At 37.7% G+C, this 70,911-nt stretch overlaps 4 protein-coding genes across 4 annotated transcripts; 1 reads left to right on the top strand and 3 right to left on the bottom strand.

Annotated features, from left to right (window-relative positions):
- Positions 1 to 21,130: 21,130 nt before the first annotated feature.
- oxtrb (oxytocin receptor b) lies at positions 21,131 to 35,281 on the top strand. The gene is made up of 2 exons (XM_087801810.1): positions 21,131 to 23,032; positions 34,673 to 35,281. The coding sequence occupies exons 1-2, from the start codon at positions 22,153 to 22,155 to the stop codon at positions 34,918 to 34,920; spliced, it is 1,128 nt and encodes a 375-aa protein (XP_087657936.1). The 5' UTR covers positions 21,131 to 22,152; the 3' UTR covers positions 34,921 to 35,281.
- Positions 35,282 to 41,512: 6,231 nt separating this feature from the next.
- On the bottom strand, positions 41,513 to 42,114 carry LOC148071348 (musculoskeletal embryonic nuclear protein 1-like). Its single transcript, XM_087801026.1, has 3 exons — positions 42,047 to 42,114; positions 41,864 to 41,984; positions 41,513 to 41,765 (listed from the first exon to the last, which is right to left on the bottom strand). The coding sequence occupies exons 1-3, from the start codon at positions 42,053 to 42,055 to the stop codon at positions 41,662 to 41,664; spliced, it is 234 nt and encodes a 77-aa protein (XP_087657152.1). The 5' UTR covers positions 42,056 to 42,114; the 3' UTR covers positions 41,513 to 41,661.
- A 2,347-nt stretch (positions 42,115 to 44,461) lies between these two features.
- rft1 (RFT1 homolog) lies at positions 44,462 to 51,323 on the bottom strand. Its single transcript, XM_087801449.1, has 10 exons — positions 51,089 to 51,323; positions 50,945 to 51,030; positions 50,733 to 50,855; positions 49,443 to 49,734; positions 48,353 to 48,487; positions 48,024 to 48,284; positions 47,817 to 47,961; positions 46,779 to 46,884; positions 46,470 to 46,719; positions 44,462 to 45,393 (listed from the first exon to the last, which is right to left on the bottom strand). The coding sequence occupies exons 1-10, from the start codon at positions 51,149 to 51,151 to the stop codon at positions 45,229 to 45,231; spliced, it is 1,626 nt and encodes a 541-aa protein (XP_087657575.1). The 5' UTR covers positions 51,152 to 51,323; the 3' UTR covers positions 44,462 to 45,228.
- A 930-nt stretch (positions 51,324 to 52,253) lies between these two features.
- Positions 52,254 to 70,455, bottom strand: prkcda (protein kinase C, delta a). Its single transcript, XM_087801808.1, has 18 exons — positions 70,345 to 70,455; positions 66,405 to 66,533; positions 64,317 to 64,516; positions 64,179 to 64,245; positions 63,247 to 63,403; positions 62,755 to 62,786; positions 61,683 to 61,768; positions 60,318 to 60,447; positions 60,143 to 60,243; positions 59,629 to 59,725; positions 59,427 to 59,557; positions 58,608 to 58,781; positions 58,446 to 58,537; positions 55,984 to 56,046; positions 54,695 to 54,833; positions 54,447 to 54,635; positions 53,008 to 53,136; positions 52,254 to 52,944 (listed from the first exon to the last, which is right to left on the bottom strand). The coding sequence occupies exons 2-18, from the start codon at positions 66,511 to 66,513 to the stop codon at positions 52,789 to 52,791; spliced, it is 2,052 nt and encodes a 683-aa protein (XP_087657934.1). The 5' UTR covers positions 66,514 to 66,533; positions 70,345 to 70,455; the 3' UTR covers positions 52,254 to 52,788.
- Positions 70,456 to 70,911: the final 456 nt, after the last annotated feature.

Below are 70,911 nucleotides of genomic sequence, written 5' to 3'. Positions count from 1 at the left end.
ATACAAGATCGACATTATGAAGGTATTTGGATAGTTTTAAGTGTCTTTTTAGACGAAGGTTAAGACGAAGACAACTGAGCTCCAGTCGCTACATTAAAATGAACAAACATTTTGGTCTATAACTCTAAAAAAAAAAAAGATTACTCTGAAAATAATCTCAACTCTTAGTCAACATGAGGGGGAGTAGAACATGAGTGAAATTAGAATTTTGGGTGAACTATCGCTTTAAAATAATTTAAGGCAATTCCTTTCTATGAACAGACATGTGCTTTTCAACACCTTTGATGATTTAATCTGTTGGTTAAATATTTATTTTGAATGATGTCTGTGTCGATTAGTTTTTAAAATGAATTATTTAGTTTTTTATTTTGATATTTTTTATTTATGCAGTGTCCCTTCTACTTTTAGTGTTTTCCTGTCTATGTAGCATATTAGCCATTTAGCTTCTGCTACAAAAATCTCAAAATATCAACTTATTTTACTTTTTGTTGGGGGGAAAAAATGTCTCATGTCGAGGCTTCAATACAAGATGGACGTTACATACGAGCAGTACGGATGTATTTGGATGTTTTAAGTGTCTTTTCGGACGAAGATGAAGACGAAGAAAACTTAGCATCGGTCGCTACATTAGCATTGATTCATTTTTTGCATAAAGTCCAAACGATGCTGCTTTAAAGTTGTTGTTTTTTTACCATCCTGACATCTAATAAAGACTCTGTGACTTTGACGGACAAAGGGAGTCGACGTGAAACAGACTCTCTGAAGAGAGAGGATGTGTGTTCTCAGGGTAATGTGGACCATATGGCTCAGGCTCAGAGATTCCGCTGAAGATTATCAACTTGCTCCCAAAGGTGAACTAGGAATTCAATTTTCCTGTTGGAATTTAATCACTGCGTAGTGTTAAAGAGCGATATATCCCCTCGGGTGTTCATTCTCAAACATATCAACGCACCTGAACAATAACAGAGCGTGACGTGACTCAAAGACGTCCCTGGAAGAAGAATTAAGTCTTGATGCGTCGACGGATTTGTCCCCATTTGAATATAAAAATTTGTGTTACGAATTGTTTGTGTTACGGCAACACAACTGTCAACACGCAGAGCCACCGATAACACTGGTTCCGGTTTAACATGGCGACCGAGCTGGAATAACACGCTCCTTATTTAAGCCACGGACTCGTGAAACCTCTGGATGAGGCAAAATTAGACGTTGAAACAAGACTCGCCGAAAGAAGGAGTGATAAGGAAAAAGGAAAACAAGGCGAGATCTGGGAGCTTAGATGAACGTTGGTCTCTGGTATTAATAGTTCAAGTAGCGAGTCTTGCCTCATTGAAAACATTAAACAAAGGACCGTGTAACCGAAAAACAGCCAAATTTTATTTTTTTATAATAATTAATAGTTCATTCTTAATATGACTCGAAGTGTTTTTTTCTCGTCTTTATTTCTTGGCCCTTAAGATAATTTTATTTATTTATTTTATTGCATTTCTTTTCGGCATTTGCAGTGAATATTGAGCTTTTTATATATTTATATTTCTATGAGGTGAACAACAAAAAATGTACAATGATATGTAGATTTATTCTATTTGTATATTTTTATTTATATATTGTATCTTTTGTTTATATTTTATTTTTTATCATATTTTGGCTCTTTGCTCCTTTTCTTCATAGCTTGACGGCCCCTTACAATGGTTGCACTATATTTATTGTGGCCCCTGTGGAAATTCAACTACAAACCCCTGGTGTAAAGCATGAAACTCAGAAATGTTTACATCAAAGTCACGGACCAAACAGTGTGTAGATCATAAAAAAAACAACACTTTTCAAAAGCTAAACTTAGCAAAGAGTCTCTTTTTGGTCGAGGTCCAAAAACAAAAATTGTAAAGTTCGAAGTTCAATATTATTAAAAAATAACTTGTGACTCGTTTTACTAGTTAAGAATACAACAAGTATTCAATAGTTTTTTGAGAAAAATAGATCCCAGCGAATCAACAATGAGTGACTCACAGTGTAACAGTTGTAAGTAAAACTTCCTTTTGGAAGGCAGAAATCTGGAGCAGAATCAGACTCAGAACTGACAGCCTGATTGTGAGAATGTTTTCAATGTGGTCTTTCATGATGAAAAGAAACACAAAGTCTGTTAACTTTCACTGGACCACGATGATGCATTCAAGGACGTTCGGATGTCTATGTTGAGGTTTGTCACTGTGTGTCATCAATCCTGGAAGTCTCCACCTCCAAGGGACTCATTGTATAAACAAAGCAAGGCATGATTACAGCTGGCTGGAGGAGGAGTGAAGCCATTATTGCGTCATAATGCACTCTGCTCTCGTAACCTCTCGTTCGCCCAGATTTCAGAGCAACTTAATAACGTAATAAGTTCAAAACATGGTCATGATGAGAGACTTACTGCATCTTGGAGAGGAAGACTTCAACATTTGAAACTCACGAGTGAGGAGAATTTGACATAAGTTGACTCATAATTGTCGAGTATAAATGTTGAGTAATATACTCGTTGAACAACATGAAATCGACCGACCATAAACAAGGTTTTCTGCTTCTTTGTGTAAAGTTAGTTTTTGCTAAATTTTGCCTCTCTGTCACAGTTATTAGTCGTGGAGCCAAAACAACGTCCGGCGCTTTAAACATCCATTCTCTTCCCACCACTGCCTTTTCCTCGACGTCGACCAGCCCCGTTTGAATGCAACAATATTTTGAGTTCTGATCCAGACATTTTTTTTTTTCTGTCCTTTTAGTTGAAGGAAAACAAGACGGTGATGCAAGAGCTTGGAAACCGTTGACAGAACAACAGCACTGATGCTCAGACGTGGTCACGGTCCGACCCCTTCACTCCGGGTCAGAACTTCATCCACCAAACGAGTAGATAATCACTCACGAACATGACTGTTTGGATGAAAGCTCGTGTACTACAGTTGAAAAGATGTGAGAAAAATGAAACTCTTCTTTTGATCCCTCTCTTTTTAAGTAAATGTTGACTGATCAACAGTCATTTCCTCAGAGACTCTGTTGAGATGACGCACAAAAATTGGTTCCCATTGTGGTTCTGGACATCTGGATCTTCAGTGACGCACTCGTCTAGTTTTGACGATAAATCTTTTCTTTTTTTTTTATTCGTATTGAAGTGGTCGCTGGACTCTGACGACAATACGACGTCCAACATTCTCTCAGGTCACGTCTGAGGTCTAATGTTAGTGGAAAGTCAAAAATATTGATTGGAGAGTCAGATATGTCTAACTTTAAAGCATAAAAAGTCAACAGCAACAAAAAAAAAACTTTATAGAGTTATGAGTTCTTCTTTTTGATGAGCTCTGATTGGTTGACACTTCAAGATTCCGTCGCCCCAAATATTCAATATGTATCACAGTAGTTTGCAAAGGAACCGACAGTCCAAAAACGGAGTTTAATTGAGAACTATAAACTGATCGTATGTGTGTCAAGGGTTGTTTGTATTTGTGCGCCTGTGACAGGCTGGCCGGATCTTGTTGTCCTCAGTCTCTTGCCCTAGGCAGCTGGGATGGGCTTCAAACCCTAGTAAGGGAATAAGCGGAAGAAAAAGAAAGAATATATATACATGTTTTTAAATGTCGTTGTGTTTAGCCTTATAGCATTTTATTAAAGTAGCTGTGTATTGAAAAAAAAAATCAAGTCACAAAACAAACAACAACTATACAAAGTCCTAAAACAAAATGACAATCTATTACAACAAATTCTTCTAACAAAAATTTAGAAAGTCCTGCACAAAATGTCAAACTCTTCTAACAGCTTCACAAAGTACGGAATTAAAAAAAAAAAAGTTGAATAAAGTCCTAAAACAAAATGACAAACTTTTAAAAACAACTTTAAAAAGTCCTAACAGAATTACAATCTATTAAACAGGTTCCCAATTATAAACCACTAAAAAAATGAACAAAATGACAAACTCTTGAAACAACTTTACAAAGTCCTAACAACTTTACAAAGTTGTTACAAAAAACTTTGAAACAAAAAATAACCATAAAATAATCTAAAAACTATGAAAAAACATCTACAAAGTCCAAAAAAAAAACTACGTTTATTTTTTTATTATAAAAGTTTACACTGTCATAAAACAAAATTATAAGATATTGAAACCGATTTTTACAAAATGCAAAAAAAAAATTCATTTTACAACTTTCCAAAAAAATGAGTAATTTAATAATTGTTTGTCATTTAAAATAACGTATTTGAAACTAATCTACAAAATTGTAAAACAAATTTACAAATAGCAGCAACTTTGTAAATTTATTGCCAGAGTTCATCAGTTTGTCTTCGTAATGCCACTGTATTGTATTTTTAACCAAGAATAATGATCAAATTATTTCAAAATTCAACCAAATATCCATTAACGTAGAGTAAAGAAAGCAAAAAAATATATATATGAAAAACAAAAAGATTAAACTGAGACAAACTGTTACTTGTGTTGAGTATTTTGAAAATAAAACCATTTCTGTCCGAACGTTGACGTCTCTCAACCCTGAAGCAGCTATAAATACCTCGGACCTCGTCTCTCGGCTGCACACGTTTGATGGAAATGCTTCTGGATTTCATCACTTGAACCAAGTTCCTCATCTTGTTTTCATTTCCCATGATCCCAGTGTGATCTGTAAACACACGCTCTTCTTTCACTGGTTCAATAACAGGGTTCAAACCGCGACGTCGACGTCAGAAACATCCAAGAAATGCGTCTTGCTCAACGTGCCGGAGTTCAACCCTCGACAACCAGGTTGAGATTAACTCGAGATGAAGGGTCTCCTGCTGAAGATGGTGATTGGTCGAAACCCGTTGTGGTGGAATCTTGTTCTCTTGTGCGGAAAATCACCTTCAAAATCAAATGTGATTCATTGAGCCTCGCTTGTGTTTCCCCGACACGAACATAAACTCCAGATAATCCTTAAGAAATATTTACAACTTTATGTTCCCACACATGCAGGCATGATCGAAACCCAAATATTTCTCTTTCTTTGAACCACAATCAAGTTAAGTCCTTGGCTCAAGAGCACGTCTCCATTGATTGAGCCAGGCCAAAACATGCATGTGTGGGATTTAACCAACAACCATGTCTGTGATGATTGTAGATGAAGTTCTCTAGAGCAATTTTGATCCATGTTTTTTTTTTGTTTTGTTTTTTATTATTATTACAGTTTCTGAGGCATGTGGGTTCAAAGTAAGAGCGTTTTTTAGCCTTTTAAATACAATTTATTTTTCCTTATCATTGTTTTTTTTATGGTTTATAATTTCGATAATGTGTGTTGAGAATTAAATGATTCAATATTTTATTCACAATTAACATGCAAATATTCACTGCGTTAATTTTAGCGACGTCCTCCACAGCTACAGGAACAATGAAATGCCCGACAATGGCTGAGGATGAGAGGATACAGTCGACTCTACCGGGTTTTAAAGCAGTGTGGACATGTTTTTTATTAGTTAGTTTGTTGGAGTCAGTGGTGAAATTGTACTTTCATTTATTTTACTTTTCATTTTTCAATCTATATTTTGTAAAAAAAAAAAAAAAAAAAAAAAGTAAGAACAAACGTTATTAAAAGTCTCTGAAATCAGCAGCATATATTTTTATATATATATATATATATTAATTCTCTTTTTTATTTTCACAATATGTTAAAAACAAAAAGACACACACACAAAAACTGATCCAAAACAATTAAATAAAAATATAAAAACATATTTATTGATTAAATAAAAGTAAAAGAGTGTGGAAGATTTGAAAAACTTTTTTTTTTCTTTTTTTTTTTTTCTTTTCAATATTTTGTCTTTAGTTCATTTTCAAAGATTTATTTGAAGGGTCATTAAATAATATGTATATAAAATGAAGTGATAAATAATTTATCTAAATTTACAGTAATTTTAAATATAATTTGCTCTGTATTTTACACAATCAAAATAGTTCTTCTTTTTGCCTTTGTTTGTTTCGGTCCAGCTTGGTTGCAGGTGTAACTAACTGGGAGGAGACCTTGGGGCAGACCTAGGTAGAGAGACCATGTATTACTCTTGACCTGGTAACACATCTTTGTTTTCCAAGAAGAGCTGGACCTCTTTGCTCTGAACGCTGCCCCACCAACCCGACTTTGGATGAGCGATGGAAGATGAATGGATGAGTTTTTATAAATATATATATAAATCAAACCATTTTCATTATGATTTGCTGAAATCATTAACTAGTATTGGTTTTTTTTTAATCAAATTTGCTGTGAAACGAGTGATTTTTAAAACAATATTAAAGTTTTAAAGTCCAACTAACTAATAAGGAGTCAACTGCAAAGAAAAGTTTTAACAAAAATCCATTTGTATTCATTGTCAAACATGATTCTCATCACACACTAATTACTTTCACAACACGGATAAAGTCATGACAAAGTTTGAACCCGGGAATCAAGAAGTCGATTGTTGAACGTCCTCTGGTTGCAAAAGAAATCCAAACAACTTAAATGAGGTCAATAAAACACCTGCGTTCTCCAGCCTCTGCACAGTAAACAAGAGGAAGCGGATAAACAGATCCAGGATCACAGAGTTGAAGTTGCCAACTTGACTTAACAGAATCAAGCAGAGGAGAAACAGACTTCCCTGAAACAGCATCAGGGTCACTGCAATCGGATTTTTTTCCTCATTTCATAAGATTCAGAATCTAATTTATGTACGACTCAGGTATGATCTGCGAGTTAACACGACGCAGGTTTCTTGTTCATGTCAGCCCGAGGCATGTCAGGGTAAAATCCTTCCAGACACCACTAGAGTCATGAGACATTCCTGCGCAGCTCGCAGGGGGTCGCAATCATCTCCATCTCCATCTGTTGTGATTTAATGGTTCTGAAGAGGATTCTGGTCTTTTGATATGAATCTGTTGTGTAAAATGGTCGTGAGTCTCATTATTTAGGAATTAAGGCTCGTTGATCTCCATAAGCTTCTTTGTTGTTCATCGTGTGGAAGGTTCCTCTGAGGTCAGGATTTGACATCGTCGTCCCACTGAGACCTGAAATGTATTTCAATCAAAATGTTGAGTTCTGATCTAAGATTTTTGTTATTCTTAATTCATCCTTTCAGCCACTTTCTACTGCAAATCCGAGGTCGGGTCGTGGGGGCAGCAACCCGAGCAGAGAAGCCCAGACTTTCCTCTCTTTAATAAGCTTTTCCAGCTCTTCTGGTAAAACATTGAAGTATTCCCAGGTCCTACATAGACGGGCCCTTCCTCCCAATTGGACTTTTTTACAGAACATTTCCCAAGACTGACAAAACAAAAGAAGAGTAAAAGAAAATAAAGGGAAAACTTTTTAAAATATGGAGCAAATCATATTTTATGGTTAGTGATGGTCTGATGAATCTTTATGAATCAGTGTCATGTTGTTTAGAGGTCAGTAGGTGGCGCCATCAGTTTAAAAATGATGTGATGCTTCATTAGAACAGTTGTTCAAAACAAAGGAAAATAGTGCAGAGACGCCATCTAGTGGACTCTGAACATAATGACACTGCTTTATGATGTTTCATCACTTATTATGGTAATTTCGATTTTTTTCATTTGAATTTTATTTTATTTAAAGATTCTTAAAGTTCTTAAAAACATAAATGTAACCGGCGAGTAAAAACGTTTGCATATTTTTTATATAATTAAATCTGTTCTGTAATCATATTTTATCATTTAATAGTTTAAGATGGTTTTAATTTTTTTTTTTAAATAGGCTATATATTGATTTTAAGTTCAATTTTAGTGGGTTTTTTTTAAGGTTTTTTCCAAAATAAAATCATTTATTATTGATTGTAATAAATCCAATAAAATGATTATGCTTTAGAATAGATCATTGGTAATCGGCAATTGTTTAAATAAATAAAACATAAATATTTAATAAATGACTAGTATTTACAAAAATGTTTTAAATAAAATGAACTATTTAAAAAAATTAAATGATCTTTAATGAACTTTTCGATTGATTGAATAAAGTTCTATAATGCTCCAACTTCAAGTTTGTAATGAGTAAAAAAAGGAAAAGTTTGCCTCAGGATTGATTGATCTTGCAATAATAAAGTCTCTATTACCTCAAGAATGTTCCGCGTGACTTCTTCCAGTGACATCCCTGATAAAGAATGACAAACTCTGGTGGATGAACCCAACACACCCTTGGCCGCCGCCGTCCAGGGAAATGAGAGCACCTAGAGATTATAACCATGGACCAGATACCTTTACTAGAAATACACACTCCTTCTTCCTCCATCAGCCTCTTATCAACCTGGTGCCGTTAATAAAGTCCGTACAGGACGACATTGAAGCATTGGTTCCAGAGAGGAGGGATTATTTTCTCCCTTTATTGAGTCGTCAATCAAACCTTAATCCAGAGTTATCTTAATAATGTGTAGGAAGGACTTGTGATGGCAGGTAATGCTGGCCAAAGATTGAGTCGATGAAGTGAAGTTAACTCGCAGGAGAATGACTTGAATCATTTTGTATTAAGTATTTCAACAATGTTCCAGTAGTTTCCATAGTGTTTTGTCCAAAAGACTCATTATTGCTTTTGTTGTTTCAGAAGAAAATGTTGCGTTAACACTTTTATTTTGCTTTTATTTTGTTCTCTCACTTCCTGTTTTTTCCTTCCCATTTAGCCGAATCTGCTAATAACACATGGCTGGACCTCAATTACAATCAAGACACCTATGCTGTGTCTCAAATCACGCACTTCTCTAAGTACACTTCTTTACAGTACACTGTACGACAGTGCACAAATTTCGACAGGGTAGTACTGTCTCACATCAAACTCTGCCGCTACACACAGGAAATGACTCGACAGCTTCTTCTTCTACTACTTTTTAACACTGAATTCAAACGGTTGTTGGAACCATATCACACTTGACAGCAATTTTCACCAATTGAAACAAGTTATTAAGTTGTGTTTCATTGTGTTATCATTGTTGTTGTGTTGTTTTGTGGTAAAATTAGCGTTTTCTAGAGACATTGAGACAAGTGTCCATCGATCCATACTTAATTTTCTGGCCGTTTGAGTGCTCATTGCGCACTAAATTTTCTATCCTGCTCACCAGAACGCACTATACTGTATACTGCACAAAATATTAAGTGAAAGTGCAGAAGCGCGCAATTTGGGACACAAGCATACTTCAAGAAAGTAAGTAAGTACTGGTTAACACCTGGTTACCCACTTGTTTGTCCAATACAAATATTTTCCTGCCCTGGTTTGTAGCTGTTGTTCTTGTTCGCTACTGTTATTGTGTTTTCTCTTTCCACATTTGTCTGTGCTTTAGTTTATTCTTTGTTAGCGAAGGTTTTGACCTCCATGTCTTATTTTCTGTTTCCAGGTTTCTTGTTTTTTCCCCTAGTTCGGTTTGGTTTTTGGACATTTAGAGATATTGGACTCTTTGTGTGGTATTTGGGGTATAGTATTTCTTTGACTTGTTATTTGTCAAATTTGTTGTGTATTCCTATTGTAAAAGTTTTCTGCTGCTCACTCTCACCTGCACTTGGTCTACGCCTCGAGTATAATTTCGTAGATGAATGCGTTAGCTAAAGCTAGTTAGCATCTGCAGCCCAGCTAAGGCTCATGTCCTTTGTTTTGATTGTTACCTTAATAAACTAAATAGTTCCAACTGAGTAAGTAAGTAAGTAAGTAATATTTATTTATATAGCGCTTTTCGAGACCAGGGTCACAAAGCGCTTAAACAATCAAAACAATATTTAAAAAAGTACAAACTTTAAAGATCAAGATAATACTGAGAACAACACAGGAGTTCGAGAAATTCAAGGAAAAGCCTGAACAAATAGAAACGTCTTAAGATGTTTCTTAAAGGAGTCAGTAGACTCCGTCAAGCGCAAAGAGAGAGGAAGATCGTTCCAAAGCTTAGGAGCAACAGCCTGAAAAGATTTCTCTCCTCTGGTCCTGAGCCGTGTGCGTGGAACCAAAAGTAGATTCTGATCCACAGACCTCAGAGCCCGAGCTGGGGTGTAAGGCTGGATCAGATCATTGATGTAAGTAGGAGCCTGACCATGAATAGATCTGAAAGTAAGAACCAGAATTTTAAAGTTGATCCTGAAAGAAACTGGAAGCCAGTGAAGAGTTTTAAGGACTGGAGAGATGTGAGTTCTTCTACTTGAACGGGTCAGAATTCTCGCTGCAGAGTTCTGAATCAACTGCAGACGAGACAGCTCCTTCTTGTCAAGACATGAAAACAAACTGTTACAATAGTCCAGACGAGAAGAAACAAACGCATGGATTACAAGCTCCAGATCATGTTCCGACAACATTTTCCTAAGTTTAGAGATTTTTCTCAGTTGAAGGAAACAGTTTCTGGTCAGTTTTCTGCAATGTCGAACAAGAGACATGTCTTTATCAAATACAACACCCAGGTTTCTCAGGCTCAGTTTGACAGACTGACCTAAGTCACCCAAGTACTGACTCAACCCTGGAATCTTATCATCAGGAGCAATCACCAGTGTTTCAGTTTTGTCCACATTTAGCTGTAGAGTGTTTTCACTCAGCCATTGTTTGATTTCTAGCAAACAATTGACTAAGCTGTTCAGCCTCTGGGGCTCAGTTGGATCAAAAGAGCAGTACAGCTAGATGTCATCAGCAAAAATGTGATAAGAAACATCTGGAAATCTCTGAATGATTTTACCGAGGGGAATCAAGTACAGCAAAAACAATAAAGGACCCAGAACAGAACCTTGAGGGACTCCACACAACAGATCTGACGATTCAGACCTCATTTGATTGGCAGATACACTCAAACTGCGCCCAGATAGGTAAGATGAGAACCATTCTAACACAGACACAGACAGTCCCACTTCATCCCTCAGTCTTCTCAGCAGGATCTGGTGATCAACTGTGTCAAAGGCTGAGGACAGATCCAAGAGAACCAGAACAGTGAATTTACCAGAGTCAGCCGACATCATGATGTCACTGGACACTTTCAATAAAGCTGTCTCCGTAGAGTGATGCTTATGGAAGCCAGACTGAAACTTCTCATGGATGTCGCTCTGATCCAGGAACAAAGACAGCTGCTCAGACACCACCTTCTCCAAGATCTTGGACAAGAAAGGGAGCTTAGAAATAGGCCTGAAATTACTGAGGTCTAAGGCTGTTTTTTTGAGCAGAGGCTCCACAATGGCATGTTTAAATGCATTGGGAAAAACCCCTGTGGAAAGGGAGAGGTTCACCATATTGGTAACCCAGGGGCCAATTACATTAAATACTTTGATAAAAAGCCTACAAGGAAGGACGTCATTTGAGCAAGAGGAGGGTTTCATCTTGTTCACTAGTGCCGAAATATCACCCAAAGATACAGCAGTGAAGGAGGACCAAGAGGAGGAGAGGGGCTCAGAGACAGTAGGGGTTCCAAACAAAGGGGGAGAGATTTTCTCTTTGATCAATTTAATTTTGTCAATGAAAAATCTCAACAATGCATTGCTGTCAGCTTCACAGAAGACAGGCGTGATTTGAGGAGCAGGAGACACGAGAGAATTAATCGTGTCAAACAAAACTTTGGGGTTTTTCCTATTTGCTGCTACCAGTTTTCTGATGTAATCAGATCTAGCCGTTTCTACCATCTCATTGTAAGAAGTCATTAGATCCCTGAGGTGAAGTCTATGCACCTCAAGTTTAGTGGACTTCCAGAGACGCTCAGTCTTTCGACAAAGTCTCTTCAGACTCAGGAGATCTTCATTTGTCCAAGGGCACCGTTTTTTCTGAATTTTCAAGTTCGATTTAACAGGTGTCACTTGATCCAGTATTTCAACACAGTGATCAGTGAAACAGTGAATCAAACCGTCCACGTCTGGGCAGTCATCAAAGGAAAGACGGTCAAACATAGCAGAAAAACTGTCAGCAGTATCGGCTGAGATGACACGCCTCTGAGACCTAACTTTCAAAGGCTTAGATTCAGGGATGAAGTCCAGGTTAAACAAGACAAGAGAATGATCACTCAGATGGACATCATGTACAGATACATTAGAAATGTCCAGGCCAAGAGTAAAAACTAAGTCTAAAATGTGGCCTTTTTGATGAGTGGGTTCAGAAACATGTTGCTCAAAATTAAAGGCTTCTGTTAAAGTTAAACATTATTTAGCAGAACAAGATGTGACGTCATCAACATGAAGATTCCAAGTCTCCAAGAATAAGGACAGATTCCATTTGAATAATGGAAGATAAGAAGTCACTTAAGTCTTTCAAGAACACCGCCGCAGGACCAGGCGGGCGGTAGATTGACACACAATAGAAAGGTCTTGTAAAACCAACCAAGATCATCTGAGATTCAAAAGAAGTGAATTCCTGAGTCTGAATCACTTTGCAAGAACAACTCTCCCTAAAAACAGTAGCAAGACCTCCTCCACGACCAGAGAGGCGAGGCTTCCCCAGGACAGCGCTTCCTACTGGACAGAGTTCGTTCAGATGAATAAACTCTTCCTCTCTCTGCCAAGTCTCAGAAAGACATAATAAATCCAAATTAACTCTTGTGAAAAGATCATTAAGAATAAAGGATTTATTAGTAATGGAGCTAACATTAAGAAGTCCAACATTCAGCACAGATGACGTCACTGAAGACGCCGCGTCACTGACAGGCGCGCAGACCGGGATCTTTTGAAGCGAACAGCGGTCACGTGGGTACCAGCTGTCACTGACGTTCAACTCCGTAGTAAAAGCCGAATTACAGAGAGGAAAAGAAAAAATCTTACCACCTTTCGTTGAGGTCTGGACAGACGGCAGCGCTGATGTGTCGTCATACTCTGCAGCGAGAGGAATGTCGATCAAACATCGATGACGTCCGATGACGTCAGAGTTGTTCCGAGCGATCGCGACTGCGCGTCTCATCCTGACCTGAACTCCGGACCGACTCGATCGCTTGTGGAAATCGCCCGGTACCCGAGAGATCAAACGATATTCCACAGAGTCCGAGTCGATGAGAAGCGGAGCCGGAAACATATTCACCGGACGTTGGTAACGGTCGCGGTTATAATCCTCCATCGACTCTCTGATGTTGAAAAGAGCATCACGATCATAGATCCGAGATGCTTGAGACATATCTTTTGTGATATGAGCATAATATCCGGACAAGTAGTCGTTAAAACGACTGTTTTTGGCAATTATTTCAGGAGCTTACGTTCAAGCAGCCGATCAAAGGCTCACCGGAAGCGGAAGAGTATTAGTATTAAGTATAATTAGTATTAAGTATTAGTACTACTTAACTATGTGAAGGTAATGAGGAACAAAAAATTTAAATAAAAAAAATAACAACATTCTACCTGATGATTTTCCCCCCTTATCTTACTCCATTTATTCTTTATATAGTTCGAAAAATATATAAATTGTAAAAGATTTAACAAGGAAAACTGAAATGATGTTTGTTTTTTGTTTTTTTAATAGAAATCTTTCAGGTTCAAAGTCGTTTTCATGATACATGAAAGTTAAATTTGTTTGTTTTTAGTTACGATTGAGTAATCTTTTGGCCCCATCTTCACATCGAGTCTGGTTCTGCTCAAGGGTTCTTCTCTTCAAAGGAAGTTTTTTCTCGCCCATGTCGCTAATTGTGGTTCTTTGCGACTGATTTTTGCGACTGATAAAGTGTTATTACAAATGTAACGTGTCTTCAGGAAAGTCCATTTTGATTTTACAGTTTAAATTTAATTTGAAGTGATTGATTTTAAATGGAATAATGATCAGATTTTATTGATTATTCAACTAAAACTTGTAGATCGGAATCATCGCCATCCACAACGTGGCAGAAAACAGCTCCACGTGGAGCTCCACTGGAGAAGGTTCCTGAAGGGAGGAAAACCTGCTCAGTTTACTTCCAAACATTTAATTTAATGTTTTAAAATGTATTTTAAGTATTTTATTTATGGTCGTCTTTTCACCTGCTTTCACTATCCAAGGACCAGGAACATTGAGACCTTCATGAAGTCCATCATTCACGCACTGTGATAGAAAACACGTAAATCAGTACATTTGCTCCACATTCTGAAAGATCTTTCTTGGAATATTCCTCGAGGGGAAACTTCTCCGTAGGTATGTTAGAGTATTCCCTGATCTGTAGTCTCGACTGTAAACATCTGTTTTCTTACTTCTTGCACAGTTTACTTTTAAAGTTATAAAAAACAAATCATTTTTCATCATAACATTCTTGTTAAACTGCAATTATAATTGTATTTACTTTTTAACACCACTATTTTAATGTGAAAAAAATTCCTGACCTGATGGTTCCTTGAATTGAACAGACATGACAAGTGGTGCCTTTAAATTTACATCAATTTAATACCTGGAAAAGTCTCTGAAGTCCACAAAAGGAAAGCATACTTCACTTGTTTAAATCATTCAAGTTTTTGATGAAAATCTTCTTCAACCTTTTGATCTCTCAAGTCATTTCTCACAGCAGACCGTTCGCCTGGTGAAGAAATCAGGAAAAATCACGGTCAGCGAAGACACATGCCCGTCACTGAGTTAATGCAGCTCAGATGCAAGTTTGGGATGCTGGAACCTTCTCCAGTTTTGCCAAAGGCCAAAAAGGCACTCATGGATTTCTGTGTCTTTTTGACTTCAAATTGGACCCATGTGTGGATGTGGCTGGTGTGAAAATAAGGTATGTTTGCACACATGACTCGACAAGATCAATGAAACCATTGAAACACACAAAAGAAGAAGAAAGTCTAAACCACAAGATAACAAAGGAAATGGAAAAAAAGGATTTAAAGGATCAGCTTCATACTTATTTCCCACAATATTTATATTAAAACCATTTCTATTGAAATCCAAAGATTTTAAGATTCACGTTGTTCTCTGAGGGTCGATTATAAATCCCGTGAGCATCTTCGTCAAGAGGAACTTGTTTCTTCATCGTCTAAACAACGACTTGTGTGTCACAGTTGACTTCACCTCCTGTGGATGATTCTATAACGTCAAGAACATCACAAAGTCACAGGTGGAGGTTCGACAGCATGACACATTCACTTTTGTACATTTAATGAAATACAATATTTGTATTGTCTGGGTTTAAAAAAAAGAAAAGTAATTTAAATTAATTTCACCAAGTATATTAAAACGTTTTTTAATGAAATTGCATGAGGTTAAAGCAGGAAGTCGATTGTACTCCAGGTTGAGGTTGAGACCTTGTCCCATGTGGAGGAGTATCTCAGGGTCTTGTTCACGACTGAAGGATGTGTAAGTGCACTATCCGGTACTGTGCCTCAAATCGCACACTACTCTAAGTACCCTGCTTTACAGTAAGACAGTGCTCAAATTTCAACAGCGTAGTACTGTCTCAAATCAAACACACCAGAAATGACTCGACAGCTTCTTCTTCTACTACTTTTTAATGCTGATTGCAAACAGCCGTTGGAACCGTATTGTTGACATTTGACAGCGCATTTTGCCATTTGAAACTAGTTATTAATTTGTGTTTCATTGTGTTATTATTGTTGTTGTGTTGTTTTGTGTTAAAATGACATATACATCAGTATCTGCTCCGAAGACAGGTCGTCAGTGACGTAGCTTCTGTTCAGCGTCATCTACGTCACTAAGATGGCGGCCGTTAAGGGCGGGAAAGTGTTCATCGATCCACGCTCAATTTTCTGGCCGTTTGAGTGCGCATTACATTTTCGCACACTGCTCAGTGTAAACGCACTTGTGTACTCAAAATATTAAGTGTAAGTACAGAAGTGCGGTATTTGGGAAACACCATCAGTTTTATACGGACAACAAAGATGGCCTCTACAGTGGCCTAGTAGTTTGTCCAAGGGTGTTTTTGTCTTTTTTGGAACAAGAATCAACAATTCAGGGACGATTAACTTATGCAACTTCAAAAGACACTTACTGTTGCAAGCTCTCTTAACCGTTTGTCTTGTACTATTTCAGCAAATACTTGTATTAAATTTGCCCATAACTATCCATGAAGTGACTAAGAAAAAGAGACAACAAATCCCTCGTTGCATCAGTTGTAGCTAATATTCCTTTAGTGGGGTAGACAACTGTTGATACTTCATGTCATTTTTACTCGTCAACATATAGTAGATTCCAGGACTCGTGCCAAGAGAAAACAGTTGAATCCTCAGTGCATACTCCCTAGAGAACCTACAACGTTCAAGAGACTTTATTTGGCTCGTTGCTGCTCTCCCAAACTTTAGTCACGCTAACAAGATTCAATTCTGCGTAAGATTCTGGAGCCTTTCATCAGCGCTCACACATGCTTCAGGTTAGAAGTGAGCGCTGGGTCATACCAGAGGGTGCACTGGAACCATGGGGCAGCTGTAGCAACACGTCGCTTTGTTATCCTCATATTGCTTTGACCCTTCGTCCAGGCATTCCCACCACGGCGGTGGCTCCGACTACGCCGGGTCGTACCACTGTCACAACATGCTGACTTGATGAGCCAATGATGATTCAAGGTGGAAGGAAACGTAATGTAGTTAAATGAGGTTGCAGGGCGCATGCAGTTATCCCTCATTTCCCTGACGGCTTCCACGCCGAGTAGCCTTCAGTGTCGCTCGTCTGCTTTATGTCCATATATTGTGTGTAACTTGATATTTCGAAGCATTTGTTTTCCACCCTTGTACGGCGCGGCGTCCATCATGGCTCGCTAATGCGCTTCATCTGTGCTGCTATCAACAGGATTTAGCTGAGATATTAATTTGTAAGTGTGACTAAAGGGACCAAATCCACCGTGTAATCCACAATTTTGAACAATATGACAGAGTCGCTCTCAGGTGGTTGTGATGCGATACGAGAATCAACCCCCAGCAGATCCACATTCGTCTTAAGTAGGGATGTCCAATAATTCCAGAAAGTGCTTGTTCGGTTTTTGGCCAAACATTTAAAAATATTTAAACACCACGGCCGAAACAAGATGATGTAAGCAACACATAGATATAGTCAAGATGTCTGGGAGTGTTTTAATACACTTACACTAAAACTATAGATAGTGTTAAAAACAAAAAACACTATTATGATAAATGTTAGTTCTAAATAAATATTTTTAATTGTGTTATTAATTTATTCTTGAACTATGAATATTACTTTTGTGCCACTTCAATTATTATGTATGTCAGTAACAGCTAAATATTTAATGGTTAAATTAGCATTTCAAATGTTTTTTTTATTGAAACAATGCTGTTCTTGTTTTTTTTTAATTCCAGATTGAAAAGTTGACGATTTCTTTTTAATCAATAATTTAGATAGATAGAAGAAAAGAGAGGAATTATTTTGTCAAGCAGAATAAAGCATTTGTCCATACAAACATCAGTAAATATGTAAAGATAATCAAATAAATACATACAAAACGTACAGAAATACATTTAATTAAATTCAATAATTTCTGTTTTGAAAGTTTGTTGTTTTTTATTTATTATTTTTAATTCAGTAATTATGTATTTAAAAAAAAAATTATAAAATTGAATTACAAATTGGGATATTTTCAAAATGAATTAATTCGAGATGTATACTATCAATCCAATAATTCCAAAAATATTTATAAATTCAATATTCATTCATTTGTAGCCTTTTAAATTCAACATAAAAATGTTGGTATAGTAAAAAAAAAAGAATTATATAAATAAAGTTTGATATTCTGATTTTAATAATTAAAAACTCAAATTCAACAATTTTATTCTTAGCCATTTAAATTCAATAAAATGGGTTATTTAATCATACAAATTATTGAATTATATTTAAAAAATCCAGAATCAGATACTGCCTAAAAAAACATTTCAATGAAAAAATTTTAAAGTTAGAAATGTTAAATTCAACTACTCAATATTCTCATTCATGTAATCTATTCTGTGCGACATTTCCTTAATTTTAAATGGGAGGTAATGAAGTTTAAGAAAATGATAATAATAAGTTGTTTCTGCGTTTGGTTTTTTTTGTTTAATTTCGGTTTAGGCCTAGAATTTCCACTGGTTTATCCCACGTCCTCAACAATTGCCCTAAGTTCATATTCTTTGTGGACCATCTTAAAAGACAGATGGTCACATGGATAGATGGACAGACTGACGGATGGATGGAGCAATGGGCGCATGGATGGACAGATGGTCGGACTGTGAACGGATGGACAGAGAGACAGATAATCTCACGGATATACAGGTGTTACCAATATACCAATACCAATGGGTGCATGGACGGATGGTTGGATGGGCAGAGATATGGATAGACAAGTGGATGGATGGACAGACAGGTGGACGGATGGATGGATGGACAGATGAACTCATGGACACGCAGTTGGACAGATGGAGGGTTTAACGTGAGGATGGACAGATGGATGGACGGACTGATGGACAGATAGATGCATGGACTCAACGATTGTCCTAAGTTCCCATTCTTTGTGGTCCAAAGACAACAAGGGTTTGCTGATATCAAGTGTTGACCCAGCTTGAAAAATACATCAACATATAAACACAAGCACCCGCTGTCATTATGACATCATTTACAAGCTTCTAACAAGCTGTTCTCGCCTGTAATGCTCACAAGGATCCGCCTGTTGACGTATATAATGAGACCGTGAATGTATGTATCACTCAAATACTGCGTGTTTAAGAAAGTAGGAACTTGAGATGTGTCTGCTTTACCCCGAGGCAGGAGAAGTTTTGACCTATAATAATAATTCACTCACTGAAGGAGATAAAGTTTGGTTGAATAAAAACTGAAGAAAATGCAAAACTTTCTTAAATGTATTCCATCGGAATATAGCGAGTGAAAATGGAGAACAGTTAATAAATTAATGAGTGAGATTATTGAGGACATAGAGGTCAATTGGGGACTTTTTTATTTTACTATCTGTGTACTTTTTACTAGTCTGGTTCCTAGAGTAGCTTCATTCATGTAACATTTATTTTTTTAAACAGAAAACCATCTTTATTTATTGAGCTGCGAGAAACACTCGAAGAATTCACAAGTTGGAGACGAGCTCAAGTCACATTCATACGTGCCTGACAATTTATTGGGATTTCATGCAGAGGTGGTTTGAGCCGCAGGCCTTTTTCCTTTCCCGCCGTGAATAAAAGTACAGATTAAATTGGTGTGAGAGGGGTGGTGTATGGAGGTCTGGGTCCAGAGTGAGGTTCCTATAGATTTAGACCAGGAATAGGGTGGTCATGGAGTTGCTGGAGGAATAAGACCTGGTCAGGAGGGTCAATGGATGATGAGGTTGTGAGAGAGGTGAATGGTTTAAATGTAGGCGTAGATCGATAGTTGGATGAATTGACCAATGGGTACATGGACGGACGGACATATGGAAACGTGGACCAGTGGGCGCATGGATGGATGGATGGATGGATGGATGGATGGATGGATGGATGGATGGATGGATGGATGGATGGATGGATGGATGGATGGATGGATGGATGGATGGATGGATGGATGGATGGATGGATGGATGGATGGATGGATGGATGGATGGATGGATGGATGGATGGATGGATGGGTGGGTGGGTGGGTGGGTGGGTGGGTGGGTGGGTGGGTGGGTGGATGGATGGATGGATGGATGGATGGATGGATGGATGGGTGGGTGGGTGGGTGGGTGGGTGGGTGGGTGGGTGGGTGGGTGGGTGGATGGATGGATGGATGGATGGATGGATGGATGGATGGATGGATGGATGGATGGATGGATGGATGGATGGATGGATGGATGGATGGATGGATGGATGGATGGATGGATGGATGGATGGATGGATGGATGGATGGATGGATGGATGGATGGATGGATGGATGGATGGATGGATGGATGGATGGATGGATGGATGGATGGATAAGTAGGTGGATGAACGGACGGTCTGACAGATAAACTCATGGACATACAGTGGGACGGATGGACACATAGACGGACGGACAGATGGAAAGATGGGAGGATGGATTGATCATAAAAAAAAAGTTTAAATCAAGTAGTTAAATCAAGATAAATATACTAAAAGGATTATTCAAGTGTAATTTTTTTAACTTTTATTTAAAAAATATATATGAAAATGTTGTTATCCAAATGTTTTTCTTCTTCTAAAGATATAATGATAAACAGATAGAATGAGTCTTCCAATAATTCTACGCAAATGATAAATAAATGTCACCAACTTATTATTAAAGTCAAAAGATCGTTTTTTTTTTACACATTTCACACCAGGAGATTCCTCCCCATTGGTGAGACATGTTTGAGTGACAAGTGTCTGGACCAATGTCTTCTTTCTGTCAAGTAAGCGTTGAAGTTATTGACCTTTTTTTATTGATTGAATGTATTTCTTTGATCAGTTAATTTTTTTTGATCAAGCACCTTTTTTTAATTTCATTTAAGCGATTTTTTTTTTTTAATTGAATAATAAAGAAACTTCCTCCACACAGGTTCAAGTTCATTCTAAAGGCACAAATCTTCAGCTGCAGATGCTGACTATACAATGTGTCATTAAGGCCTCTGCGCTGAAGAACATCTTTCCACAGTCAATTAACAAGATCAGAACACTGTGTTCCAGTCTCCTCCACTTACTTGTCTTCACCTCTCAAAGCTTTAAATCATCCATTCATTTACTGCCGTGTCAGCATTTGTCGGTATTTCCCAGTTTCCTTCATCATTCCAACGTTGTCTTCTGAAGGAAAATGTTCGTAAACAGGAAATAAACAATCAAGTAAAGATCACCAGGAATGCAGGGAGGAGGTTCTCAGACGACGGAGGGCGACTCCTGACAGTATCAACGTGGAATATGGAAACTATACCTCGTGTTTTCGCCTGGAGTCAAAATATCTACACAGAAAATTATTTTACTTCTTTACGTCCCTGTGACCATGAATGAGTGAACTGTGACACAAACTTCACGTTTAATGAACGTGTTTCACTCTCAGGTAAAAACTTCCAAAGAGAGTCTTGACAACATTGTTGTTTAACATGTTTTAAGGATAGGCATTTTTTAAACATACATCGTTCAATTCCCCATTAAATAAAATACATCCCAGTGTTCCCAGAGACTCTGTGGAAGCAGAACGAAGAGACTGAGAGAAAGAAAGTTTAAAAGGGAGAAAGAATGAAAGAATGTGATAAATAAAACGTGAAAGATAAACAAAGGTAAAGAAGGTATAGTTGGATGGAAAGAAATTAGAAAGTATATGAAAGAAAAAAAAGATACAGAGAAAAAAGAAAGAAAACCATGCTGGAGGTCACAGAGCACAAGAAAGCAAAAATAAATTAATCAGTCATTGGAGTGAAATATAGAAAAAAGGGGAGCAGCGAGAAAGGGAAAAATGAAATGACAAAAATAATAAAGAAATGATAATGGGGGGGGGGTAAATGAGGAATAATAAAGGAAAGGAAGAAGGAATAGGAGGTAGGTGAAGGACTTAAAGGGAAATAAGGTAAACACGGGAGAATAAAAAGAAAGCAAGGGACAAAAAGAATACAGAAAAGAAAAACAGAAAAAGAGAAAAGACAGAAGGTATACAAAGGGAAGGGGGGTGTATAAAAAAAAGTAAAGAAATAAATTATACTGGGGTGAAAAAGAAAAATGAATTCAAAGAAAAGAAAGAAAACAGGGAGGAAATTAATAATTTAAAGAACAAAAAAGAAAAACATAAAAAGAAGAAGTCAAAAGAAAGAAAGAAAGAAAGAAAGATGGAAATAAAACGCTAAAACGGTGAAGGGAAATAAATGAATAAAAAGGAAAGGATCAAATATGGGGAAAGGAAATTGATTAAAAGAAAATAAGAAAAAACAGGAGAGAAAACATAAAATGAAAGAAAGAGGGAAGAAAATGAAAAGAAAAAGGTAAAAGGATAAAAGGGAGAACATCACTAATGGAATATAAACAAGGAAAGAAAGAAAGAAATGATAGAGTGAAAAAAGTATTTAAAGGAAACAATAACTACAAGGGGTGAGAGAAGAAAGGAGTGAAGAAGTGAAAGAAGAAAAAGAAAAAGGGAGCAAAGAATAAAGAGCAGGAAAGAGGACCTCGGTGCTCGGTGGTTCTGGGCAGTTCTCGGGGGCACCATAAGAGGAGGGGGCGTCACTGATCTCCAGCAGATCTTCTACAACTCTGGTCCTGCTCAGTCCAGACGTGACCATCAGTCGCGGGTCCGTGTGAGAAATTCTGGTCCCGGATGTGATGTGACCTCCAGCTGCGCCACCGCGGCGCGTCTGTCTCGCACCATGGATGCGCTTCTGCCGGACCCCGGGGTCCAGAACCTGAGCTGGACCAACGCGAGTCTCTCCTCCAACAGCTCCGTGAACCCGCTCAAACGCAACGAGGAGGTGGCCAAAGTGGAGGTCTCGGTCCTGGTCCTGGTGCTGCTGCTGGCGCTGACCGGGAACCTGTGCGTGCTGCGCGCGGTCCACTCCAGCGCGCGCGGCCAGTCCCGCATGTACTACTTCATGAAGCACCTGAGCATCGCGGACCTGGTGGTGGCGCTGTTCCAGGTGCTGCCGCAGCTCATCTGGGACATCACGTTCCGCTTCTACGGCCCGGACCTGCTGTGCCGGCTCGTCAAGTACGCGCAGGTGGTCGGCATGTTCGCGTCCACGTACATGCTCGTGCTCATGTCGGTGGACCGATGTATCGCGATATGTCAGCCGCTCTGGTCGATCCACCGGCGCAAGGACCGCCTGTGCGTCATCGCCTCCTGGACGCTGAGCCTGGTCTTCAGCGTGCCTCAGGTGGGCATCTTCTCACTCAGGGAGGTGGGGGGCGGCGTGCACGACTGCTGGGGGGACTTCGTTCAACCGTGGGGGGCCAAAGTCTACATCACGTGGATGACGCTGAGCATCTACGTGGTCCCGGTGGCGGTTCTGAGCGTCTGCTACGGTCTGATCAGCTTCAAGATCTGGCAGAACCTGAGTGTGAAGACCAGGAAGGGGCCCATCGTGGCGGGGCCCCAGCTGTGCCGCGTGAGCAGCGTCAGACTCATTTCCAAGGCCAAGATCCGGACAGTGAAGATGACCTTTGTGGTGGTCCTGGCCTACGTGGTCTGCTGGACCCCCTTCTTCTTCGTCCAGATGTGGTCCGCGTGGGACCCAGCTGCGCCGCGAGAAGGTAAGAGAAACGTGTGACATTCACATGACGTCAGGCCCGGATGAGCTGTGGAGAATGAACTAAAAGTGTGTTGATTATTTAAAAATGTACCGTATTTAGATCCTGTAATATCGTCTAAATTTTATTGTGTATTTATTTCCATTATTTATTACTAGTCCCTAAATATGACTATTTCTGAGTGTTTATTACCAAGGAAGTGTTTATATTAGATCAAAAAAACATTTTATAAAATAATTTCTGTAGATATTAAATGTAATAGAGCGAATTATACACTTATATTTTCTGTATTAAATTAAATCAATCAAATATTGTAATTATATATATATATATATTTAATTCATAACTAAATCGGTAAAATAGTAATTTGAGCATATAACGTTTAATTTTATTACATTATTTTATACTTTTCTTTCTTTTATATTCACTAAAATGTGCCCCCTGAGGATGTGTAATCGTGCATTCCTGGTTTAAGATGTCACCTGTATAATCTGTTTTTTTGTGTGATGCCATTTAAAGAAACAGGGTCTTTGTAAAAGCCAGAACGTTAAAAATATGTTAATTCTTAAAAAATGTACACTATTTAAAACGAAAACTGTAATATTGTCTCAAATTTACTTCATATTTATTTCCATTATTCATTACTAGTCTCTTAATCTGACTATTTTTCAGTATTTATTCCCAACAAATTTAAGGAAGTGTCTATATAAGAAAAAATAAATAAATCTGTAAGTATCAATTTTACTAATGTTAATTCACAATTATATTATATGTATTAATTCGATTTTATTTTTATTTTCAATTATAGTTGAAAAAAAAATGTATTTTCATAACAAATTTTAAAAGTGTTTAAGTTATATAAATACAGAAAAATAGTTATTGAGCATATTACACTTTATTTTATTACTATAATTTTATACTTTTTTTTCTTTGATATTCACTTGATGGCCCCACACTTAAATGTGGCCCCTGAGGATGTAAAAATATAATCGTGCACCTCTGGTTTGGGATGCCACTTAAAGAGACAGCGTCTTTGTAAAAGCCAGAACGTTAATACGATACATGGAATACATTCAATTTGCGGGACAATCATAAATCGTGAATTTGTAGATCTAAAAAATAAAAGAAAATATGAATGAAAAAATTATCAGTTGAACTTCTGAGCGAACAAGCCTGTCATCAAGCTGCAGGAAATACTCTATTGGGACAAAAACAAAGCTGCTGCTCTCAGTTCTGGACGATTACCTTCGGTCCAGACGTCCAGACTGATGGATAGGAGGGTCTTTCCCAGTGTTTATCATTCTCAAGGAAGTCCTGCTGGAGCCACATCACACACTTTCCACTCCAGCACCTCATTATGTCCATCTAATTATCTAAAGACCAACATTTCTCCTTCTCGACAAAATCCACCAGTAATGCCTTAAAAAAATCCATTTAAAGATTTTATCAGCTGATCCTTTCCACGTATATGTTCTGCTCAAAAGGAATTTGACTAAAACCTTCCTAATGACTTAACTTTCCTTCCAACACGAGGACTTGTCCCTCCATATTGCTGGAGTCTGTGATTCCTACGAGCCACCAAGGCTGACCCTTCACGAGTCATCAGGAAACTGATCCACTGATGTGGAAAGTTCTTTTTTCCCACAATAAACTTCACAGAGAAATCCATCTGTAAAGTCCACTTGATTTGACAGTGAACACCAGTCAGACGTCAAGTTGTGTATCTTTTCTTCAAAGCTCCTCCAGTACGTCAACTTTTTTTAGATTTACAAACACACAAACACAGATTAGGACATGTTCAGCCAAATAGTTTAAAAATAAAATTGTAAGAGTTTTAAAGATGTGCAAGAATGTGTGTTTTTTTAATGTGAAAACAAATGTCTAAGAGGAGACATGGATCAAAGGAGTCATAAAAGGTTCAGAATGAGGGATTTCAATTGTTACTAACAGAAGATCAAATAGATCTAAATTTTGAAATGAACTAGTTTAGTTCATAGTTTGTAATTATCTGAAGTTTACCTTCACACCAAAAATGAACAATTTTTTTAATTCTATAATTATTCAAAAGTATTGCCACAATTAAAAAATAGTCCTGGTCTTGGTCCCTTTTTTTGTCTCTGTTTTGGTCTCGCTTTTGGTCTCGGTTTTGGCCTCGGTTTTGGTCTCGGTTTTGGTCTCGGTTTTGGTCTTGGTCTTGGTTTTGGTCTTGGTCCTGGACTTGGTCTTAATCTTGGTCTTGGTCTTGGTTTGGGTCTCAGTCCTAACACTGCGTTCTTGGTCTTTGTTTTGACTCATCTTGGTCTTGGTTCGGGTCTTGGTCCTGGTCTTGGTCTTAATCTTGCTCCTGGTTTGGGTATCCGTCTCTACACTCTCTATTCTTGATCCTGGTCTGAATTTTACTCAGTGTACCTCATCTTGGTCTTGGTCTTGGTTTGGGTCTTGGTCCTGGACTTGGTCTTAATCTTGGTCTTGGTCTTGGTTTGGGTCTCAGTCCTAACACTGCGTTCTGGTCTGAATTTTACTCAGTGTACCTTGGTCTTGGTCTTGGTTCGGGTCTTGGTCTTGGTCTTAATCTTGGTCTTGGTCCTGGTCCTGGTTCGGGTCTCGGTCTTAACACTCTCTGTTCTTGGTCGTGATCTTGGTCTTTGTTTTGACTCAGTGTACCTCATCTTGGTCTTGGTTTGGGTCTTGATCCTGGTCTTGGTTTTTACACAGTGTACTTTGCTCTGGGTCTTGGTCTTGGTTTGGGTCTCGGTTCAAACACTCCGCTATTGGTTTTTGTTTTGACTCAGTGTGGCTCATCTTGGTCTTGGTCTTGGTCTTGGTCTTGGTCTTGGTCTTGGTTTTGGTCTTGGTTTTGGTCTTGGTTTTGGTCTTGGTTTTGGTCTTGGTTTTGGTCTTGGTTTTGGTCTTGGTTTTGGTCTTGGTTTTGGTCTTGGTTTTGGTCTATGTTTTGGTCCTGGTCTTGGTCCTGGTCTTGGTACTGGTCTTGTTTTGGTCTTGGTTTTGGTCTTAGTTTTGATCTTGGTTATGGCCTTGGTATTGAAAGGTCTTGGTTTTGGCCCTGACTCAGTGTGCCTTGGTTTTGGTTTCAATCTCAGTTTTGTTCTTGTTCTTGTTCTTGTTTTTGGTCTTGGTCTTGAAAAGTCTTGGTCTTGACACTCTTCATATCTGGGGGGGGGGGTTTTCTTCCTCTCCATGGTCAGCAGATGCCGTCAACAGTTAAACATGTTTCATTTTGCTTAACTACATCTTTCTTTTCAACTAAAAGAGAGTGCATACGTTTTCTTCTTGTGTTGTCACATGACCTTCACTCACTTAACCTTTGGCCTGCTGTCATAACAAAGTGAACGTGCCCTTCCTGGTGTTTGTTCTGCCACTCGGAAACAAAGGGTTTGAAGCCTGATCCATGCCCATGTCAGCTACCCACAATGCACCTAGAGCCTGTGATCCGAGCCAAGCGAAACATGAGTGTGAGCTGAGGAGGGGTGTGAGATTATTGTGTGAAGGGCCATTATTGAAATGCCGGCGAGGAACAACAAAAAGTCTTATTGGGAGTGGAGGGTCCATTTCCTTTGATAGGAAAAGCCAAAGGTTTCTTTGGAATTTGTGGATTAACTCAGTTAATAAATGTAAAAATCAAACGTGTGATTGGATGAGAAAGGTGGTCGAAGTCCTGCTGCTATAGAGGAAACATTCTGTATTTCAGGAAAAGAAAACTTAATAAAACTGTCACTTGGTTGTTGTGTTGATATTTATATGCATTATTTCTCACCAGTCAAGAACAAAATGATCTGTAGCCAGATTTATAGCAGCTCACATCATGGCATGTTGCTGTAAACATTCAAGCTGAGACTGTGGAAAACACAACTTGATGTTTGCTTGATCTTTCTCTGGAATGTATGCTCATGTTATTCAGCATGTTATTGTGCTTATTGTGTTTTTTAGTGCTGGTCAAGACTCGGCCAGTTTTGTTCTTGGTCCTTGAATTGAAAAGTCTTGGTCCTGGTCTTGAAAAGTTTTTTGTTTTTTTTTACTCAGTGTACCTCGCCTTGGTCTTTATCTTTGTTTTGACTCAGTGTACCTCATCTTGGTCTTGGTCCTGGTCTTAATCTTGGTACTGGTTCGGGTATCCGTCTTTACACTTCTTGATCCTGGTCTTGTTTTTTACCCAGTGTACCTTGGTCTGGGTCTGGGTCTGGGTCTTGGTCTCTGTCTCGGTACTAACACTCCGTTCATGGTCTTTGTTTTGACTCAGTGTACCTCATCTTGGTCTTGGTCTTGGTTTGGGTCTTGGTCCTGGACTTGGTCTTAATCTTGGTCTTGGTCTTGGTTTGGGTCTCAGTCCTAACGCTGCGTTCTTGGTCTTTGTTTTGACTCATCTTGGTCTTGGTTCGGGTCTTGGTCTTGGTCTTGGTCTTAATCTTGGTCTTGGTCCTGGTTCGGGTCTCGGTCTTAACACTCTCTGTTCTTGGTTGTGATCTTGGTCTTTGTTTTGACTCAGTGTACCTCATCTTGGTCTTGGTTTGGGTCTTGATCCTGGTCTTGGTTTTTACACAGTGTACTTTGCTCTGGGTCTTGGTCTTGGTTTGGGTCTCGGTTCAAACACTCCGCTATTGTTTTTTGTTTTGACTCAGTGTGGCTCATCTTGGTCTTTGTCTTGGTCTTGGTCTTGGTCTTGGTCTTGGTCTTGGTCCTGGTCTTGGTTCTGGTCCTGGTCTTGGTCCTGGTCTTGGTTTGGACTCAGTGTACCTCGCCTTAGTCTTGGTCTGAGTCTCGGTCTCGACACTCTCCAGTCATGATAATGTGTTGGTCTTGATGTAAAGGTGTCTTTTCCAACTCAAAACTGAAAACTAAACTGAACAAAGATCTTTGAAACCATAGGAGCTGCTGTAACTAACATCATGGTTCTCCGCTGTGAACCAGCCACACTGAGGTGACGTGAATCCAGACTTGACGCTCTGTTTGCTTAACCTCTCCATCTCGTAACCATCTTTGATACACTTCACGATTTTAATCAAACAAGTGTTCGCTGCATCAACACCAGCCTTTTATTTTAGGCCACTTCTCCTCCAATTATGAGGTCGAATCTTGAAGAAACAAAGCAGAGATGAAGCCAAAGTCAATGTTTTTCCTGGTCCTGGCAACAAGAACAGAAAGTGTAATGTGGATTGAGAAACATCGGTCGACTTCACACACGTCTCTTTCCTTGTGTTAGTCACAGAACACCCAAGAATCCATGCAGACGAGGAAACGGTTATTAAGATTCAAGCTTCATTAGATGTGTCTGGTGGAGAGAGGAATAGACACTGGACGTCGAAGAATCAGGAATATTTTTTAAATTTACTGACAAAAAGTTGAGTCAGTGAAAGGACAAAATGTTCTTGAGTTGCTAATAAGATTTTCTTTTCAACAGACATGGTATCTAATGAAGCTGCTGCTGTTTCACAACTCAACTCAGTTTGAATCCTCGGCTGCCTTTTGTATGTTTATGTGTTTATGTTTTTGTTTACAAACGTTATGTAGGCAGCCATGTTTTTTTCTGGGCACTCTGATTTCCTCCCTTCACTCTTAAACATACAAATGTATTCATTATCTAATTAAGCATCAACTACTTCCAAAATATGTCCAAGATGATGATGATAATGATGATGATGATGATGATGGTGATGATAAAGAAGAACATGATGATGATGATGATGATAATATTGAGGATAATGTTAATAAAGGTATTGATATCAGTAATGAAGAAGATGATGATGAAGAAGACAATGTTGATGATGATGATGAAGAAGACAATGTTGATGATGATATTGATGATGAAGAAGATGATGATATTGATGATGACGATGATAAAGAAGAAAATGATGATGATGAAGACAATGTTGATAATGATGATGATGATGAAGACAATGTTGATGATGATGATGATGATGAAAAAGACAATGTTGATGATGATATTGATGATGAAGAAGATGATGATATTGATGATGACGATGATAAAGAAGAAAATGATGATGATGAAGACAATGTTGATGATGATGATGATGATGATGAAAAAGACAATGTTGATGATGATGATGATGATGATAAAAAATACAATGTTGATGATGATATTGATGATGAAGAAGATGATGATATTGATGATGACGATGATAAAGAAGAAAATGATGATGATGAAGACAATGTTGATGATGATGATGATGATGAAGACAATGTTGATGATGATGATGATGAAAACGACCATGTTGATGATGAAGAAGATGATGAAGAAGATGATGATATTGATGATGACGATGATAAAGAAGAAAATGATGATGATGAAGACAATGTTGATGATGATGATGATGATGAAGACAATGTTGATGATGATGATGATGATGAAAAAGACAATGTTGATGATGATGATGATGATGATGAAAAAGACAATGTTGATGATGATATTGATGATGAAGAAGATGATGATATTGATGATGACGATGATAAAGAAGAAAATGATGAAGACAATGTTGATGATGATGATGATGATGATGATGAAGACAATGTTGATGATGATATTGATGATGAAGAAGATGATGATATTGATGATGATGATGATGAAGACGATGTTGATGATGATGATGATGATGATGAAAAAGACAATGTTGATGATGATGATGATGATGATGATGAAAAAGACAATGTTGATGATGATATTGATGATGATACTGATGATGACGATGATAAAGAAGAAAATGATGATGATGAAGACAATGTTGATGATGATGATGATGATGAAGACAATGTTGATGATGATGATGATGATGATGAAAAAGACAATGTTGATGATGATGATGATGATGATGATGATGATGATGATGAAAAAGACAATGTTGATGATCATATTGATGATGAAGAAGATGATGATATTGATGATGATGATGATAAAGAAGAAAATGATGATGATGAAGACAATGTTGATGATGATGATGATGATGAAGACAATGTTGATGATGATGATGATGATGATGAAAACGACCATGTTGATGATGATATTGATGATTAAGAAGATGATGATATTGATGATGACGATGATAAAGAAGAAAATGATAATGATGAAGACAATGTTGATGATGATGATGAAGACAATGTTGATGATGATGATGATGAAGACAATGTTGATGATGATGATGATGAAGACAATGTTGATGATGATATTGATGATGAAGAAGATGATGATATTGATGATGACGATGATAAAGAAGAAAATGATGATGATGAAGACAATGTTGATGATGATGATGATGATGAAGACAATGTTGATTATGATGATGATGATGATGAAAAAGACAATGTTGATGATGATATTGATGATGACAATGATAAAGAAGAAAATGATGATGATGAAGACAATGTTGATGATGATGAAGACAATGTTGATGATGATGATGATGATGATGAAGACAATGTTGATGATGATGATGATGATGATGAAGACAATGTTGATGATGATGATGAAGACAATGTTGATAATGATGATGATGAAGAAGACAACGTTGATGATGATGAGGATGATGATGATGATGAAGACAATGTTGATAATGATGATGATGATGATGAAGAAGACAATGTTGATGATGATGATGATGAAGACAATGTTGATAATGATGATGATTATGATTACGATATTGATGATGAGATGATGATGAAGATGACCAAGAAGACAATGTTGATGTTGATAATGATGACGATATTGATTAAGATATTGATGATGATAAAGATGACGATGAAGAAGACAATGTTAATTATGATGATGATGACGATATTGATTAAGATATTGATGATGATAAAGATGATGATGAAGAAGACAATGTTAATGATTATGATGATGACGATGATTATATTGAGGATGATGACGATATTGATGATGATGATTAAGATGTTGATGATGATGATGATGATAAAGGAGACAATGTTGATGATGATATTGATGATGATGATTAAGATGTTGATGATGATGATGACGATAAAGGAGACAATGTTGATGATGATATTGATGATGATGATTAAGATATTTATGATGATGAAGATGATGATGAAGAAGACAATGTTAATGACGATATTGATGATGATGATTACGATATTGATGATGATGATGAGATAATAATGATGAAGATGATGAAGATGATGATATTGATGATGGTGATGATGATGACGATGAAGAAGACAATGTTGATATTGATGATGATGACGATATTGATTAAGATATTGATGATGATAAAGATGACGATGAAGAAGACAATGTTAATGATGATGATGATGATGATGATTATGATATTGATGATAATGATGACGATATTGATGATGATGATTAAGATATAGATGATGATAAAGATGACGATGAAGTAGAAAATGTTAATGGTGATGATGATGATTACGATATTGATGATGATGATGATGATATTGAGGATGATGATGATATTGATAATGGTGATGACGATATTGATGATGATGATTAAAATGATGATATTAATGATGATGATTATCAGATAATAATGATGAAGATGATGATATTGATGATGATGATGATGAAATTGATTATGATGATGATATTGATAATGGTGATGAAGATATTGATGATGAAGATGATGTTTTTGAGGATGATGAAGATGATGATAATAATGATGATGATGATGAGATAATGATGATGAAGATGATGATATTGATGTGGATGATGACGATATTGATGATGATGATGAGATAATAATGATGAAGATGATTAGATGACGATGAAGAAGACAATGTTAATTATGATGATGATGACGATATTGATTAAGATATTGATGATGATAAAGATGATGATGAAGAAGACAATGTTAATGATGATGATGATGACGATGATTATATTGAGGATGATGACGATATTGATGATGATGATTAAGATATTGATGATGATGATTAAGATATTGATGATGATGATGACGATGAAGGAGACAATGTTGATGACTATATTGATGATGATGATTAAGATATTGATGATGATAAAGATGACGATGAAGAAGACAATGTTAATGATGATGATGATGATTACGATATTGATGATGATGATTAAGATATTGATGATGATAAAGATGACGATGAAGTAGAAAATGTTAATGGTGATGATGATGATTACGATATTGATGATGATGATGATGATATTGAGGATGATGATGATATTGATAATGGTGATGACGATATTGATGATGATGATTAAGATGATGATATTAATGATGATGATTATGAGATAATAATGATGAAGATGATGATATTGATGATGATGATGATAAAATTGATTATGATGATGATATTGATAATGGTGATGAAGATATTGATGATGAAGATGATGTTATTGAGGATGATGAAGATGATGATAATAATGATGATGATGATGAGATAATGATGACGAAGATGATGATATTGATGTGGATGATGACGATATTGATGATGATGATGAGATAATAATGATGAAGATGATTATATTGATCAAGATGATGATATTGATAATGATAATAATGAGATAATGATGATGATATTGATCATGATGATATTGATGATGATGACGATATTAATGATGATGATGATGATGATGATTTTGATGATGATGATAATGAGATAAGGATGATGATATTGATGATGATGACAATATTGATGATGATGATGATGAGATAATAATGATGAAGATGATGATAATGATGATATTGATGATGATTTTGAGATAATGATGATGAAGATAATGATATTGATTATGATGATGATGAGATAATGATGATGATATTGATAATGGTGATGACGATATTGATGATGATGATTAAAATGATGATATTAATGATGATGATTATGAGATAATAATGATGAAGATGATGATATTGATGATGATGATGATGAAATTGATTATGATGATGATATTGATAATGGTGATGAAGATATTGATGATGAAGATGATGTTTGTGAGGATGATGAAGATGATGATAATAATGATGATGATGATGAGATAATGATGATGAAGATGATGATATTGATGTGGATGATGACGATATTGATGATGATGATGAGATAATAATGATGAAGATGATTAGATGACGATGAAGAAGACAATGTTAATTATGATGATGATGACGATATTGATTAAGATATTGATGATGATAAAGATGATGATGAAGAAGACAATGTTAATGATGATGATGATGACGATGATTATATTGAGGATGATGACGATATTGATGATGATGATTAAGATATTGATGATGATGATGACGATGAAGGAGACAATGTTGATGACTATATTTATGATGATGATTAAGATATTGATGATGATAAAGATGACGATGAAGAAGACAATGTTAATGATGATGATGATGATGATGATTACGATATTGATGATGATGATTAAGATATTGATGATGATAAAGATGACGATGAAGTAGAAAATGTTAATGGTGATGATGATGATTACGATATTGATGATGATGATGATGATATTGAGGATGATGATGATATTAATGATGATGATTATGAGATAATAATGATGAAGATGATGATATTGATGATGATGATGATAAAATTGATTATGATGATGATATTGATAATGGTGATGAAGATATTGATGATGAAGATGATGTTATTGAGGATGATGAAGATGATGATAATAATGATGATGATGATGAGATAATGATGACGAAGATGATGATATTGATGTGGATGATGACGATATTGATGATGATGATGAGATAATAATGATGAAGATGATTATATTGATCAAGATGATGATATTGATAATGATAATAATGAGATAATGATGATGATATTGATCATGATGATATTGATGATGATGACGATATTAATGATGATGATGATGATGATGATTTTGATGATGATGATAATGAGATAAGGATGATGATATTGATGATGATGACAATATTGATGATGATGATGATGAGATAATAATGATGAAGATGATGATAATGATGATATTGATGATGATGTTGAGATAATGATGATGAAGATGATGATATTGATTATGATGATGATGAGATAATGATGATGATATTAATGATGATGATGAGATAATGATGATGATATTGATGATGATGATGATGAGATAGATAATGATGATGAAGATGATGATATTGATGATGATGATGATATTGATTATGATGATGATGATATTGATGATGATGATGATGAGATAATGATGATGAAGATGATGATATTGATGATGATGATGAAGATGATGATATTGATTATGATGATGATGAGATAATGATGATGATATTGATGATGATGATGATGATGAGATAATGATGATGATATTTATGATGATGATGATGAGATAATGATGATGAAGATGATGATATTGATGATGATGATGATATTGATTATGATGATGATATTGATGATGATGATGATGAGATAATGATGATGAAGATGATGATTTTGATGATGATGATGAAGATGATGATATTGATTATGATGATGGTGAGATAATGATGATGATATTGATGATGATGAGATAATGATGATAAAGATGAGGAAATTGACGATGATGATATTGATGAGATGAGGAAGATGAAGAAGCTTACGATGATTGACAAGTGAAGTCAAAACTCTGATGTCTGTCTCCAGAGACGCCCTTCATCATCGCCATGTTGCTGGCCAGCCTCAACAGCTGCTGCAACCCCTGGATCTACATGTTCTTCGCCGGCCACCTCTTCAAGGACCTGCTGCAGAGCTTCCTCTGCTGCTGCCAGAAATACTGGACCACGTCCACTTGCCACTGCGAGCGCCAGTGCAGCCACAAGAGCAGCTGCTCCACATCCGTCATCAGGAACACCAGCAGCCACAAGAGCGTCTCGCACACGTCCAGCGCGTGAGCGACCAGGACTCTGCACACGAGTGCCTCGTGAGCCTGTTACAGACAATGTTTGGAACTGTCACAAGACTGAATGGCCGCGACTACAAAAAGTTTTTCCGAAAATAAAATCTGTCAAGTTCGACACTCTTATATAAAATATAACAAATACTGTTTGTCTTGTGTTTATGTGTGGGAAGAAATATTTGAAAAAAAAAACAAAAAAAACGTTGCTTTCTAAATGTCCAAAATCACCGAAATATCATCCTTAGTCAACAAGTTTGACAACGAGGACGTTGTGTTCCCAGTGGAAGATTTAACTTTAATTTCCACCGTATATTTAAGTGTATATTGGTGAGTCTCTTCCAGATCGGATGCCAGTCAGGATGAAAGAATGATAAAAGAACGCACGGAAATTATATTAAGAATCCATTAGTTAAGTCTGTGCACAGAGGTTGAATCTAATTGCACAATCGAAAAGGGCGGAAACAGCACCATCTTCAGGTGACATAACGAAAAACAGCGCTTACAATAAATAATTCCGATTCAAGTTCTTTCATTTCCGGTCTGCAGTGGAACTTCATATAAGTAAGTAAGTAATTTATATTTATAGAGCACTTTGTGCGTGTTTTAAGATAAATCAGAACAAGTCGAGAGTTTATGTAATAGTTTCTCTTAAACAAAATATTTTTATGAACTAGACGAACAACTCAATTACTAAATTTTGAAGGGAAATGAAAACAGTATTCAAATATATAATAGAGATTAATATGAGGTGTATTAATATAAATAATAAATAAGTAATATTTTAGAGCGCTTTCCTAGACCAGGATCACTTACTAACTGACAATACAACAGCTGGGGGATATTGGTGCAGTACCACAGAAGCTAAATCATTGTTTTGGCTCCACCTACTGTTACAACAGTACAATTGCAACAAAAAAACTAATTTTCATCCAGAAAAGAGCTTTTGTTGCGTCAATATCCAGTTTTCTCTTCCTATGAGCCTGAAAGAATTAGAGTTATGTAATTATATATTTTTTTACAGTAGCTAGAGAGATGAAAAAAGCATTAACTCTCACAAAGCGATGACCTCACACACCCCAGATAGACAGGATATGGCGAATGACGACACTAACCTGTGCTGTGTCTCAAATCGCATACTTCTCTTAGTGCACTGGCGGTTAGTATGCATCAGGACAGTGTATCAGATGATGCTGATGTGGAGGGAGCAGCAGGAGACCACCACTTTCCAGACCCAGCAACCCCAGGTGCCATCTGTGGAGCAGAAGACGAGCACAGCATGGCAATGTTGTGTTGTACTAAATAAATATTTTTATTTTTTTACAATTGATGAAAGTATATGAAAGAGACGCTCCTCCCTGGCAGCATTCTCTTTGTCTCACCTCTCAACCCTCACCCTCATTTCCCTCATCATACGCTCCTCTCTCTCCATGGTCTCCCTGTACCTCCTCTTTCTCTGAATTCTCGTTTCTCCTCATCTCTGCTCTCTCCGTTGCTGCTCTGGAAACATCATCCACCCGCCGCCTTTCCATGGTCGATGCTTTGTGGTGGGGTCTGCACCGAGGGGGGTTCAACCACAACCGAATTCTGGAAGGATGAGGTGATGTGGTGTTATTGAAGGCTTGGCCCCAATCGCCTCATCCATACACATGTAGCTGATGATGATGCTGCAGTGACCTCACCCCCCTCTGTGCTGACTCCAGTGGAGGAGCACTTTAGCTTCTGTGAAGGAAAGAATTAGAGGGAATGATATATTTAACATCTCTATCCTTATTGTCATATAAAGCCATTTAACTTATAATGATGTTTCTGGGATCCGAGTAATCTGCTTAAGGTTTACCCACTTCTTTTTAACAAAGGCTGGGGTCACCTCCCCCCCGAGCTATCGAGCATTAATGAACATCCTGATTGAAATACAAGAGGACACAACTATGCAGCAGTTCGCCACTCCCTTGTGTCTTCATCTCCCCCTCAAGAATAAAGTAATTGTTAAATGAAAATAAATACAATATTAAATATAGTCAGAACAGTAAAACAATACCGTTTTTATACTGTATGCTGATACGCTAGCTTCAGCATTTCAGCTGTGAACACATAAAATCCACAATCTTCTACAGTACAGACGACAACTTATCACACACAAGCACCAAATGTAACGTACATGTCACGACGTATGTTTAGTGACTGTTTGCTCGCAAACTAGCGAAACAATAGCGTTCGTGTTTTGGCCCAAAATACACATAAACAAACGTTACTGACGCCTTCTGTACAACATAACTAAGATGCCGACCGTTAAGGGTAGAAAGTGTCCATCAATCCATCCTCAGTTTTGTGGGCATTTTAGTACGACAATTTAGTGTGCAAGTGCAAGTTCGAAAGTATGCGATTTGAGACAGAGCTCAAGATTATTAGCAGAACGTGAATCGATGCAAAAAGAGTCTTTCAGTATGAAGAATTATAAAAATGATGATTATTTTTAAAGTAAAAAAGAATAAATAATAATAAATAAAATAAAATAAAATAGAAAAAAAACAGCCAAATCGGTGGGAGGGCGGTGCCCGAGCGCCCTCTATGGGCCAGACGCCAGTTCATCCAATACAAGTGCACTTTTTAATGCAACTAACCCGCGTGAGCCACCAGGGGGCGCGAAGAAACATTGTCTTTATTTTACTTGTCAGAATCATCTTCAGCTGAGCTTTCTTTCCTGGAATATCAACGCAAATAAACTATTGAAAACAGGAAAAGTACTCAACATTGATGTTGGAAAACTTGTGCTCAAAGTTGAAAACCCTCTAAAGTTGAAATCTCAAGATAGAGACTGAGGCTCAAACTGACCTTGTCTTGAAGATATTTGATGTCGTGGGCTGACAAATCCTCTTCTGAACCAGGCGGATGTCTCTTCAGTGGTCACTTAAATCCCCCCCTCTTATCACTCTGCTGAGATGACTATGATCAGACTTCCGGAACCTGAGTTTGTTTTTGGCCCCGCCCCCCGTCGATTGGTCTGTGATTGGTCAATTTTCCATTCACTCGCCAAACCAAACAATACATAGCTCATAGTTTTAAGTAGTAGTAGTCTTATTCACTTATTACAATTCACCATCATCTGTCGAGCGGAAAACATTTTGTATTTTGTTCTATTTTTTTTAAACGGTCCCGAAGAACAAAGATTTACCATTTGAGACTCCATCTTTGCTAAGGTCAAAGTCAAAATGAACGATTGTATTTTGTATTGACTTTTATTCATCATTACTAATACAGGGCTGTTATTGTTGATCTCCCTATAGAATATGTATTAAAGGATTTGCAAATATATTGTTGTATCTGTACCTTTATCTGTAAATAACCTAATTTGCAAAAGTGTTTTAAGATTTGTGTATACTTATTCTAAAATCCACATTTAAGGTTTTAAATAAATATATACAGTATATATATATATATATATATATATATAAGAAATAGAAATAGAAATAGAAAAGCTTTATTCATCCCCAGAGGGGAAACACACTTTCACAACAGCGCAGTTGGAAAAAGATAAAGTGCAAGGAAAAAGAAATAATAAAAGAGATAATACAAAATAAAATAAAAACGATCTTAAAAATATACAAATTATTTACAAAATTAGAAATTGACACTATTAACAAAATAAAATAGAATAAAAATAAAATAAAATAGAAATAAAAACGGAAAAAAATAAAATAAAAAACACACGAGAAGAAAAACACACTACGGATTAGCATCAGGATATTTAAAGTAGAGAGTTAAATATCCTGACACCAGTTGGGATGAAGGACCTTCTATAACGCTCCGTCCTACACTGGGGGTGCCTGAGCCTGCCACTGAAGGAGCTGGCCAGCTCCTCCACGGTCAGGTGCAGTGGGTGGAGAGCGTTGTCCCTGATGGAGGATAGTCTGGAGAGTGTCCTCCTCTCTCCCACCGAGTCCAGCGAGCGGCCCAGGACAGAGCCGGCCCTCGTGACCAACCTGTTCAGTCTCTTCCTGTCCCGGTCCGTGCTGCCTGCTCCCCAGCAGACCACAGCGTAGTGGATAGCGGAGGCTACCACGGAGTCATAAAAGGTCCTTAAAAGTGGTCTGCACACTCCGAAGGACCTCAGTCTCCCCAGGAGGTGGAGGCGACTTCGGCCCTTCTTGTACACGGCGTTGATGTGTGTAGACCAGTTCAGTTTATTGTTGAGGTGAACACCCAGGTATTTGAAGCTGTCCACCAGCTCAATGTCCGAGCCCTGGATGCTCACCGGTTGATGTGGTGGGGACTTTTTCCTGAAGTCAATCACCATCTCCCTTGTCTTACCGGTGTTTAAGCAAAGGTAGTTGCTCTCACACCAGTCAACAAAGTCCTTGATGACTGACCTCTACTCCAGCTCGCCCCCCCCCAGACACGCAGCCCACAATGGCCGAGTCGTCAGAAAACTTCTGGAGGTGACAGCTGCTGGAGTCATAGGTAAAGTCCGCCGTGTAGAGGGAAAAAAGGAAAGGTGACAGCACTGTCCCTTGAGGCACCCCGGTGCTGCAGATGGTCACCTCAGACCTGCAGTCCTGCAGCCTCACATACTGCGGCCTGTTGGTGAGGTAGTCCATCGTCCATGCTGCCAGCTGTGTCCCAACTCCTGCGTCCTCCATCTTCTTCCTTAGCAGCGCCGGCTGGATGGTGTTGAAAGCACTTGAGAAGTCAAAAAACATGACTCTCACAGTGCTACCGGCGGCTTCCAGATGAGTCAGTGCCCGGTGCTGCAGGTAGATGACGGCGTCGTCCACCCCCATCTTTGGCCTGTAGGCGAACTGCAGCGGATCCAACGCAGAGCTCACCGTCGTGCGTAGCTCGCGGAGTACCAGCCTCTCCAAGGTCTTCATCAGATGGGAGGTCAGGGCGACTGGTCTGAAGTGGCTCGGCTCCTTCGCGTGTACCGCCTTGGGAACCGGAACCACACAGGAGGTCTTCCACTGGACCGGGACCTTCTCCAGTTTGAGGCTCAGGTTGAAGATGTGTGTGACCAACTCACAAAGTTGATCAGCACAGTCCCTGAGCAGTCTGGGGCTGAGTCCATCTGGTCCAGCAGCTTTCCTGATCTTCAGTCGCCTTAATTATCTCCTCACCTGTTCAGATGTAACAGAGAGAGGTGGCTGTGGGGGGTTGGGCAGCTGAGGCAGTAGGGCTTGTTGGGGGGGAGAAAGGTGGCTTGGAGGTGAGAACAGTTGGGGGGAGGGGGCTGAAGCAGGGGAAAAACAGCTTTGTGAAGAGTGGGGGGCAGAGGTGGAGGGGGGAGGGGGGCCCTGATCAAACCGGTTGAAATACTGGTTCAGTTCAGTGGCCCATCTTTGGTCTCCCCCTGCTGTGGCTCTGGCTCCACTCTGGCCATGACCTGAGATGTTCTTCAGGCCTTTCCACACATCCCTTGTGTTGCCCTGCGCCAGTTGCTCCTCCAGTTTCCCCTTGTATTCGTCCTTGGCCATCCTGATCGCCTTCTTGAGTTCACGCTGGACCTCCTTAAGCTCCTCTCTGCTCCCTGAAGCAAACACCCTCTTCTTCTTGTTCAGCAGAACTTGAAGTTGAGGGGTCACCCATAGCTTGGTGTTGGCAAAGCACCGCACCTTGCGGGTCGGCGTGACGTTGCCCTCACAGAACTTTATGTAATCCGTGGAATGGTCATTGAAGGTGTCGATGTCATCACCATGAGAGAACACGCTCCAGTCTGTAGACTCAAAGCAGTCTCTCAGCCTCTCCTTGGCTTCATCATTCCACATCTTAACAGTTATTTTCTGTGCAGGCTGTCTCCTCACCATGGGAGTGTATTCAGGTCGCAGACGTATCAGGTTGTGATCAGAGGGGCCGAGCGGTGGAGGTGTAGGCACCTTTTACATTTGCATATAAAAGGTCTAGAGTCTTGTCCTCCCGGGTGTGGCACTTCACGTATTGTGTGAAGGTGGGAAGAATGGAGGAAAGTGAGGCATGGTTAAAATCCCCGTTAATGAGCAGGAGAGAGTTCGGGTGTTTGAGCTGCAGGTCCGACACTGAGGCGCTCAGCCTCTCGCTCGCTGCGGCTGCGTCCGCAGAGGGAGGAATGTAAACAGTGAACACAATCACATGTGAGAACTCCCTCGGGATGTAATACGGGCGGATGCCCACCGCAACAAACTCTATGTCCTTAGTGCACACTTGTTCTTTAATGGAGACATGCGCGGGATCGCTCCATCTCTCATTAATAAACACCCGGTCCGCACGAACCATCTTGAACCCCTCCAGGGAAACAACAGAGTCTGGGATCTTCTCCGTCAGCCAGGTCTCCGTGAAACATATATATATATATATATATATATATATATATATATATATATATATATATATACAGTATATTTAACTTTTCTAATTAATAGATTAAAAAAAAAGAAAAAAAAAAGTTGTGTAAAATAATTATTTTAGCACTCCTTTATTTCTGCTTGATGGCCCCTCACAACAGCCCCTAAGGATATTTAATTGCCCACAAATGCTATAGTTAAATTAATATTTTAAGCAAACGTTTAATAAAAAAAAGACTACTATATTTAAAACTGCCCCAAATAACAAACTTAATATATCATTACTGGACAGTGTTTATTGATCGAAATGAAAAGTGGTTTCCTCCCTCAATTCTGTTTCACATCTTGCAACAATCAGAGAGTTCTGGAAACATGATGTATTTGGTTCGACAATCATTATTCTTCAAAACACCAAGCAGGTCTGATCACTTTCTTCCTCCTGTTGCTTGGTTTGGTGGTCTGTTCAAAACCGTCTCCTTCCCAGATCCTCCTCTGCCGAACACGGATGGAGCAACTTTTCCCATTTTCTCTGTAGAGGTGCAAAGAAGAGTCTGAGCTCAGAGCGAGGGTTCCTCCTCCTCTCTCTGTATATGGAGTGGAAACTTCACGAAGAGCAGCGACACTCACCACACTCCTCCATGACTTCCTGAGTCTTGCTCTTGGCTGGTCCACACAAACCCAGTTTGTTCCTGCCTTCATCCAGGTCCTCCTCGGTCACGTCAAGACGCTCCTGCTCCTGCTGCTCCGTCTGGAGACGACAAACATCACTCACCCGCTTCACAACTTCTTGGACACAGAGTGTGACCTCACATGAGACATGCTGCTCCTCCAGGTCCTCAGCACGGTGTGAGACTCCAGTGATCAACATCTGACATCACACCAACACATGACATCACAAGTCTCCTCCCACGCCAGAGTGCACTTAAAGCTGCAGTTTTTTCTTCAGGAGAACATCTTGAAAACACCACAGACACAACTCTCTGATCCATCCATCTAACACAGCTTTCCTGAGGTCAGGGTGCCTTCTGTCCTAGGTCTACCCCGAGGTCTCCTCCCAGTGAGACGACTCCAGAGGAAGGCGTCCAGGAGTCATTTGAAAGAAGGTCCTCGACCAGCCTCAACTGGACACTCTCCATGCTGAGGAGCAGAGTTTCTACTCACAGTTTCTCCTGAATGACAGAGCTCCTCACTTGGGGTGTAAAAAAATTTATAGAAAACACTTAAATATCATGATTTTATTTTTTACGATACGATTAAAATAAAAATATCGAACTGTATCGATGTTAATTAATAAAAGTGTTCCTGCTTTTTACAATCATATTTTTTTTTTATCATATTCCTTTTATTCTTTAAATTCAATAACACTCAGTGACACCGTTGACAGCCAGCAGCAGAACGTAGCAGCTGTAGCATCTCAGCAGAGTTGGACCTACAACCCCAATCAAAACATGCTAAAAGACCTTGAAGTCACTCATAAGAATGATCGAAACACTTATATATCGTCATTTGATTCTGTTCAACTATTTAAAATAAAAATATCGAACTGTATCGATGTTAATTAATAAAAGTGTTCCTGCTTTTTACAATGATATTTTATTTTTTTAACATATTTATTTTATGCTTTAATTCAAGAACAAGTTTGTTTAAAATAAATAGCTTTCTTATTTACAATTAACATTTTCACAGTGTTTGTTCATTTTGGTGTTGCAATTAAACTTCCAGTTAGTCGTTTTGTCGATATGTGCTCCGCTGCTGAGGACGAGAGGATACAGTTAAATAGGGGTTTAAGAAAATATTTATTATTATTTTCACAATACAGTATCAATATAATATATACTTTACTGTACCGATTCTTCGTTCTTTTATGGTTTTATTTCAATAAAGTGTGTAAAATAAAATTATTTTATTTTTTATTAACAATTAACACATTTTTCCCCCATTTTTTCAGCAATTAAATGTCCGACCACTAGATGGCAGCCGTCATCACGAGCTAAAGGATCAATGAAATCCTGACTGACTGACTGAGGTCAAGAGGATACAGCAGACTACAGCAGCTTATGAAATGAGGTCTGAAATGGCAGATCTGTTGTGTGGAGTCCCTAAAGGTTCTGTTCTGGGTCCTTTATTGTTTTTGCTGTACTTGATTCCCCTGGGTAAAATCATTCAGAGATTTCCTGATGTTTCTTATCACATTTTTGCTGATGACATCCATCTCTACTGCTCTTTTGATCCAACTGAGCCCCAGAGGCTGAACAGCTTAGTCAATTGTTTGCTAGAAATCAAACAACGGCTGAGTGAAAACACTTTGCAGCTAAATGTGGACAAAACTGAAACTCTGGTGATTGCTCCTGATGATAAGGTTCCAGGGTTGAGTCAGTATTTCGGTGACTTAAGTCAGTCTGTCAAACTGAGCCTGAGAAGCCTGGGTGTTGTATTTGATAAAGACATGTCTCTAGTTCAACTCTGCAGAAAACTGACCAGAAACTGTTTCCTTCAACTGAGAAAATCTCTAAACTTAGGTAAAGGTTGTCACAACATGATCTGGAGCTTGTAATCCATGCGTTTGTTTCTTCTCGTCTGGACTATTGTCACAGTTTGTTTTCATGTCTTAACAAGAGGGTGCTGTCTCGCCTGCAGTTGATTCAGAACTCTGCAGCGAGAATTCTGACCCGCTCCACTAGAATAACTCACATTTCTCCGGTCCTTAAAACTCTTCACTGGCTGCCAGTTTCTTTCAGGATCAACTTTAAAATTCTGGTTCTTACTTTCAGAGCTATTCATGGTCAGGCTCCTCCTTACATCACTGATCTGATCCAGCCTTACACCCCAGCTCAGGCTCTGAGGTCTGTGGATCAGAATCTACTGATAGTTCCACGCACACGGTTCAAAAGTCATGTGGTCTGTAAATTCTGCCACACCAGAGTCAAGTACTCGACAATACTACAAGTATATACTTGTTACTACAGTATCACAATATATCGTATCGTTGCTAATACACCCCCTACTCCTCAAGAGAGTCCAGACACACATTTTAGCCGTGTATCTTTTTCTGTCGGTCACTTCTCAAAGACGGTAACCACAAATTATCTGTCACCTGTAAATAGAGAGCTTCGTCTTCTGGCTCAGCTCTTTTTCAGACAATACAGAGACATCTCACACTCACCCCATGGAATATCAAGTATACCACCATGTGAATAAATGAGATAAAATAAACACACGTGTAAATACAAGTGACATTTCATTTTAATGGAAAACATGATCTTATCCAAGTGGTTCAAGGGCGAGTCCACTGGACTGCGTAGAGTTCTAGGAAGATGTTCCCCCAAGACCTGGATGAATGAGAACCTTCACGGACAAATAACTATCTTCTTTTACACTTTGTCATCCATGAGATGCCGTAGGTCATGAGTGTCAAACTCAATCAGACAAGGCGCCAAAATCCTTTAAATGTTATGCAAGTCACAGGCCAGACAAAATGTTCCAGGAAGTATGAGTCTGATTGTGATGTTGTATTTTTATTATTGGAGGCTCAATATATGTATATGATATCTGTGTTTATCTTCCTTCATCAAACACTCACCAAGAAAATGAAAGAGTCAGTTCAAATGTTGCCGAAGAATGTTTGTGAAGAACCCTCTACCACTTGTAACAAGACACAGTTGAATCTCTTCTCACATGATCATGTAAACATGGCACAATGCAGCACCTGCAGTAAACACACACGACATCAACCAGAAGATGATTTAAAAATGTGCTTTTTCAATAAATATTATCGTCATAAAAAATGTTAAGTAGTTTGTCTCATGATTTATTCTTTGTCCTCCAGTGTCATGATGCAGGAATGCTGGAAAAAAAGATTCAGATTGTTCATCCGACCCTCCAGGTTTAAAAATGTGGTCGTCAGGATCCGACACAGGTCGACATCAATGTCCGAGTGTTGACTGTGGTGCACAAATGCTTGTCAGAGTCCACTCTCCTCATCAAAGACGGGGTCAGGTCTTCTTGCTGCTGTAGCGCGGCAGAAGTTGAGTCCTCACGAACTGGATCAACCTGGTCTCTGTGAGTAGAACAGTCGCGAGGACGCCGAGGAGACAAACGGCTCCAATGCTGATGTGGACCAGACTCCAAACCCAACCGTTGTCACAGCAGAAGAAGCTCTGGAAGCACAGAGAGAAGATTCCTCGCTCAGCCACTACATAATGACCACCTGGCACAGGTTACCCAGACTCGCACCGAAACGTACATCATACTGTGATATAGGTACAAGGATATATTTGTAGTATTGTCGAGTACTTGACTCTGGTGTTGCAGTATTTACAGACAACATGACTCTTGATGAAGTCGTAACTGGTTTCATTAGTTTTGAAACTAAAATATGTCCAAACATCAACTTTAAAAGCTGCTGGAGTCTATTGTATCCTCTCGTCCTCAGTCATCACTGGGATCTCACAGGATTTTATTGTTCCTTTAGCTGCGGAGGGTGTGATGACTGCTGCCAACTAGTGGCCGGAGGTTTAATTGCAAAACAATTAATAAACGGCTTGAATATATGCAGGTTATTTATTCATTCATTCATTTTCTTTACCACTTGATCCCTTATGGGAGTGGTGGAGGGGCCGGAGCCTCTCCCACATTCTACAGGCGAGAGGCGGGGGACACCCTGGACAGGACACCAGTCTGTCGCAGGGCACACAAAGAATTCACACACACACTGATACATATGGACAATTTCCCCAAGTTTCCAATCAACCTCTATATGTTCTTGGACTGTGGAAGGAAACCGGAGTGCCAGGAGTAAACGCACGCAACACGGCGAGAACATACAAACTCCACACAGAAAGGTCATAAGTCGGCTCCCTACCGAACTGGAAGCGAACCGGCAACCTTTTTCCTGTGAGGCGACTGTGTGTGTGTCCCTGCACTTTAATGAAAATATTTTGTTAAACTATAAACTATAAAAAAAAAATCAGGGTTACAAGCCAGAATAATATATATATATATATATATATATATATATATATATATATATAATATACATATTGTTCAATTTAAAAACAAAAGTGCTGTTGAATATAGATACGATGTTGTAAAAAAAAGATATTGTGATATTTAAGTGTAATGATATTTTATTACAGCCCTAATCAACATGGACTTTTGGTGCAAGTCTGGGGTAAATAGTGAGACGACACTCGTTCCATAAACTCCTGTTTCGCTACAATAGAAAAGCTGTTACCTCGCTGGTTGCCGTGACGAGCGCAGACCCAGCCAGAGACAGCAGCAGGAGCGGGGCCGGTACGAGGCCTCTCAGGGGAGTCCAGGAGCTGCTCTGGAAGTAGTGGTGGATAAACAGAACACTGTGGATGATCCGCAGGCCCATGTTGACGCAGTTGGCCAGGATGAAACCCACGGACCCCGCCCAGCTGGTCAGCACGTAGGACAGGAAGAGGAAGGACACGGACAGAGCCAACATCACCAGGTTGTACCTGGAAGCGACACAGCATCAGCGACTGAATCCGGGCCTTGGCTCCGGCGTCTGTCTTACTTGTCCACTTCTCGTTGGCTCATGGCGGCAAACACGAAACACTCAGTGACACCGTTGACAGCCAGCAGCAGAACGTAGCAGCTGTAGCATCTCAGCAGAGTTGGACCTACAACCCCAATCAAAACATGCTAAAAGACCTTGAAGTCACTCATAAGAATGATCGAAACACTTAAATATCGTCATTTGATTCTGTTCAACTATTTAAAATAAAAATATCGAACTGTATCGATGTTAATTAATAAAAGTGTTCCTGCTTTTTACAATGATATTTTATTTTTTAACATATTTATTTTATGCTTTAATTCAAGAACAAGTTTGTATAAAATAATAACTTTCTTATTTACAATTAACATATTCACATTGTTTGTTTGTTCATTTTGGTGTTGCAATCAAACTGGAAGGACGAGAGGATATAGTTAAATAGGGGTTTAAGAAAATATTGATTATTATTTTCCCGATACTTTATCGATATAATATATACTTTACTGTACCGATATTTTATCATAGTTCTTTTATGGTTTTATTTCAATACAGTGTGTAAAATAAAATCCTTTTCATTTTTTATTAATAATTACCGCCTTTTTTCCCCATTTTTGTTTAGCAATTAAACGTCCGACCACTAGATGGTAGCCGTCATCACGAGCTGAAGGATCAATGAAATCCTGCGATAAACTCTAAAAATGTAAATAAAACGAATTATAAAATAAAATAAACGAAAATCATTTGTATTATTTAAAAAGAAAAATCACACACAATTAAGTTTTATAGAATAAAACATTTCATTTACAAAATGCAATTTACATATTGTAAAAGCGTTTTTCTTAAATTTAGAATGTTCTTGCTTTTTTTATTAAGCATTGAAATATGTATGTTATTAATTCAATCATTTCTATGGTGAAAGGTTGCATTTTTCTTGAATTTTTACAAAAATAGTGGTTGGAACAATCACTTTAAACACTTTTAAATGTTCATAAAGTGACAGAAAAGAGTGATAACATGTATAAATGAGTGGACATCGTGCGAGTTATCGCCCCTCACCTGTTCCCGTGCTGAGCAGAGAGCCGCCATAAATATTGAGCGCCAGGTGAGAGTAGGCGTATCCAAACACTGTGATTATCAGCCCGATGACCAGCACCAGCTTCAGCAGACTCTCCAGCACGTCTGCAGCGATGCCCACGTCCTCCTACAGTTGAGGAAACACACCGCGTCAAAACTAGGCTCAGTCCGGCCTCTCCAAGGTCAGACCTTCTTCTGGCTCTTGACGTCCCGGCCTCGCTCCAGGACTTTGGCGAAGAAGATGTAGAAGCTCTCCTCCAAGGGCAGGAAGATGAAGCGGGCCACCATGGAGCCCAGATTGTTGACGATATCGTAAACGCCCTGATCCCCGAAACTGAGGACGTTCAGGAAGGTCATGACGTAGCGCTCGCCCTCCGTCAGGATCTGCTTGAGGAAGGACTGTTTGAAGAAGCTCCAGGTGAGCCGGGTCAGGGTCCAGTCCAGCAGAGGCTGCAGACATAGACGATGGAGATCAATCCAAAGAACATGTATGTTTGACTTGTGGTGACGATGTTTACCTCGCCATGCGTGTAGTGAGGCAGGAGATCTCTCCCGGTGTGCAGAGGAAAATGTTTCTTCTCTGCTTCTTCTGATCCCAAAAAGTGTAGAAAGTAAATAACATAAGAGAGCACCAGGACTCCAGTGTAGACCACCTGGGAGAACAAAATACAACCAATTATGGTACAAAATATTTCTCCATTGGTGCAGACACATTTGTCTCAATTCAATAGTGTTAAAATAGTAGCATTTAGAATCCAAATTAAATTGGTATATTAGAGTGAACATTTTAATTCAAAAGGCAATGAATGAAAAAAATATTGAATTTAGACTATTTATTTTTAATTATTTAAAATTCAAAGGTCAAACTCTGCGTAAAGAAAAATCATTGATTTAGAAAATATCGGATATTCTTTTTCATGTGTTTTCAAAAAGAAAAGTCAACCTTTCAATACAGACATTTCTAAATTAAATTATTCAAAATAATAAATAAAAATCTATTTTTATATTTTATATATTCATAATTTTACTTTTTATATTGCATCGAGAGAGCTAAATAAATTGGTTAAATTAGTGTCAACATTTTAATGTTGAATTTAAAAGGCCAAGAATGAAAATATATGGAATTTAGAGAATTTACTTTTTAATTATTAGAATTAAAAGCTCAAACTCTATGTGTAAAAAAAACAACAAAAAAAACATTCATTCAGTTAGAATATATTGGACTTTTTCATTACATTTTTGATGAGGAAAATTCAACCTTTCAATATGTATATTTTAATTATATTATTTTAAAAAAAATTAAATATTTAATCGATTTTTTTTATATATGTATATATATTTCATCAAGAAATCCAAAATAAATGCCTTTCTTTCTCCGTTTTTAGAAAGTAAATCTATCAAAACAAATAAATATATTAATACCAAGGGATAAGTCTGTCCATCTATTAGATACATGTAAAATTCTGACTCTTCCGAACTCCGAGACTCACAGTAGAATCTCAGATCAAAATCAACAATCAACTAAAATTGAAAAAAAAAAGAAATATACAACTACATAGGTTTAGCTATAATTGAACCACGTTTCTCACAACATAAAATGAGTCTCACATGAGCGGCGGAGAAGATGTAGAGGCCCCACTCCCTCGCCGACACCACCAGCACCACCGTCATGCTGCACTTGGCGATCATGGCCAGACTCTCAGCAACGACCTTCAGGCGCACAAACATATGGGCCTGGGCCAGAACCCACAGCGGTTCTGCGAGAAGCTCCTGCACCCCCGCGAAGGCAAAGAACACCACAGCTGGACCGTAGAACGGCACCAAGATGGGGTCGGGGACCTCCAGGAGCCACAGCCACACACAGACCAGCAGCGCTGCCCACAGCACACCCAGAGGCAACCTGAGGGTCAGACATGGTTGCTGTCAACAATACTTCAAATGAGAACTATACAGATACCATTTAAAAAATGCATTTTCTAAATTCAATATTAGCCCTTAATATTTCAATGTTTGATATTAAACATGGAGTTATTGTTATACTTGGGATTCTTCCATGATGAATTAACCCGCCTGTGATTCTATGTCGTCACATGATCGTCTGCACGTCGCATGATTGGCTGAAAGTTGGATAAATAGCTTGGTACTCTTTTAGTATTGTAAAAGTATTGTTATTTATAACAATTTTATATTGAATTATTATTCGTTACATTGAATTAAGAACATTACTTTCTTTATAATTAGGATATATATATATATATATATATTTGTAAGAAATAAAATATTAGATTTTTCTATTAACTTCTAATTTGAATTCACCCTAAAATTATAAAAATATGGGAATCAATTAAATAATAATAAAAATAATGCAATGCTATTTTTTTTTTCCGTTCAAAATTCTATTATCAAAGTTAAATGATTTTTTTACGACATTTTTGAAAACCATCCTTTTTTTGAATTCAACAATTCAAAAAACTAAACAATTTCAACAAATCAATTGAAAATACAAATTAAAAAACTCTAAAAGACAATTAAGAAAAAAATACATATTTCAAATTCTTAACATTTGAAATATTAAATTCAACCATTCAATATTGACACAGACACATCATGCCTCTGCTATTGATTTCGACAAAATTAATGATTGATTTTCACAATGAAATATAAATTGTAAAAATATTAGAAATAAATATGCATTAAATTAAGAAAAAAAAGTACATGTATATAAATAACAACAAAGAAACAATAATAAATAATTATGAGCAGTGAATTAGACTTAATAAATGGGTAGAAATAGGCAGCGTGAGTGTTTTTATATTGCTTTATGATCTTGAAAATACTTTATTTGTATTAATTAACTTAACTTAACTTAATTTGTTTATTTGTGTAGTAAACACTCACGACAGCCACAGCAGGTTGATGACGAGCCTCCATCTGTGAGCTGTCAGAGAAGCCTCGCTCAGACAAGCTCTTCGAAAAGCCTCTCTGGACAGGAACACCAGGGTGGAGTACAGCAGAGTCAGCCTGCGAACACACACACATATGAACCACTGACTCACACACCACAGTGGAGGAAGAGAAACACGTCATCATCTGACGTCATCGACCCTGACCTGACGTTGACCACACCGATCAGTTCCTTGGACACGAAGCGCAGCGTGAAGGCGTTCAGCAGGAAGGTCAGAACCCGGAACACCACCTGAGAGGAAACCATGTTTAGATAAAAGTGTTTTAAAGTCTTTGGTGAGCTGAAGCACCTGAAGTAAGACGTTATATGACGCCAGAGTCGACGCGCTCTTCAGAACCTGCTCGCTGCTCATCTCGTGCTTTACAAACCTGACTTTTAAAAGTCTTTTCTGACAATAATATCATCATAAATGAACGCCTGCGGTTCAAATGAAGTCTCGTCAAAGGTTGAGTAAAGTGTGCGACGGCGTTCTTCTACAAACAGACGCGATGTTTGCACATTGTTGCGACGCTAGTTTCACAGACTTCGAATCCATTTTCACTTCCGTAAACGTTGTACGCTACGTCGTGACGTCAGATGGAGTTACGCAAAAAGGCCGCTAGGGGTCACTTTGAGCGCCTTTCATTCTATTGTTTTGAAGTTTTTCTTACTTTCCTAAATATAAACTGTCTTCAAAGGGAATTTCCCTTGTAATTACATAATAAAAACTACATTTTTAAATGTAAAAACATTTTGTTTTAAAAATAAATCATAGTCATCACAATAAAACAGTAAAATAGAAATTAATAATCTAAAATTGTACTTACGATTGAAGTTATTTAATAAAAAAAAAAACAGGTATTTAAAAAATGAAAACACATTAAGCGCACCAAGAAAAACTTTATTTGTTAACATTTCCTTTGTGACAATATTACGTTATTGAATTGGAACAATTAATTTGTTTACATTTTTTAGAATTAAAATATCAAAACTCTATTATTAATTATTATTATTATAATAAATAAATTATATTATTTATTAATAAAATAATTCAACTTTTCAATACAAAAATATGAATATCAATTATTGAAAATAATAATGTGATGCAAAACGTTTAGTTATTTGAATACAAATCATATCTATCTATCTATAGATAGATATATCTATATATATATGCTTTTTCCTTTTGCTTCAGAATATTTAAAAAACAAAAGCATATTTGCTTATTATTTGGAAATTCTACTAACAATTTCAGTCTGAAATAAAATAATTAAAATAATTTTTAGCAAGCAACAATTTAAATTATGTGTGGAACAATGTAATTTAAATTTAAAAAAAATTGATTAATGAAAATTGCTATAAAAATAAATGTAAATAAGCCATAGCAGCTGGCATGTGACTACTATATAAAACAACCTCCTGAGGGCTGATTCTTAAAGGAAAAGGGATACACGTGTCAAAATAGGGAAGAATGGTGAGGAAATCACATGATGCTTTTTAATGTGATATAAAATATGAACACGGTAAAAAAGGTACATCCATAAAGAACCAATTTACAAGAGAAACATTTACACTCTCATGTACACGTCACTGACCTCTATTCAAGTCACGTACCACGTTTATTTTGTACCCTTGACTGTTCACACTTTCATTTGATCCTCCGATGGCACCAGCAGTTGTTCTTCTCGATGATCAAGTCGACAGGTGACAGGTTTTTTTGGGAATAAATAACGATCAACACATGATGTTTCAAGATAACCCACACTTAACAAGTACATTAAACAGGCTGAAGGACCACCTGGTGTTTGACTGAAGAAGAATCCTTATATTATTTTTAAAACTTCACAACACGGACGCATGCACACTAATAAAAACACCGACATAAGCGCTTCTGCCCAGAAAATGTTCACATGTACCCGAACACTTAAAAAGTTCACACAATACTGAAGGTGGTTCAGCCCAGTCAGCAAGCTTTACAAGCGGAATGTAAACATGGCGTCTCCAGAGCCACTACTCCAGCAGGCGCTCCATCTTGGGGTTGATGAATGAGAAACCAGCGAAGGCGGCCTGATCCATGGAGTCTATCAAGTTCTTGTCGCTGTGGGAGAGTCGAGGCTTCTCGCTGAGGAACTCACGGTCGAAGTTGCTGCAGTCGTTTGCTGCTTTCTGCAAGAAACCAAAGCGTCAATGCCAGCGCTTGCTCCGACGAGGGTAACGTGTTCTACGCACCACTTTGGGTTTGAAGGGAGGCTCCACCTCCTTCCTCTCCAGCGCTGACCAGTCGATGGTCCTGAAGAACGAGTGTTGGCGGATGTTTCCCACAATTCCAAGCCTGCGTGTGGGATCTCTCTCGAACAGCTGGAGGCAGATAAGACGACGGGATGTAAATTTTGCAGAGCATTCAGAGAAGAACGATTGGAACCTGGTGGTCATGCGTTTCAACATTTCAAGAATCACACACACCTTCCGCTAATTAAAACCCATTTTTTGTTTGTCCATTCTTCGTCCAGTTCCCCTGACCCCCACCCTCTAAAGATTCATAATAGGATAACTAAAAGAATATATTCTGTAAGTGAAAGACAACAACATACTAATAAACAAGTCAGACACCACAGACGTGAATGGTGCTCAGGTGAGGAGAATTGAAATGAATGTTTCATGAAAAAGTGAAAGATTTTTTTTAGTTGTTGAGAAAAACTTTTGCTGACCAGAAAGAAATAATGAAGAGTCAGAGAAAAGGTTAGGAGGAAAAGGACGGAGTGGAAGAAAGACACAATGGAAAAATATACAAGTAAATGAAAGACTGATAAGCAAAAAAAAGGGATGATAAAAGTAAAAAGGGAAGAAAATAAAGAAGAATAATGTAAAAAAAAAGAAAGAAAGAAAGTAAAAGAAAGAAAAAAAGGAAAACAACAAAAAAAAGAAAAAAGGAAAATAAGGACAGGGGAGAAAGGGGAAAAGGAAGATGGAAAGAAAGAAAGGAAAATAATGAAGAAGAAAATATGGAAGAGAAAGAGAAAAGGATCATAAGAAAGGGAAAGAGAGAAAGAAAAAAGAAAGAAAGAAAGAAGAAAAATAAGGAAGGGAAAAAAGAGACAAAGGAAAAAAAGAAATAAGAGAAAGGAAATGAAGAAAGAAACAAAGGAAAAAAAGGAAGAAAAAGAAAGGAAATAAAGAAAGAAGGTTAAAGTGAAAGAAAAAAAAATGAAGTAACAGTCATTTTTGTCCCTATGTTGTCTTGGACATTTAGAGTTTTTAAATCTGTAGGTATTTTTAACTGCATATTGCTTTTGATTGTTTAAGCGCTTTGTGAAAGCAAGAAAGAACAAAAAAAGGATAATAAGGAAGGTCAAGAAAGAAAGAAAGAAAGTAATTAAGTGTACCATCAGTCAAGCAGCTGTGTCGACAAGTTACAGACAATTCAAGATGAATGGATAGAGACTATTTTAACGTAAACAAAGACATAAATGGAATGTCAGGGGTCAGAGGTCAACACTAACACAGTATGACAGACGATGTCTTTAAGCAGCAGCTGTCGATCAAAGTAATAGAGATCACGCTCAAGCAGAAAAAACTTGTATTTTTTTTAAAGGTGCAAATAGTTGACAGTCCTATGTTGGCTCCTGACGGAACAGACCTACGAACATGTTCCAAACTCTGGTACGAACCTTCTCCATCAGATCCTTGGCCTCCTTGCTGATCCAGCGGGGAAAGTGTGGCGTGTCCATGCGGATGGACTCGAACAACTCGTCCTCGTCGTCACCGTGGAACGGCGACTGACCCACCAGCATCTCGTACAGCAGGACTCCGAACGACCACCAGTCAACGGAGAAGGAGTAGCTCTGACCCAGAAGGATCTACGACAAGGGACCACACATGTTTCATATCTGATCACACACATCAGGGGGTCGTGTACCTCTGGAGCGATGTAGTCCGGGGTTCCACAGAACGTGGTCGCTCGGTTTTCTCCAAAAACATTCTCTTTACACATCCCAAAGTCTGCGATCTTGATGTGTCCTTCATGGTCCAGCATGACGTTGTCTAGTTTCAGATCCCTGGACACAAAAAATAAGGTTTAAGATGAAGAACACATTAGTGTTCATGAGTAAAGTGAATCCTAAGATTTAGTGGAGATTACATTTTATTTCTACATTATGTTTTTAATTTGTTCGTGTGGAATGTCAAAATGGAGGTTTTGGTTATTTGGAATTGAACAACACTGTCAGTGTAGGAGCAGAAAACCTTTTTTATTCTGGTGGTAGAAAAATAGTTCAATATATCTGTAAATAGTGTCATGATTACATTCTGACAAAAAGTGATAATTTGATTCAAGTCTCACTTAATGTGTAGGAGATTGAAACAAACGATTAAAAGTAAAAAATAGTTTCATTATAGTTGAAAATTGTTTGATCATAGTTGTAATCGTTTGATTTTTCAAATAAAATAAAAAAAATTTAAACTATAATCAAACTATTTGCAACTTTAATCAAACTATTTTAACTATAATCAATCAATTTTCAACTTTCCAACTATAATCAAACAATTTTACACTATAATCAAACAATTTTTTAACTATAATCAAACAATTATCAACTATAATCAAACAATTTTAAACTATAATCAAACAATTTTTTTAAACTTTCCAACTATAATCAAACAATTTTACACTATAATCAAACAATTTTAAACTATAATCAAACATTTTTTTTAACTTTCCAACTATAATAAAATAATTATCAACTATAATCAAACAATTTTAAACTATAATCAAACAATTTCTTTAACTTTCCAACTATAATCAAACAATTATCAACTATAATCAAACAATTTCCAACTATAATCAAACAATTATCAACTATAATCAAACAATTGTAAACTATAATTAAACAATTTTAGGTCTAGATCTATTTAGGAGACATTTAAATCAACTTTAACAATACTGTTTATTTTTGTAATTTTTGTTTTTATTTTATATAGTTTGTAATGTACACATCATGTACTATATGTTTGATCTAATGTGCTCTTTTTTTAATCTTGTCAACTTGCTGCAGTGAAAATTCAAATGTCCTTCACTGTGGGAAGAACAAAGGAATATCTTATCTTACCTTCTCCAACTTAAACCTCATCAGACGATTCAAGTACAACTGATCCACTCTTTCATTCTTCCCTCTACACACCCACTCAATGTGACTCTTGTGCTCTCACCTGTAGATTATTCCCCTGGAATGCAGGAACTGGAGCCCACAAAGGATCTCGGCTGCGTAGAACCTGGAGGACACGTGACAGTCAGTCGTGTGAAGGACAACGCTGATCAAAAGACGAGTGAATTACGCTGCAGAATGTAAAACCTGAGACGGATTGAGTCCTGAAATGTAATATATATACAGACACGCTTCCCTTCGCTTTGTCGTCCGAGTCAGATCAGGTGACACGTCTTGAGATGAAGAGGGAGCCACCATATGACTCGATGATGAAAACCTAAAAACCTGGCCAAGATTTGACTTGGACTGGAGTCGCACTTTTATTTATTTAACGCTCTCTGACTGGCTCACCTGGACCAAGAAGTTTAACATGAAGTCTGTTTTATCTCTTTAAAGATCATTTTAACATCAAGATTTTCCCTCACAAAAATTCTCCTCCAGCAACATCTCGTAATGCAAGATGCGACTTAAAGCAAACGTTATTGAAATCAAAGAAAGAAACTTGAAAAAATACGTATTTTAAACTCTTGAGTCATCAGGATTTTAGTCTTTAAAGTACTTTATCGTTGAGGCGAGATGTTTGACATGGAGAAACTATGATCGATTCATGAGAGATAATGTGATGGATGGATACAGTGAGAAGAAAGAGTAAAAAAAACTCTCATATATAATGCATTTATTTATGTAAAAAGCTTCTATTTATTTTTAATGACACGTCATGTGTCTATCCATGAAAACAAAAGTTTCTTTGAGTTTATTTTATTTTTTTATTTGTGCGTTCAAGTTGTTTTTTGAAAAGGAAAAGTTTCTTTCAAGTTGTGAACCCAACACCCTCTCAGAATCGCTCTATTGTATGTTTTTTGGAGGAATTCCTGCAGTCTGATGGTGTGCAGCGGTGGGTGGTGAAAAGTGGTACCTTCTCTTAAAAACAGTAGCAGGTTTCATAGACGGATCCGCACAAGGTGGATGTGATGGATAATGTGATGGATCGTACTTGAAGCACAGGTCGGTTAATGGAGAGAACAGGTTGACAGAGGTAAACATTAATTTTTCTGTGGCAGTCTTTTTCTTTTAAGCTCATCTCACTCAGTTTCAGTAAGTTTTAATCAAATTATAAACTGTAATCCAGGTTTATCTCAATCAGAGGTTCAAAATAAAAGCTCCTTTATCGTCATCCAGTTTAACACAACATTGAGAACTTCTTCACAGACAGACATGAGAATTGTTTTAGGAATTAGCTTTGTCAGTTAGCCTGAAAAGTTAGCATGGACAGTTGGCATGGATGGATGACATTAAAAGTTAGCATGGACAGTTGGCATGGAAGTTAGCATGGAAAGTTAGCATGGATAGTTGGCATTTAAAGTTAGCATGCACAGTTGGCATGGAAGTTAGCATGAAAAGGTTTAATGGATAGATGACATTAAAAGTTAGCATGGACATCTGGCATGGAAGTTAGCATGGACAGTTAGCATGGATAGTTGGCATTAAAAGTTAGCATGCACAGTTGGCTTGAAAAGGTAGTATTGATAGTTGGCATTAAAAGTTAGCATGGACAGTTGGCATGTAAAGCTAACATGGACAGTTGGCATGAAAAGTTAGCATGGATAGTTGGCATTAAAAGTTAGCATGCACAGTTGGCATAGAAGTTAGCATGGGCATCTGGCATGAAAAGTTAGCATGGGTACTTGGCATTTAAAGTAAGCATGGACAGTTGGCATGAAAAGTTAACATTCACAGTTAGCATGCACAGTTGGCATGGAAGTTAGCATGAAAAGTTAGCATCGACATCTATACTTTGTGTTGTTTTCCGCTGACTGTTATAACAAGCTTGTCTGACATTTAAAAGGTTTTTTATTTTATTTTTTTATTTCAATATTCATAACAATATTTAAATCATAATTTCATTTATTTGATATTTTATTTTTGTTACATAATGTCATCCATGCTTGTCATGTGATCATTATGTTTATCATTTGAACTTTTTTCATGCGATCATTCATGTCATTATTATGCATGTCATGTAAACATTGTATGAGCATGATGCATGTGATGTGCTTGAGCATTCAAGGGTGTCATGTGACCAGCATGTGTGTCATAAAAACTTGTTTCTTGTATTTTCCTTTTATTTTCACATTATTACTGATTCGATGCTTCAGCTAATTTCATTTCCCTGTTGAACAATATGTGAATAAATATTTTCTCGTCTGTACATTTTTAAATTCATGATCTTTGAAGTCATTTATACTTATTTTATTACGTATTCTTAAGGTTTTAGTGTTAAATACTTGAAGTTGGCATTGGTTAGGTTCTTCATTTCAGTAGGTTGATTGTTCCACAATTAACATTAATATATAATATTATTATTAACTGCCTCAAAATAGTTCCAGCATATGTTTATTGAAAATGTCTGTTTTGCTCTTCATCAGATGCTTCTCTAAATAACATCCCAGTGAAAGTGCGACTCACATGGTCCTGAAGAGCTCAAACCGACCCTTCTCCTGTATATGAAACATCAGATCTCCTCCGTTCAAATACTCCATTACGAAGAACAGATGCTCCTGCAGACATCGGAGGGCACGGTGAGATGAATACCAGCTGAGGGAGCTGCAGCAGAGAGAGAGAGACTACCTTGGTCTGGAAGGTTGAGTAGAGGTGAGTGAGGAAGGGGTTATCCCAGGCCAGAGCCAGCACTCTCTTCTCCACCATGGTGCATTCCACGTCGTCGTCCATCAGCACCACGTCTTTCTTCAGAGCCTTCACAGCAAAGTATTCTCCCCGACCTTTCAGCTCAGCCAGCAACACCTGCGACGAAATATAAGGCTCTCAAAGATTTCAAAGAGCCAAAAGCAGCACCTGTGTCCGGAGACATTCATGGTATGAACCTGAAGACGATTTCAGTCAAATGACGCTCCATTTACAACAAGAAATGATTAACAAAAAAAACTGTTCGTCCGGTCAGTCGTTTATTTGAGGCCTGCACCCTCCTTTTTAAATGTCTTTGTCAATGTCATTTAACCCGAACAAAAAAAAAAACTTTTAACTGAAAATATTTAAAATGTCACACAAGCTTTTTTATGACACATGTCAAGTTAACATATGTTTATTATTATTATTTATAAATTGATTTTAAGTTGAAGAAATAGATACTAAGATAATCATAAAATAATAATAATAATAAAACCTTTTCACTCACATGTGGCATTTTTTTTCAGCTCTGTTCATTCCTCCAAGAGTTAAATGTTTCATCTTGTGTTATCGTTTGATCTGTGACCCCATTCATCAATAAATCGGTTAAGAATGTGATTTGTAACCAAATTTCGATTGATAAATAATTAAACAGTTTTAAAGTCATTGTTGTCATAATTATGTGTAAACCCTAATAAGTCACGTCTTTATAAAAGTATACTTCAATTTATTTCCTAAAAGGACAAAATGTTGATTGTTTACCTTTCCAAAGCTGCCTTTCCCCAAAACCTTATGGAAGATGAAGTTGTCCACGTTGACACGGGTCAGGTGAGTGAGACGGGACTGAGGTCTCGGGCTCGATCCTTCCCACAGTCGGCCATACTGACCCCCTTCTGCAGAGAGCAGTAATAGGAATGACCTGTCTTTTAACTGGGACTCTTTCGTGTTGACCCGCTTCACTCACCACTGATGTCCAGATCTGCCAGCTTGTTGACCTCATCGTAAATGCCTATTTCCGACAGAGTTGGCAGGTTAGGATCCGATCGGCGAGTTGACGACTTCTAATGAAGAAGAAGAAAAAAGAAAATATTGAAAATCCAAGATTCTCTTCAGCGTCTTCATCATGTATTGGAAGGTTGAATTTATTTTTATTGAGTACACCCGAACACTGGTATACTTCATTACTTGAATACTCGATTACTCATATACATGCACACTTGATTACTTGTACACTTAGTTTAAAAATATAAATATAAGGGATGTAATAAAAAATTTAAAGAAAAGCCACACTATTCAGACTAAGATATGAAGAAAGTTGCAATAAAAGTTTCTGATTCTGATGTCACCATGACTGGATATGATCAGATTAACGAAGGTCATTATTTGGATTTGGGAATAAAGCAGTTGCGCACAAGAAAAGATGAAGCTGGAAGGATGCAGAGAACCCGATTAAAGGTGAAGAAGCGCCTGGTTCTCACCTGACTGACTTGGGTCAGTGCCTCGGCCAGAAGCTTCTGGTTGATCCCGCACAGATTGGCCACTTTGTCCTGACACTTGTGATGGACGTTCATGCAGCAATCTGCCAACACACAGAGAGGTCAGTACCAAACAGAGGCCCGCTCTGATAAGAAGACAATGTTATCTCGGCTGTACCTTCACATTTGAGTCCTTGTTTGACCAGGCCCCACAACAGACTCCCACAGTGGTCGCAGAAGGTGGGACTCATGTAGTTGTGACTCTTGAACCGGTGAGGCATGTCGATTTTAAAACGCTCCTTCTGGAACTGCAGGATAAAATGAAAAAACAAACCTCCAAAGACATTCACAGAAGACATCTAGCTAATCTTAAACTCCATCTATCTAATATGTAGGACATCCGACTCTTGCTCTTATCCGTCAGAAAACCCATACTTATGCTATAGACACACCCAGTTTACAATCTGGGAGTGTCGCTTTGATCATCTCAGTCACAACTCTATCATATTGAACCGTTTTTTTCCGCTTTACATTGCTGGATGGGATGGATCTCCAAGCCTGTACTTTTGACAGATTTAAAATAAAAGCAACAAGACATGGTACAATGTTTTGACAGACTTTGGGTGAGTTTTACCGATTTGTTAAGTAAGCTCTTAAGTGCTACGAGCTTCTTAGGAGAGCTCTTAACAACCCTGTTAGAGAAGGAAGTGTTTCTCAAGAGTCACTCTTGGCTTAAGAAGATCTTCACTAAGAAGGAGATGTAATATGGAGCTGATTACCAACCATCTTAGCCATCAAATGCTCAGTGATCAATGCCAGGAAAATGATGTCCTCGACTTTTACAAATAATAAAACAACAACAATTTTTTTTAAATTAAAGTAGACATTTGTGTTTTCGACAACCTTTGGATATTTTAGTAGTTTGTAGTACTACTATGACTAAACCATTTATCATTAAATTATCTTTAGAAGAGTCTAATTAATCCATAAAACTACATTAAACTCATACTTTTGCAATACATTAACATATATAAATATGAGACTGGAATAAAACACGCCTAATCACCGATACTCCTACCTGAATGTTGCATTCAAGGACGTAGGAATTTTATAACATTATAAGAAAACACACCATTACCTATTTATCTGTATCTTAGCGCCTCATCCTTCTGACCTCCTCAAGAACAATTACGTATGGGAAACCTGGCCTGTGTGACCTTCTGTCAGTATTATTTTGGAGCTAAATTGTGTAAAAATGGAGGTTTAGTTAAGTTTCAGCAAATCCCTGATCTAAAATCTGTATTATTCTAATTTTCGATGAAGATTTGTTTTTAAAAAAAAGCACTGATCTGGACACAAATGTTGATGTCAGAACCAAAGCCATTACAGTACGTCACGTGTATCATATCAATTCCTAGTAAAGGTAAAAAACTCATTTCCATTCCTGTAATAAACACTGTTAAAGACGACAGGTGCACAGATCCACACCAGCAGACATGCAAAGTCTTGCAGAACATTCTGTGCAGCAAAAATGTTTACGTACCACCGTATCCCGACTGTTGGCAGCAGTACCGGTGCATCTGCCGATGATTTTGTCGATGCATTTCTTATGTATGGCCGCGTTACACTCTGAAAATCATGACAAATTAGTTAATTGGTTTGTCGTACACTTCGACAATCCTACAATATGTTCTTTTGCATAGATCACTCAAGTATAATCTTCAACTGTATTCAACCAAATAATGAACTGATTTTTAACTGATCAAACAAGATATTTTTGGGGATTGAAAGGGAGTGAAGAGAAGAACAGTTGGTATTATTATTTCTGCCCCTCATTCATACTTTTACAATTCATGGAACAAAATATTTAGATGAATATCATTTTGTTCACTTCATTTGTGTGTGTCATGTCATCGTTTATGTAAGTCACGCGATCATTTTAGGTGAACATTGTGTCATGTGATCATTTTATGTGAAAATTAAGTGTGTCAGGTGATCATGTCTGTGTGCCATGTGATCATTTCTGTGTTTCATGTCATAATTTATGCATGTCATGTGACCATTTATGTGCCTCATGTCATCATTTATGTGTGTCATGTAATAATTTGTGTGATGTAATCATTTATGTGTGTCATATAATCATTTGTGTGTGTCATGTGATCATCTAAGTGTGTAATGTGATCATTTATGCGTGTCATGTGACCATTTATGTGTGTCATGTGATCATCTATGTGTGACATGTGAGCAGTATATTTCCCAACCGATGATATTAAAAAATCAAAAACTTCTCTGGGGCGTTCTTGAAATGTAATGTCAAATCCATGTCTCTGAAGACGTTAAATATATAAACTATTAAATACATCCAAGAAATTGTGAGCGATGAAGATATATACGTTTGTAGATTTGGAACAAGTGTAGCTTTTTTTCTGTTGTGTCTGAAAAGATGACTGTACTTTTGTGTATCGTCAGATACTTTGGGTGGAATCTTGACGATAGAAAAATGATCAAGTAATCATGATATTTGTACATTTTATTTGGAGTTTTGTATTCAAGTCCAGTTTATACATCTGATGAGTCAGTGAAATGTTTAAACCATAAACTTAAAGAATACTTACGTCTGCATTTGTAGCCTTGTTTGTTGAGGCCCCTGTTGACATATTAGAGACAAATACCGAAATGAAAATGTTGCTTTTGATTCTAATAGTGTAATTAAAGGTTGTAATGAAACAGGTGAAATTATATTTTATTATATACATTTTTTTTTTTTGAAGAATATTTTCAAAATCAATTATTTTGGATTTTTTATTGTTTAAAGATACTGAGAATTCGATGTTTTCAATTATTCAATACAAAAAAGAATTCAACCTTTTAATATATGTTTCATATATTTTTTATGCATACATATGTATATATATATTCTAAATAAAGGTGTTTAAAAAGAGGATAATTAGGATTAAATAATCATTGGATCTCTCATCTTAAAGGTCATGTTGTGTTAAAAGCTCAATAAACCTGACATTGAAAAATATATTTTCAGAATATGTGAAACATAAGGACATATGATCCTAAACCTAAAGAATCATTAACAGTAAACGTTCCAAACCTACCACACAAACTCTCTGCACACGGAGCAGAAGGTGGGCTGTCTGAAGAAGGTGGCGATGAACTCGTGGTTCTTGATGAAGTGGATCTTGGCTTGTTTGATGGCTCCTCTCCTGCGGTTCAGGTTCGGGGTCTCCTCTTCTTTAACAGCCTGCTTGCTTTCTTCAAAAGAAACATTTCAAACAATCATTATTGCGTCTTACTTTATCAATGTTTTCACAACATCAAATCCTCAATCACGTTTTATTTTCCCACATTCTGGAACGTTCAGTAAAAAACACCAGAATCAAATTAGCTGAGTCGTGGAAATATGTGAATATGTCAATCAAACAAAACTACCAATTTTTCCTCCCTTTGTTGTTTCTTGTTTTCCTTACAGTTCTTTCCCGAAGTGATTCATTTTAATAAACACATTATATTTTGAGTGTTATATCAGTGAGGGAACATATCAGTGCTATTGAATATTTAATGGTTGAATTTAACATTTCAAAAGGTGGAGATTTTCATTTTTTCATTGAAATGTTTTTTAAGCACTGAATTATTCTTTGAATACTTACATTATATTAATATTGATCATTTTATTATAAAAGACGTATCAAATTAAAAGACGTATCAAATTAAATAGTTAAATTATAATATTAAAAAATGATACATTGTCTCATTTTAAAAATATTCAAAGTTTCAACCTTTGAAATGTTAAATTCAACCATTATAATGTTTCTTTTACTTTCTTCTTGTTATTGTCGTGTTTTTTTTCATTATCAAATCCTGTTAGCGTCTTCTTCTTGTGACTACAGTCACATTGTACAATATGGCCCTTTAATATATTTATTATTAAATTCTCCATGAATCAATGACTTTCACCCAATCAAACCATTGCCTGTAAATTAAAGTCAGTTAAATAAACATTAGAAGGATTTAAAAAAAGATTCTCTACCAGCGTCCGCTCCCTCCAGAAAGTACTGCACAGCCATCATGACCTTTCCAGAAGGATGAAGATCCACCTAAACACACAAGCATCATGTATCCTGGCGTTTGCCCTCAAAGAAAAGTTCCAGGGGTCAAAGTATCTTACCCAGAATTCCGCTCGCCCGTTGGCCTTCTTGCAGCGCTCAGCGAGTACCGACACCCCGACGGTGACCTCAGCCAGAGTCTCCTCCGCCGTCTTCATCAGTAGGATCTCGAGGACCCGGCCCTCGTATATGTGCGCATCAAAGCAGGACTTCCAGGCCGGGTACATGGTGGGCTTCCTCTGAACCAGAGTTTTCCCTCGCTCTTGGGATGAGAGAAAACCACAAAATTTGTATGTGAAGTGTTTTGACGTCTATTTAATGTTAGAACATGCATTTCAATCTGGTGTTTCATAACATGTAATGTTTCTTTAATTAGAGCTGGGGAAGTTATGATAAGTTAAGGACCGAGGGAGAACATCAAAACCACTCTCTAGCCAATGGGTGCTGAGGAATCAGATCTGACCAAGAATCCAGGAGCATGACAGAATGGCTTTAAAAGGAAGGCGCAATACAAATCGCTCTCTTCTCTTGACTCTTCTCTCCCCTCTTCACTCTCGACTAGGGCTGCACGATCTATCAATATCGCGATATTGGAAAGTGCGATATGCATATCGAAAACATGTGCAATCATTTTTCATTGATCAATCAGTCGAATCAAGCATTCCTTAAATGCACACTTTGACCAATCAGTGTCACGTTCTGTAAAGTTGTCAATTTGTACTTCTATGTCTCGTTGTCGTTTACGTCTCAGCTTGCTAGGCTCGGTTACTTTGTCCACGCGTCTTGCTGACTCAATATATACACAGAAGTAAGACTAACTTATTAGCACTACTCAAACGTGAGTGATCCAGTCGCTCATCTCTTTCAACCCTTTTTGCTAAAGCAACATATTGTAAGTACTTTTCATCTCGTCTAAGTCGTTTTCTTATAAGATCGCAGAACTTCCAACCAAGTGTAAATCTCTCCATTGTCACCGTATGCTAATGAGCTAAGCTGTTAGCATCAGGTCATTTATAAACTGTTATGTGTGCGTGTACAAGGAGGTGAGATTTATGATTTCCGCGCTGGCACTAAAGCGCGGAAATAAACAAAGGTGAAATATTGCATAATTTTCCTTCTCTAAACCCCTGGACCTCCCCTACAGTACTCGCTCCTGTGTTCAACTGCTAAATTTCTAGGTGAAGGAAAAAACATCGCATCAATATCGATATCGCACATATTTCCAACTCTTGTCCCTTTGCTGACCTGTCATACCCTGAAACGTCCTCTTAACCTCAAACACCTTTTCGTCATCACGCTATCCTCTCTGATTTTGACAACGTAAGAAACTGTTACATTGTCACTCTTACATAGATTGATGTGTGGAGGGTTTATTTCAGATTGATCTGAAGTAGCAAGATTAGCTAAAACTAAGTTTTGTTTTTTTTTTATTTAGAATCCCATTTTAGTCCCGCGAGGGGAAATTCTGTAGTGCTTTTTACAGCCATTCACACATACTGATGGGAGTAGGCTGCACACTTGCGCCAAGTATACCATCAGGAGCAATCAGGGTAAAGTGTCTTGCTCAGGGACACAAGCTTGTCTGGAGCTGGGACTGAACCTGCAACCTTTTGGACTGCAGGCAACCACTCTACCATCTGAGCTATGTCGCCCGTTGTAAAGGTTTCCCCAGAGTTGGCACTTATCAAAGACCTCAAGTTACTTCATGGTTAATTAATATGATCCCTTCCATGATATCAAAGCAATCACTATCATTTCATTACATTTTTCTTCACTGTTCTTCCTTTTCTCTTCCTTTCTTTCAATAAATCTTATTAAAGTACATCGCCTTTGCAATATTTTGGAATTTTAATATTATCAATTTAAGAGCCTCTGATCAGAAAATGAACATTAATCACAACGAAACAAGTAGTGACTTAAGTTAATGTGATTTATTCTAACTAGTGTTTCATAGTTAATTAATGAGGCCAATTAATTAATTATTATCCACATAAATTTAATAATTTCTTTTGGACTAAGACTCAAAGGGTATTCTCCATTATTCGAGGTAAATTCTTAAAATATTACATTGTAATATTTGTAACAACTAGAGCGCTGGTCGTTCTGTTAAAATGTAACCCTATAATCACTGATGTGTAAGAGCAAGATACCTGTTGTCATGGCCTCCTTGATCTTGATGGCACAGAAGGGCGAGTCATCCGGGGCCGGCAGGATGCCCAGGTCGTACGCGTTGAAGGAGATCCTCAAGAAAGGAGACATGGTAACCGGACCCGGGAACCCTGAGAAGAGCCCACATTAAGTTACACTTCTGGCACATATCACAAGCGATCAGTAGTTCTCAGTATACGTAGATAAACTTTCTGAAATCACAACCAGTCGGTGGGAACATGCTACATTTTAAATAACATTACCGTTTATACATGTACATCTAAGTATTAACATGTTTTGGCCAGTGGATTTTGCGTGAATGACTTTGTACATATGTATGTTTTTAAGTTTGTGTGTACATATTTGTTCACTACTCATTTTTGATTCATAATTTTAGAAAAGTAGAAAATAAGAAGATATAAATATTTCTTATTTTATTATGAGTTTTTATTCTCCCTTAGACATACAAATTAGTGTATTTATATCCATTTAAATATATTTGATTGTATTTTTGTCCCTTTTTTTCCTAACGATGTCTCAATTTTCAGTCGCTTTTTGCACTCCTATCATTCCATATAAGAGAGATTTGAAGATGAGTAGCAATATGAATTTGAGTTGTGTTTTTTGGCCAAATTAATTTACAATTCTCCAGATTTGGTTTAAAAATAATTGTCGAAAACATGGATGGATGGATGGATGGATGGATGGATGGATGGATGGATGGATGGATGGATGGATGGATGGATGGATGGATGGATGGATGGATGGATGGATGGATGGATGGATGGATGGATGGATGGATGGATGGATGGATGGATGGATGGATGGATGGATGGATGGATGGATGGATGGATGGATGGATGGATGGATGGATGGATGGATGGATGGATGGATGGATGGATGGATGGATGGATGGATGGATGGATGGATGGATGGATGGATGGATGGATGGATGGATGGATGGATGGATGGATGGATGGATGGATGGATGGATGGATGGATGGATGGATGGATGGATGGATGGATGGATGGATGGATGGATGGATGGATGGATGGATGGATGGATGGATGGATGGATGGATGGATGGATGGATGGATGGATGGATGGATGGATGGATGGATGGATGGATGGATGGATGGATGGATGGATGGATGGATGGATGGATGGATGGATGGATGGATGGATGGATGGATGGATGGATGGATGGATGGATGGATGGATGGATGGATGGATGGATGGATGGATGGATGGATGGATGGATGGATGGTAATTTGAGCCATTATCGTTTAAGTCTTGTTTCTATGAAACCCTTTCTGTTTTTCAACCTTCATCAATTACAATAAAAGACATGAGATCCTCATTATTCATTCAGAGTTTCGCAGAAAAGGAAGTGAGTGTCTCAGAAAAATATTAACCGTGAAGAGAGATTCAAATGAAGGATTATTTTGTTTACCTAATAAATTTTTTTTCAATAATAATTTTAGGGAAGTTTAAAAGCAGAAATGTGCGTTCAAGTTCGTAAAAATGTAATTTTAATGTGAAAATGGGTATTTATTTTGAATATCAATGCTTAACCAATATGAAAATTAATGTTTTTGTTTCATTTATCATTTAATAAGCTTAAGATGTCATTTGATTGAATATTATATAATGTTTTCATTTATATAACACTTACTTTGGAACATTAAAACAATGTTTCACAAAGTTTTCCAGGGCCATGTATTGTGAATAAAACAGAGTTGGAAATGTACTTAAATTTACTATTATACTTGTTTTTTATGTCATGTCATGATCGCGGTAAAGTCCACATGCGTATCACATAGACTTCATTTATGTGGCCATCATACATAAACTGATAGTTACACTACAAAAATGTTCATCCTTACATGTTTTTTGATGGCTAACATTAAATTAATAATTTAAGTAATTACAGACCTTTGTTTGGGGACGCTTTTCTTTTTCCTCTTTTATCGGTCATTTCTTTGGAGGAATACTTTGGGAAATCGTTTTTTTTAACAATGTAATGCATTTCAAATTAAATATTACACAACATGCTTGTATGCTATAGGCTTATTTCGATTTATTTTATGACGTCCTTCCAACAATACGTTTAATATTTTGCATTTTATTTTTGGTTGTTGTTGTAAACAGTTTTTCTTAAGGATCGTTCAATAAAAAGAATGTAAATGATATAATATGTTTTATTAAATCACCGCTTAAGCGTATTTAAAAACATCCTTTTTAATCATTTTTTAAAATGAAGTTTACCCATCATATTATTTGATATTATTTATATATATATCACAAACAATTTCCCAAAGGAGACCTCCTGAGGGATGAATAAAGTTCTACCCATTTGTAATCATCACTTCTTTCTTTTGGCTTGGTGGCCCCTGTCACAGTTATATAATGTGGCCCCTGAAGCCCCTCGTTCGTTAATGAGGATTCATGAAATCAACGATTTTTTTTCCAGGAAGTAAATGTTTCTGCTCTGCTACATGCATCATGCAGTGCATCTGGCTGTTTCTTCGATCAGTGTTTGTGATCTCATGGAGAAGCTCACGTCGGGGGCTGCGGCAGCAAGAGTTGAGGTGTTTCAGTCCGAGGGCGAGCCTCAACATGTCACTAATCCAAACACAAGCATGCAGAGAGCCTCAGCTGGTATTCAGAGCTCAACTCATACCCGCCCACACTCCCACAGGAACAGCAAGACAGGGGAAAAAAAAAAAAAAAAGTACAGTGGAGACTGAGTCGATGCCATAAAAGGAAGAGGGCGGGCGGCGGATTTGAACCAGCATGTTCAACAGCTGCCGCTGGGCTGTCAGGGAGTCAATCAATAAGCAGCACACTGTGTGATCGAGGAATCGAACGCGCTCACGACTCTCCATGTGCAGGTTTCCATTCGCAGTCTGACGCTCGTCCACATCTGGAATCTTGAGAGGAAAATCCATGTTCATGTTGTAACCGTCTGGATTCTTTCTGACAAACGTGAATCTACTTCTCAGTGTTTCCCAACAGTTCTAGATTCATTTTTGGTATTTTAAATCTTGTACGGAGAGTCTCAATCCCCCTGATCAGTTTCCACACAAGCGTGCAGAGTTTATAATGTTGTTTTGGTGGTTCTGTGACTCTTGCATTTTAATTCCGTTGTATGTATTTTATCTTATATCGGCGTGAGTCCAAGTTAGACATGCATCCTAATCTCATCAGGGAAAAAAAACTTCAAAATGATGTAAAAAAAAAAAGAGGATAATTTAAAAAAGGACATAAAATAACCTATATAAAATAACAAATATATACAGTACATATATTGGCTCAAATTGGATTTTCAACATTGGATTTTTTTATTTAAAAATACAAACAAAAATACATATATTCGATGACGCCTCAGGTTATTAATATACATATATAAATATATATTTGCATGAATAAAAATGTGTTTCAGTCGATTACACACGAGTGTCATGAGCAGTGTTTGCATCATTTCCAAGTGTGAAGGTCGTTCCTACAAATACTCAACAATCTCCTCACTTTTACCAAACAACTGTGAGCTTCTCTTGAAAATAAAGTCAGAGCTCGTGTGTCTAAAGAAGAGTCAGAAGAGGAACTTAGCTGTGACTGTGTCGACATCGAGCCACAAACATTCTCAACATCACTTCTGATCCTTTTTTTTCTTTTAGCTCACACGACCATCAACAAGTCATCGAGACAAGAAGATGTTTCTCCAAAGACAGCTTCATCTCTCGCTTCTCCCTCCACCCGCCTCCGAACCTCCATGAGTCCAAACGCCTCACAGAGAACAACTTTCGCCGCGGAATCTGCACCCGAGACGCGGCGGTTCAACCGCCGAGTTTACCGTAATGACGGGAAGAAGAGCCGCGAGGAAAGTTTGCTCGAAACCCCGCAGAGTCCGGAGAGTAAAGACGAGACAAAGTCCTCACCTCGTCCTGAACTGCTGGACTCGTCCTTTCTTCACCGACGACACTTTTCTCTTCTTTTCTCTGATTCAGTCGATTGAGGAAGTGTGGTGCGCGCCCCCGACAATGTGTGACGTTTCTACGCTCCACTCGCACACGTGCCCGCGCAGGGTATATATGTGTGTGTGTGTGTGTGTGTGTGTGTGTGTGTGTGTTCAGGACCTGCTTCCATCACTGCAGACCAGATGCTCGACCACATGCGGTTATTTTCTCACTCAACACTAACCAGACTCACCGAAGGTGAACCACTGTGTACACAAAACGACACATAAAAGTAACAACACATATTGTTGTTGTTGTTGTTGTTTGTTTGTTTTTCACAAAACCAAGGAAAGCATTAACACTTAAATAAAATATACGTGTCATATAGACAAATGCACACTATGACAAAACATATAAACATAAATGCAAAAGAAAAGAACAAAAAGAGAAACACCCTTTGACCTAGAACATTTAAAAACATGCAAAATATGTAAAACATACACAAAAGCATGCACAGCAGTCATACAGAATCAAAAACAAAAAGTGCTT

The sequence above is a fragment of the Callionymus lyra genome, chromosome 10 (assembly GCF_982586985.1).
Source record: "Callionymus lyra chromosome 10, fCalLyr1.hap1.1, whole genome shotgun sequence".
Lineage (NCBI taxonomy): Eukaryota > Metazoa > Chordata > Actinopteri > Syngnathiformes > Callionymidae > Callionymus > Callionymus lyra.
This window is presented reverse-complemented; position numbering and strand designations above follow the sequence as displayed.

Excerpts from the sequence above, each read along its gene's own strand:
- rft1 (XM_087801449.1), bottom strand. The coding sequence starts at position 51,151 with ATGAGCAGCGAGCAGGTTCTGAAGAGCGCGTCGACTCTGGCGTCATAT. Across the intron at positions 50,856-50,944 it reads ATCGGTGTGGTCAACGTCAG|GCTGACTCTGCTGTACTCCA; the intron begins GTCAGGGTCGAT and ends GTGTGTTCGCAG. Across the intron at positions 47,962-48,023 it reads ACGTCAAGAGCCAGAAGAAG|GAGGACGTGGGCATCGCTGC; the intron begins GTCTGACCTTGG and ends CCTCAACTGTAG.
- prkcda (XM_087801808.1), bottom strand. The coding sequence starts at position 66,513 with ATGTCTCCTTTCTTGAGGATCTCCTTCAACGCGTACGACCTGGGCATC. Across the intron at positions 60,448-61,682 it reads CCAACAGTCGGGATACGGTG|TTCCAGAAGGAGCGTTTTAA; the intron begins GTACGTAAACAT and ends TTTATCCTGCAG. Across the intron at positions 60,244-60,317 it reads ACAAGGACTCAAATGTGAAG|ATTGCTGCATGAACGTCCAT; the intron begins GTACAGCCGAGA and ends GTGTGTTGGCAG.
- oxtrb (XM_087801810.1), top strand. The coding sequence starts at position 22,153 with ATGGATGCGCTTCTGCCGGACCCCGGGGTCCAGAACCTGAGCTGGACC. Across the intron at positions 23,033-34,672 it reads CCCAGCTGCGCCGCGAGAAG|AGACGCCCTTCATCATCGCC; the intron begins GTAAGAGAAACG and ends GTCTGTCTCCAG.
- LOC148071348 (XM_087801026.1), bottom strand. Across the intron at positions 41,766-41,863 it reads GGAAGTCATGGAGGAGTGTG|AGAAAATGGGAAAAGTTGCT; the intron begins GTGAGTGTCGCT and ends GCACCTCTACAG.